General features: G+C 40.5%; 1 pseudogene; it reads right to left on the bottom strand.

The window, feature by feature from the left end:
* Window positions 1–40554: 40554 nt before the first annotated feature.
* LOC142874856 (uncharacterized) lies at window positions 40555–40683 on the bottom strand (annotated as a pseudogene).
* Between the last annotated feature and the right edge of the window lie 31406 nt (window positions 40684–72089).

Raw genomic sequence — 72089 nt, 5'->3', positions numbered from 1 at the left:
GAGTCAGAGGCGATTGTTTCCTTGCTTTGCCATGGAAGAAACTGGAGCACAGAGTACCTTAACCCCATCCAGGGTCATATAGCAACTCACGGGAAAGATCATGTGTGGTGGCAGAAACAGTGGTGCTCATTGGACATTTCATCTGCTCTCTGTCATCTCCTAGAGTCCCTTGTAGTTAGCTAGTTAGCTGTGGCCATGTGACTGCCTATGGGCAGCGGGCTGTAATGTGTGTCACTACTGGGATGAAAAGTAGAAAAATATATGTGGAGTTTCCACATTCCCTCTTCTTTCATTGCAGTCCCTAGGGATATTCCATATGGTGGCACCCTCATCAGCCTGGGTCCCTGAATAGTGTGCGGAGCAGAGCTACTTCCCCTGATGACAGCTTGGGATGTGTAATATAAGGAAGAAGTAAACCTTTGTTATGTTGAAACAAAGGTGGTTAATTTGTTACCGTAGCATATCTAGCCCATCTTGACTAACAAAACCCTTGCCAGTCGCACTGCAGGAGCCCATGATTTCTGGCCACACGGCTGTGCTCTTTTCCCTAAGTGACAGGGCAGGATGAAGACCTCAGTGTAAAGTAATATATGTGATTGCCTCTCAAAAATAAGAAAGCACAACATGATGTAAGATATCAAGATACCATGATAGATCCCACCTGACCATAAGTATTGGACTGACCAAGTTACGTCAATCAATGATGATTTCCCATTGGCAGAATTTCAAGGAATATTTGTAAAATTTCACCTGAGAAGGAGGGCTGTATTTCCTAGAAATGGCAAGAGGAAAGGAGAGTGAGTTAAAATTTCCCACAGGCATCAGTAGACTAGGGACTGCCACCTGTTTTTGTAAACAAAGTTTTATTGGAACATAAGCACACTCATTCACTCATCCAATTATACTTTATCTATGGCTGCTTTTGAGCTACAGCAGCAGAGTGGAGTATTTTTCACAGAGACCATATAACCCACAAAGATTTGCTCTCTGCTTCTTTATAGAAAAAATTTGCTAATCCCTTACCCAGAGGTGTTGAAATACGACCAAGAGGCACGGGGCTTTCCCTTAGGGATCCTGAAAGACTTTCCAGATCTTCCCAAGGGGCATGCTTATGTCCTGGAAATTCCCTCCTTAATCACACTTTCAAGTTAAATTAAGACCTTAAAGGGTCCCATAAAAATGCAAATGATTATCTGCTAACTCATTACCCCAATTAACACTGTGATACTAATTCCTTTTCCAGTCTTATCTGTCTCTAGTAAGTCTCCTGAGAGAGCAGGGAATTGTGGAGGGGGCGTAGGGAGTAAGGAAAGACTTTGGGATGGGTTGGGAATGAGGTTGAGGGCTTCTGTGAAAGTACCAATCAGCATGGCAAGTAGAGGATCAGTGCCATTTGCTTCAGAATTCGGCTCCATCTAGCTTTTTAGCGTTCATAATCACTCTTCTGTAGGTGGATCCAACCAAATTGCTAATCCCATTTCTTAGGTTTGGGGGTTACGGATGGCAGTATCTCTCTGATTTGGGGAAACAAAAAGGCACATACTCTCATGAATGATTTAACATCAGAATTACTCTTGTGAGTAATTCTTAGCCATTAAGTCCCTTTCACATGTGGTTCCTCTGTCTGGAATCCCCTACGCTGCTTTCTGATTGGCTAACCTTTATGCAAATGACAAAGCTCATTTAGGCTCATTTCCTCCAGCAGGATGTCCCTCACTGGCCACGAATGGGTCAGTTGTTCCCTTAGTCCCCATATCCTACTCCTATCCCCAGTACTTCCCAGGTGACTGGGCCCCTGCCCTAGGCCCCATGCTTTTGTGTACTTCTCTCAAACCTCTTATGGGCTGCACTCCTCCTATGGGGTGAAGAGTTCTGGTCCTGCTTCTAGATCATTCTCTGAGTAACCAGAACCCTGTAATTTCCAGCCCAAATGGCCTTAGGCCATTTCCAAGTGCCTGCAGAAGTTTATTCCCAGATCCCTTTTATAAAAGGTGGATAGTTTAGCTGGCATGCACCCCTGGTCCTGGAAGTTGGCCAAGGGGGTGGCTGTTTGGGGTCAGGGTGATGGTGGGTCAAATTTGGACATATTGGTGGGATGTCCACATAAGAATCATTCAAGGATAGGTGGAGCCTGGGGTGGGAAGAGAAGAAAGGTAGGTTTTATAGTCCCCACAATTGCTAGGGATAGGCCTGGCCATCACAGCACGCACTTATTTCTCCGATTCTTTTGCCATTAGACTATGAACAAATTGGAGGCAGACGGTCTTTCAAATTCCTGGCTGAGTGAGTTGCCAGGTGCCTTGTTAATTGCTGGAGCATAGAGCAGCACCTGGAAATGGAGCTGCACGGAAGCTCTCATGTCCTCCCATCTGGAGAAATAGTTTTGTGAAGGCTGAAAGTTCACCTACCTTCTTTCTCTGTGCGTACCATCTGCAGATTTCAGTTGCATGGAGGCCTCCCAGGCTTGAAATGAACAAGGAATCCTTCCTGGCTGACTTTCCTTCTACCATCTGACCTACTTCTAAAGGGTGAAGCATCCTTTAGAGAGCTGGTGAAGGGAATGACCTTGCAAAATTGTGATGAGACTGCATCAGTGTGAGAAGCCTTGAACCATAAATGCTTGGTGGTGAGCCGAGAAGAGAGAGAGAGAGGAGATGTGCCCTGAACCATACAGGGTGAGACTTACCCCAGACAGCAGGGAGTTTGCATTCAACCAGAGCAGAATTTCTGATTTGATTTGTTTATTCGGGGCTTTGGCAGTTCAGTTCTCTTCAACACCTGACTTTAAAAAATTAATTTGTTGAACAACTATTATGTTAAATATTTAGGAATATTATGAGCCACCTGAAATTGACCATGGTGGGAATATGTACACCATGGAAATCAACAAACACTACAAATCAGGGCTTCTTCCTCATCCTCTCCTTCCTCCCACCTCTCCCCAGTCCAGCTCTTCGACCAGCACACCTCTGCTTACCATGAAGGAAACCTCATCCTGGACTGGACTGCAGGAGTCAGACACAAAGACACTTTCTCTTCTTTAAAGCTTTATTTTTAAAATTACAAAAGTATATATGCTTCTCGTAACTAATTCAAAAGAATAGAAGGTACGAATTAAAAGAATAATTCTTTATCTTCTAAGCCAATATCCCCTCTCATACAGAAGTAACTTTGGAGTATAGAGTTCTAGACTTTTTCTAGAGTTATGCAGACACATAAAAAGAAATATAAAATATATAGTTTTTAGATAAATAGGATGAAGCTACATATTTTTACACTTTATTTTTTTTTTTCCTCTAAAAATATATTGTGGACGTTTGTCTGAGTTAGGTAATATATTCTACACCATTCATTTTAATGATTGAAGAGTATTCTGTAATATTGTACTCTTAATGTCTGTTTAGATCATTTTCCTTTCCTTTTTTTTTCTACAAATAATTCTCCTATAAACATTGTGTGTGTGTGTGTGTGTGTGTGTGTGTGTGTGTGTGTGTGTGTGTGTGTGTATGCATTTCTGTGTGCAAGTAGGCCTATTTCTATAGGATAGAGTTCCAGGGATGAGATGGCTGAATTGTTAAATAATATGTTGGGAAATTGGGATAAATTATCCTACAAAAAATTGTAATAATGTCTTCCACTTCCAGCAAGCATGAGAGTGCTTATTTTTCCAAATTCTCACCAACAGTGAATATTACCAGTTAATTTTGAAAATTTGTTAAAAGTTATATTTTATTGTTGTTTTTACTTGTATTTTCTTTTTTTTTTTTTTAATTTTTTTTATTTTATTTTGGAATATTATGGGGGTACAGATTTTAAGGTTTCAATAAATGCCCATTTCCCCCCCTCCCCCCAAAAGTCTGAGTCTCCATCATGACCATCCCCCAGATGGTGCACATCTCACTCATTGTGTATGTATATACCCGCCCTCTCCCCCCTCCCACCTCCCCAATACCCTATTACTGTAGCACCTATGTGTCCACTTAGGTGCTACTCAGTTAATCCCAGTTTGCTGGAGAATATATCTGGTGCTTGTTTTTCCATTCTTGGGATACTTCACTTAGTAGTATGGGTTCCAGCTCTAACCAGGAAAATATAAGATGTGCTATATCACCATTGTTTCTTAGAGCTGAATAGTACTCCATGGTATACATATACCACATTTTATTAATCCATTCTTGGATTGATGGGCACTTGGGTGTTTCCACAGCCTTGCAATTATGAATTGTGCTGCTATAAACATTCGAGTGCAGGTGTCTTTTTTGTAGAGTGTCACTGGATCATTTGGGTAGATGCCCAGCAATGGGATTGCTGGATCAAATGGTAGATTCACTTGTATCGCTTTAAGGTATCTCCATATTGCTTTCCACAGAGGTTGAACTAGTTTGCAGTCCCACCAGCAGTGTAGGAGTGTTCCTCTCTCTCCGCAACCACGCCAGCATTTATTGTTTGGAGATTTTTTGATAAAGGCCATTCTCACTGGGGTTAAGTGATATCTCATTGTGGTTTTGATTTGCATTTCCCTGATGATTAGAGATGTTGAGCATTTCTTCATATGTTTGTTGGCCATTCTTCTGTCTTCTTTAGAAAAATTTCTGTTCAAGTCCTTTGCCCACTTTTTAATGGGGTTATTTGATTTTTTCTTCCTAATTTTCGTGAGTTCTAAGTATATTCTAGTTATCAGTCCCTTATCGGATGCATAGGATGCAAAAATTTTCTCCCATTCTGTAGGTTGTCTGTTTACTTTCATGACTATTTCTTTGGCTGTGCAGAAGCTTTGTAGTTTGATCATATCCCATTTATTTATTTTTGTTGCTGCTGTGATTGCCTTTGGGGACTTCTTCATAAACTCTTTGCCCAGGCCGATGTCTAGGAGAGTGTTTCCAACTTTTTCCTCTAGAGTTCTAATAGTTTCATATCTTAGGTTTAAGTCTGTTATCCAGCGTGAGTGGGTTTTTGTGAGAGGTGAAAGGTGTGGGTCCTGTTTTAGTCTTCTACAGGTGGCTATCCAGTTTTCCCAGCACCATTTATTGAAGAGAGATTCTTTTCCCCAGCATATGTTTTTGTCTGCTTTGTCAAAGATGAGATGGCTATATGAGGATGGTTTTATATCAGGATTCTCACATCTGTTCCACTGGTCAATATTCCTGTTTTTGTGCCAATACCATATTGTTTTAATTACTACAGCTTTGTAGTATAGTTTGATATCTGGCATATTAATGCCTCCCATTTTGTTTTTGTTGCCTAGAATTGCTCTTGATATTCGGGGTCTTCTTTGGTTCCATACGAAGCGTAAAATTATTTTTTCTATATCTGTGAAGAATGCTGATGGGATTTTAATAGGTATTGCATTGAATCTGTAGATCAGTTTGGGTAGTATAGACATTTTGATGATATTGAGTCTGCCGATCCACAAGCATGGTATGGATTTCCATCTGTTTACATCCTCTGCTATTTCTTTCCTCAGTGTTTCATAGTTCTCCCTGTAGAGGTCTTTTACCTCTTTGGTTAAATACATTCCTAGGTACTTTAATTTCTTTGTTGCTATTGTGAAGGGAATTGAGTCTTTGATTTGGTTCTCAATTAGATTGTTGTTGGCGTATATGAATGCCTCTGATTTCTGTGTATTGATTTTGTATCCTGAGACTTTACTAAATTCATTGATCAGTTCCAGGAGTTTCTTGGTTGAATCCTTGGGGTTTTCTAGATACAATATCATATCATCAGCAAACAGTGAAAGTTTGATCTCTTCTGCCCCTATTTGGATACCTTTGATTCCATTTTCCTGTCTGATTGCTGTAGCCAAGACTTCCAGCACTATGTTGAACAGAAGTGGAGATAGTGGGCAGCCTTGTCTGGTTCCAGTTCTAAGTGGGAATGATTTCAATCTTTCCCCATTCAGTATGATGTTGGCTATGGGTCTGTCATATATGGCTTGTATCATTTTTAGGTATGTCCCTTCTATGCCTATTTTCTTAAGTGTTCGTATCATGAAAGGGTGTTGAATTTTGTCAAAAGCTTTTTCTGCATCTATTGAAAGAATCATGTGGTCTTTGTTTTTGCTTCTGTTTATGTGGTGAATTGCATTTATAGATTTACGTATGTTGAACCATCCCTGCATCCCTGGGATGAAGCCCACTTGGTCGTGGTGGATTATTTTTTTGATAAGTGTCTGGATTCGGTTAGCTAAGATTTTGTTGAAAATTTTTGCATCTATATTCATTAGGGATATTGGTCTGTAGTTTTCTTTTTTTGTTGCATCCTTTCCTGGTTTTGGTATCAGAGTAATATTCGCTTCATAAAAGGTGTCGGGGAGGTTTCCGTTCTTCTCGATGTTGTGGAATAGTTTCTGCAAGATAGGTACTAGTTCTTCTTTGTAAGTATGGTAAAATTCAGGTGTGAAGCCATCTGGACCGGGACTTTTCTTTTTAGGGAGATTTTTAATTGCTGTTTCTATTTCAGCTGTTGAAATTGGTCTGTTCAGGGAATCTATTTCTTCCTGGTTGAGCCTAGGGAGGCTGTGTGTTTCTAGAAATTTGTCCATTTCCTCCACATTTTCCAGTTTGTGTGCATAAAGATTTTTGTAGTATTCATAAATTGTATCTTGTATCTCTTTGGGATCAGTTGTGATATCTCCTTTTTTATTCCTGATGGAGCTTATTAGAGATTTCTCTTTTCTGCTTTTTGTTAGCTTAGCCAATGGTGTGTCAATTTTGTTTATTTTTTCAAAGAACCAACTTTTTGTTTTATTAATCTCCTGAATAGCTTTCCTGTTTTCAATTTCGTTTAGTTCTGATTTGATCTTTTTGATTTCACTTCTTCTGCTGGGTTTGGGGTTGGTCTGTTCTTCTTTTTCCAGTTCTTTAAGTCGTTTCATTAGATTGTCTATTTGTGATCTTCTTGTCTTTTGGTTATAGGCATTTATGGAGATAAACTTTCCTCTCAGAACTGCTTTAGCTGTGTCCCAGAGGAGTTGATAACTTGTCTCTCCATTGTCGTTTTCTTCATAGAACTTTTTTATTTCCGTCTTGATTTCTTCATTTACGAAGTAATCATTTAGTAGGAGGTTGTTTAATTTCCACGTTTTTGTGTAGAAATGTGAGTTTCTGTTAGGGTTGATTTCTAGTTTTATTCCACTGTGATCTGAGAAGGTACATGGTATGATTTCTATTTTTTTAAATTTCTTGAGGTTTTCTTTGTGTCCTAGGATATGGTCAATCTTAGAGAATGTCCCGTGAGCTGATGAGAAGAACGTATATTCAGTGGATTTTGGGTAGAATGTTCTGTAGATGTCTGTCAGACCCAATTGTTCTAGAGTTTTGTTTAAGTCCATTATTTCTTTGTTAATTTTCTGTTTGGAGGATCTGTCTCGTGCCGTCAGTGGGGTGTTGAAATCTCCGGCGATTATGGAGTTGCTATTAATCCATTTGCTTAGCTCCAGTAAGGTTTGCTTTATGAACCTGGGTGCACCTAAGTTGGGTGCATATATATTTAAAATTGTTATCTCTTATTGTTGGACTGTGCCCTTCACCATTATATAATGACCCTCTTTGTCTTTTACTACTTTTGTTGGTTTAAAAACTAAATTGTCTGAAATTAGAACTGCCACACCAGCCTTCTTTTGGCTTCTATTTGCTTGGAATATTGATCTCCACCCTTTTATTTTTAGTCTATGTGCATCCTTGCAGGTTAGATGTGTTTCCTGAAGACAGCATATACTTGGCCTGTATTTTCTTATCCATTCAGCCAGCCTATGTCTCTTGAGTGGAGAGTTTAAGCCATTCACATTTATTGAGAGAACTGATAGGTAAGGTAGATTACTGATCATTCTGTTGGGTTGGATGTTGTTGCTATGATTTCTGTCTTGAGCCATTGTAATATCTGGCCTTTAATATCTTTGGGTTTTGGTTGTTTTTATATTCGTGGGTTATTATTATGATGTTCCGTGCATAACGCTGTTTTAAGTACTTCTTGTAGGGCTGGTCTTGTCTTGGTGAATTCTCTGAGCCTTTGCTTGTCTGAGAATGTTTTTATTTCTCCTTCATATACAAAGCTTAGTTTTGCAGGTAATAATATTCTAGGCTGGGCATTGTTTTGTTTCAAAAGAGTGAGAATGGGGCCCCAGTCTCTCCTTGCTTGTAAAGTCTCATTAGAGAAGTCTGATGTTATTCGAATTGGCTTTCCCTTGTATGTTACTTGCTTCTTTTGTCTTACAGCTCTTAGAAGGGCCTCTTTAGTTGATACTTTGGTTAGTATGATGACTGCATGTCGTGACGTCTTCCTGTTTGCGTTGAATCTCCCAGGGGTCCTCTGAGCTTCTTGAACTTGTATATCAAGATTTTGAGCAAGGCCTGGGAAATTTTCCTCTATTATATCTTCAAACAGCTTGTCCAACCCTTGAGTGTTGTCTTCTTCCCCTTCCTGTAACCCTATGACCCTCACATTAGGTTTTTTCACATAATCCCACAGCTCTTGTAGGCTTTGCTCTTTTCTCTTGTTTCTCTGCTCTATTTCTGTGACTGATTTATTTAATTGGAGGGTGTTATCTTCAAGCTCTGAGATTCTTTCTTCTGTTTCATCTACCCTGTTCTTGAGACTTCCCACTGTATTTTGTAGTTCCTTGAATTGATTCTTCATTTCCAGGAGTTCAGTTACACTTTTCTTCAATGTGTCTATTTCTTTTCTCTTATCCTGGAGACTTTTTGTGGTTTCTTGGTGTTGGTTATTGAGTAGTTGTTGCAGCTGGGTGAGTGTTCTTATGTTCCACATACGAAATTCCTCTTCTGTCATATTGGTTGCCTGATTTTGGTCGGTGTCCGTTTCTAGGGGGCTGGTGCTCCTCTTTGGGGGTGTGTTTTCCGTTTGGTTCTTCATATTTCCTGAGTTCTTTCGCTGATTTCTTCCCATGTCGATCAGTTGTTGTTTCTTTCCTTAGGTTATTGTTTGGGTATTCACACACCTTGTTTAGTTTCTGAGGCGTTAGGTGGTGCCTGTGGGTGAAATTGGACCACTCCCTGTATATTGAGTCAGTGGGTGCCGTGGAAAGGCTGTGCAAGATGCTGTCCCTGTCAGTAGGTGGCGTTTGCTTGGAGGAACAGGCTATGGTGTTGATTTTGAGTCCTGTTATCAGCTCTCGTTCTGGGCGGAGCTGGGTTGGGTAAGCCTGCCCTCAGGCCGTTAGCAGGGGTCAAAGTTCTGTTCTCTGTTTCCAAGGAAAGCTGTCAGGGCGTCAGGGCGGGGCTGGAATGGTCCCGCTCAGCCAGAAAGTCTGGGTGTGGGGGTGGGGCTGTCTGAGACCCACAGTCTGCAGCAGGCCTCGCTTCTTTCCACCCTCCCCAACTCCGCAGCTACTCCTGGGCCTCTGCCAGCAGGCCAGACCACAAGCCACCAGGCCTCCCCAGACTGTGATGCCGGCGGGGAGGTTCCCTGCACAGGAATGCCACCTGGGTTGGGTGCAGGGCCTCCTCCTGGGAGGAGGGTTGCCCTCTAGGACGCTGATCCGCCCCTGGAGGCACACAGACCTCAGTAGGCTGTTCACGTATAACCCTTCTGTGCCCCGGGCAATGCTAGCCCTCGGTGCAGGGGATCTGGTCTGCAGGTCCGACCTCTGGGTCCCAGAGTTCAAACTGTATTCCCACCAGGGAGAGGATTTCCGGTCCTAATTCACCCACAGGGAGCCCAAGCTGGGTCTATGTCTCTCAGCCTCTGAGTCGGCACGGTGCCAGCAGCACCTGGGAGGGCGGGCGGGGTTCCAAAGGGGAAGGTCCCGTTTCCTGGAGGTGCCTCCAGCTGGTGGCTGTATTGTCTCTCTGGGCAGCCGCGGGTAGGGTCGGCGGAGGGGAGGGGGAGGCAATATGGCGCCTGCCACGCGGCTCGGGTCCGTGCACACGGAGGTGCCCGGAGGAAGTTGGGAACCTGGTGCCACGTCTGCTACAGGCTCACCATTGGCAGGCGGCGGCAGTCTCTGGGCTGGTGTCCGCAGGTCTCTCCACCCGTTGGGGAGCCCACCAGCAGTCCCGAATGCAGGGGAGGGGAAACAGCGAATCCACCTACCCTTGCCGCTGGTCTCCGGGCTGCTCCGGTGGTCTCTGCCTCCAGTTCTCCTCCGCAGCCTCCTCCCGTGGAGTCTCCCGGGGTCTCAGGTACCCCTCCTTCCGGCCCTTGTCCGCTGTATGCTCGTCTTCTTGCTTCTTTCCTCTAGTTTCTGCTAGAATCTGTCTTTTCTGCAGAGACCCTCTGTCTGGCAGTGTTATTCGTCCGCCATCTTGCTCCGCCTCTCTACTTGTATTTTCTTATTCTCTTGTGTCATGCACTTATTCACAATTGTCTTAATTTCCATTTTTATTTCTTCTTTTGTGAATTACCAATTCATCTTCTTTGCTCATTGTCTATTGAATTATTCATTTAAAAATTAATTTATAGTAGCCACTTAAATAAAATGTATTTTTAGCCATTAGTCTATAATATGCATTGTAAACATTAGCATCAAATATATTTGTCTTCAAATTTTGCATTATGTTTATCCATCTAGAAGTTGTATAAAATTAACTATCCCAGGGAATGGTTTTGTGTTATGTTTACAAAAGCTACTCATGCCCCAAAGTATAAAAACATCATCTTGTATTTTTCTAATAATATTTTCTATTTTTATTTTACATTGAATTTCATTTGTTTGTTTTTACCTACCCAGAATTTATTTTTGTGTATGATATGAGATGAGGATGGAAAAGATATATGTAGAAGAATGCTTTTTGAAATATTGTTTGTAGCAATAAAGTTAGAAAGCAACCTAAATGTCCATTACTAAAAGAGTAATTAAATATATTGTGGCAAATCTATATGTGGAGCAGTATACAGCTCATAAAAAGTAATAGGTCCATACCTATTGACATGGAAGGATGTCTTTGTTGTGTTAGGAGAGAATGCATTTTAGAGAAATATATACAGTATGCAATGAGAGGACTTATGCTTAAGGCCATGTAGGTTGTGTTTTGCTAACTCCTTGGACTGTGATGTGATTGACATCCCTGGAGTTATGCAGTGTAGTAACCCTGTTCACTGTTCTTCCCTATTCACTGACATAGGTAATTCACATTCTGTTAATTTATGGTGAGTTTTCTTCATCTCCTTTTCCTTTTAGCATACTCCTGGGATTTCTCTTTCTTAGTGAAACCCTCCATTGGGTTTTCAGGAAAGTCCTGACTGGCTTTGTTCCAAAGCATCTAGTATTACCATGGGAGATAAGCAGACTTCTTTACTAAACTCCAGCAGTGCAGACCACTCCTACTATATCTTATCTTCTCACTTTGTCAGTGTGGGACCCCACAGCAGGTTCATGCTTTCTACCCTTCTCTCTAGGATGAATCAGGCACTATTTACTATATATTCCTCTCCACCCCAAACTCTAGGAATATATATCAGATTCTCCAAGAACATTCTCAGGCTTGTTATGGGAGCAATTTTGAATAGACTTATGAGTTTTTACAGCTTAGGATCCATCCATCTGGGAACTAAGATGCCAGCACCTAGGTGAGAACAAAATAGAGAGGTGGTAGTTGAAGGTGGAGAAGAAAGACAGTGTTATAATAGAAAATCATGCATTCCTTACTGTGATGGATTGAATTATTGATCCCAATTCTTTCCTGTAGAAGGAGTATACAGCTAGTATACATCACTACTTTTGTTGTGGTCTCCTGGTGGACAAGATGCATTTCCCTGCCATTTGAACTTGGGTTTGTCTATATGATTGGCTTTGGCCAATAAGATATTAGTGAACTTAAATGAAGCAGAGGCTTGAAACATTTGACTGGGCTTGCTCTGTTGCACTTCTGCTATTGGCCTGGAAATAACTTGCCTCTGTCAGGCCCCTAGTCCCAGAAGAATGAGTCTGGCAAAGAAGAGTGAGTTGAAGCCCCAGTTTGATATCAAACCCAGCTTATTTTTTTTCTTTTTCTTTTTTTGGAGACAGGGTCTTACTCTGTTGCCCAGGCTAGAGTGCTGTGGCATCAGCCTAGCTCACAGCAACCTCAAACTTCTGTGCTCAAGCTATCCTACTGCCACAGCCTCCCGAGTAGCTGGGACTTCAGGCATGCGCCACCATACCTGGCTAATTTTTTGTATATATTTTTAGTTGGCCAGTTAATTTCTTTCTATTTTTAGTAGAGACAGGGTCTCGCTCTTGGCTCAGGCTGGTTTCGAACTCCTAACCTTGAGCGCTCATCACGCCTTGGCCTCCCAGAGTGCTAGGATTACATGCGTGAGCCACTGTTCCCAGGTCTTCAAGCCCAGCTTAGATTATTCTCAGTGAGCCCTGCTTGACTTAAAACACACAAATGGGAAAGAAATACTTGTTGTAAGCTACTGAGTTTGGCATGGTTTCTTACGAAGCATTTTTGGGAAAATAACTGATTGATTTCCGCCCTTTTCTATAAAAACAAAATTCTAATTTTATTTGAGTGGACAAATGAACTCAACTAAAAGAGTTCATTTTTAAGCTTTTTAAATTGCTAACTGTGTCTGTGTGACTGAGTTTTGGTCAATGAGATAAAATGCTGAATCAGATTTCTGGGAAATCTGATTAAAAGGAGCTGACTCAGCTGAGAGATATACCCCATTGGTCCTTTTCCTTCTTTGTTCTTCCTGTTTCCAGCTTTGTACATGTGAAAACCGGAACTTCAGTGGCCATCTTTAAATCATAACATGTCTTTGGGATGGAAGCCAAGTTCTAAGCTGGAGATGACAAAAAGGAGCCTCCAATCCTGATGACTATGGAACCAACATAACACCCTGGATTGCCTACCTCCAGACTTCTCTTATTTAAGAGAAAAAAATTTGCTCTCTTGTTTGAGTCACTCCTAATTCTAATTGACAATGTAATATAATGTTGAGTGAGAATGGAGAATATAGCTCTCTATTCTCTTTCTGTAAATATATTAAAATAGAATGTCTATAAGAACAAGGACTAGAAGTTATTAGGGTCAAATGATAACAAAACTTGATTATTTGAAGGGAAAATGTTTGCTGAATGATGAATAGTTACAGTCAGTTTGGATGAAAAGGCCATGTGCTAAGGAGGTAGCTAAACCACAGGGCTAGGCAGGAAACTAGTTTTGGCTTCTAGTTCTTGAGCAAATAATAATGGTGTCATCTTGGGAACACTATTTAACTTCTCTGAGTCTCAGTTTTCTCATCAGTTTAATGCAAAATGGAAGCAATACAGTAAAATACTATTTAAAAGTTAATTATTATAATGTTAAATCAGCTATAGTTAGAATGACTATTAAATTTATTATCCTTACAGGGACATTTCTGACAGTAAAAAGTGTATTACTGGGACTTTTCTGGCTATAGTAGTTAGAATGCAACTGGAGTCTGGGACTGATCGCCTCTACCCTGTGGAAAGATTCAAGTTCAGTGCATTTATTTTTCATAATAATTAGCCTAGCTCCTACACATCCATTAAATAAAAACATTTTTTTTCCTTTTCCATAGATAACTAGAAAAACAACTAAAAATATACATATTCATTAACTTCACAATAATACAATCCCATGTTTCATGCAATTACATGTTTTGGCCCCATTTGTCCTATATTACAGGGTTTTCCTGTAATAACACCTACACATGACTATCTTCCAGAGTCGTCATAAGAATCACATGAATGTCTATAAAGGAACAATGCCTTCAAGAGTATAAAAGCTTCTGGAAATTCTAGGAGTTTTTACTGAAAAGAGGGAAAATGTGACATGATGGCTATTGTGGTAAGAGTAATGACATTGGAACACACAAGTTAGAGCTGAGGAGATGACATAGGCAGGCAGAGGTTACATGCAGCAAGATAGTAATCACATTTCTCTACAGACCATTTCTCTCCTGAATACGGTCTTTGGGAAAATTGCGATGGAGACATCTTTATATAGTCAAAAATAAAGGAATGGAAGTAACAGACTAGCATGTGTACAATATTACTGAAGTTGAATTCCTTTGCCGGCTAAACACATTATGATGTAATTGTTATTGTCGCTGATTCCAATGTGTTATTAAGTACAAAGAGTTATTATGATGATTGTTACTGCTGCAATTATGTTGTAAATTGACTCTTTTAAAGGACTATGAAAACATTAAATAATTTTCACCCGAGGAGGAGTGCAGTTGGGTTGCTGTGTCTGACTCATGTATACGAGTGTGAAATCTTGCCTCAGAGATTTTCTCTACTTGCCTAGTTCCCTGCCTGAAATTAGGCCATTAGTACCTATTCAATGATTCATTGATTCACACTTAATCATTTATCTACACTTATTTGGGGGCTTACTCTCTGGCAAGTGCTTAATAAAACAGTGAACAAACTGCAGAAGATACTCTCAGTTCTCTGCCCTTATTCCCTGAAACTTCAGCCTGCTCCTGAGGTTTACAATGGACTGCCAGTATCTGTATCTTGTTTCTTTGAAGATATTCTCCAAGGCAGTGGAAAATCACCTACCATCACACCCTGCAGCCCTTGAACAATGATTGATAAGAATTAGTGTATAAATCTACTCTCTCATTCCTCAGATGAAATAACTGTGAAGCATGTGTTTTATATAGTTTCTCAGAGTTATACATAGGGATTAAAATTCAGATACCCAGGGTGGCAGTGGCTTGATAAAACCACCTTTATTCAAGGCCTTTGTTTCCCTGTCTCATTGCCCTTCTGGGGCTATCTGGGATTCATTCCCTAGTACGGTCCTTACGTGAACTCCTTGTTTTAGGGTCTGCTTCTGGGGGAATGCTTGAAGACATAACCCCTGCTTTCTTGCTTTTATGGAAAAAGGGTTGCTGACTCAATTGCCTGCAGGAGCCAGGCAGGTGTGGTAAATGGGTTCCTCCCCAGAACTTCACCAACCAATATACTTGGTGCTCAAGGACCTCTGCTTAAAAACTTTAGCTTATTAGCTATTCTTTCTTCTAAAGGTATAGTTCTTGCTATATGATGGTAGATTCAATAACCCATTCACTCCTTCATTCATCACACATCAACCCATCCCCCATCCACTCACTAGCCATTCAACCACCAACCCACCCACTCACAACCCATCTACTTAGTCCCTCGCTGCTCACCCCCCCACTACCCACCACCAAACATTATTAACATCTTTGCTCTGGGCATAAAGTCATGCTAATCAAAGTAGGGGGAAACAAGGAATTTATAAAAGGTCAATAAACTGACCTTAACATATCTTATCTCTAGCTACTTCCTTGCCCACAAACACTTTGGTATAGTAGAAATTCAGTGAGCACCTTAGACTGTTTCATGTCAAGATGCATTTGCTCTGACTATTTCATCTTTCTATATCTTCATTCCCCTTTTTAGTATGTTGAAAACTTGTATTTATCCTTCAAAACCCTCTTGATCAAACATCTGTAGTGGACACTGTGGTTTGCTGCCGAGAGCCCCCATTCACGATGGTGGCACTCATTTCCTGCAGCTCTGGGAGTGTCAGATGCTGATGGTTCATTGGGTCACTCCTCAGGGGCTTGGCTGGTCAATGTGGACATACAAAAGCCTAACCCCTTTGCCACAAATTAGGATCTCTCCTAAGGTCCTTCCCAGTTCCAGAGCTTCTCATGTAAGTGGTTGAGGTCTCAGTTGCAGTTAGATGCAGTTCATGTTTTCCTTTGTCCAGTTCTTCTTTCCTCATTCCCTTATAGAACATGCCCCATTCAACCTCCTGCACTCAAATCTCAGAGACTCAGCATCTGCCTTTCCAAGGCAACCTGACCTAAGACAATATCTTTGCAATGTTCTCTCAACTTCTTCCAGGCCCTGCCCCAAAAAGACAGAATGAAAGTCTCAATCACTTTATCACCTCCTCATCTATGCCCCTAAGGCTCTTATTCATAGGGTGTATCTGTAGGTTAGGAGGACAGAACCATTATTAATGTTATGGGAATATGGGATTTAATAGAGGACCTTTTTCTTACATGAAAATGGAAAGTGGTGGGGGCAATAAAGGGCTAGAAGCAAGGACTCAGGGCATCAGAGAAACATTTATGTGCCATGTTTGCCAGGACCACAGACATAGTAAACAGATAGAGCCTGAAGAAAAATCTGATGCTATTTGTGTTTGGATACTGATGAGGGACTCCAAAGGAAGCAACTGTGGAGAGGGATGTAGAAACTGATGCTCCTGTAGAAGCTCTTGTCTCTGTGGAATCCATAAATCTGGCAGGCTACAGTCCAGTGCCTTATGGTGAACTTGGGGCCACTGTTGGTCAACAGGGCTGGAGATCTGGAAGATGACCTGGCTGCAGAGTAAGAGGAGAGAAAGAAAATACTGGGGCCCCTCTGGACCTGTCTCTGCTTGTCTTCATTTCTGACCATCATAACTTTCTAAAAGTAATGGCCTCTGCTTTTCCCAAATATCACAGGAATTCCTCTGTTAGTTGACTCTAACTCAAAGCCACAAGGGAAGTGTGAAAGGTAGTTCCCAGCCATAGATAGGAGTGTTGGTGCCAAGTTGCCAACCTGTACTCCATGCAAGCTTGACATGAGGACATTAAACATATTGCCCCAACTATTGCTTCAGTATTGGATTTTTTCTAGGCCTGGAGTAGAGCAACTATAGCCTGTGGGCCAAATCTTGCCTACTGTCTATTTTTGGAAATAAAATGTTATTGAAAGACAGCCACATCTACTTGTTTATATAATGTCTATGGCTGTTCTTTTCCTGCAATGGTGGAGTTGAGCAGTAGTGACAGAAACAATATGGCCACCAAGCTTAAAATATTTACAGAAAATTTTTGCCGACCCCTGCTCTGGACTGTGAAATCTGTGAAGACAGGGACTGTCTTACTTATTTTTGTGTCCAATGTCAGTGCCCTGCACATTGCATGGAAGAGTCCAATAAATATTTACTAAATGGTTGAATAAATTTAGGAGATGGAAAATCTGTTCAATTATTAACACAGGATTCTGACACATTCTGAAATATAAGTAAGCCTCATTATTGGAGAAATCATAAACTTCTTTCTTTTGGAGCAGAATATATGAAATATTATCAGGTGGTGTAGGAGATATCAGGTAATCTTGGGTGGATTCGATGAAGGTACTAAGTTTCTAGAAGAGTAAGGAAAGAGGAATGTATTATAGAATAGAAATTAGAAACCTTAGGTTTTAGACACGGGTCAGTCATTTTCTAGCCATGGGATCTAGAACAAGTTTCTAAGGGCTCTCTTGGTAAACTTTTCAGCTATGAGATAAATATAAGAACATCGGGCTTGGCCAAACTAGGAGAGTTTTTACGGCAAGCTAATGACACAGTGGTGTGAAATGCTTTGAAAATTATAAGTACCACTCAGATGAAAGGGATTACTTTGCAATCAAAAATCATTTTCACAATTATTGTGGAGCACCCCCTGTTCTATTTGTGCTTTTTAGGGTGTCTTAAACCTTAAAGACTTGGTTGAATCAACCAGGACCTATGACTGTTCCCCTGATATGAGCTGATATGCCTCATATGTCAAAATATAGGGTGGGATGTTGGTGGAAAATGGCCCTTTCCTTCTAAAAATTGTTCCAGTCTTCAATTTCTACCTGGCAATGGTTTTTTTTTTTTTTTTTTTTTTTTTATAGAACAGTGTCTGATTTGTCAGCAACCTTTAGGTAGCTTATTGATTTAACATTTCTTCAGAAATGTTAAGAAATATGTGGTTTGCTGACAGCAACAGGGAACTGTGCCTTAAGAGGGGAATCTGATGGCTTGGTCCCAGCTGTCCTGGCTCAGGGCCTTTGCAATCACTGTTCTCCAGAAATTGTTTTAAATGGCATTTATGCTCCATTTGGAGCAGTACTTTTTTTTTTTTTTTTCTTTGCTTCTTTCTCAACAATCAATGGGGTTGCAGTGTCTTTGCTTGGTATCTAAGACACTGTTGCTGAATGAAGTCATTTCATGGTGAAATAACCCGAATGGAATTGATCTCTGCTTTGGTAGAATGCTGAAGTTCATTGCATCAAAGTAATCAGGCTGCAGAAATAATTTGCAAAACTAAATTTTCAATTTATTTTTTTCTGAGCATTGAGACAAATTAGAATCTGTGAAGGTGTCCTTGAGCAAGCCTCCAAAAGGCAGGACAGTGCTGTAACAGAGTAAAAAAAGGAACCCATCTTGACATTAATTCCTTTGGGGCAGTAGGGCTTGCCAGCACTCTTCTGCCTTTCTTCCGATTCTCTTCCTAGCTTCCCACTGCCAAGGGAGAACAATTTGCTAATCCGATTGGGTTATATCTTGTTTGAGGATGGACTGCTCTACCGTAAAGTGCAATAGGAGCTTCAAGATTTCCTTCTTTCTTTCCTCTTATCCTGTGCCTGTAACAGTGTGGGTAGGTCAAGGTGCTTATTCTCTGTAGCCTCCCATTTCCTCCTTCTTGTGTTGTTACAAATATTTAGATTTGGAGGGGAAGTAGCAGGCTAGGGTGACCAATTCACCCCAGCTTGCCCAGGACTTTCTGGGCTTTAGTACTGAACGCCCAGCATCTCAGGAGCCCCCTCAGTCCCAGGCAAACTGATGGTTGATCACCCTAGACCTTATTTCAGCCTCTAAATTAAGCCACACATTCTAACTTAATTTTTAATGGGGAACTATGTATTGGTTAGTATGGAGACTGCCTTAGCTACTAATAAAGAGCTGCTTTAAAAAAAAATTAAAATTTCAAGTTGGCTTTTCTTCCTTGTACCTGCTCCCCGATTCTGCAGTCCCCTGGAGAGAATCCGTGGAAGGAAAGATCACTCCCCCGCTCGACAGCCCTACAAATGACTCACATCTGAAATGGCCGCGTGTCTTACAGACACAGACACATGAGGACCAAAAGGACCCTCAGGTATGTGTCTTGGGGAGCAGGAAGAGCAAAGGGGAGGGTGGAGACTGGAGCAGAGGAGAAGGGAGAATAAAGGTTTTTAAGAAAATGGGCCAATTTTCCAAAGGGGTCTCATTGCAAAGGATGTTTATTCAGGCCAATGATGTTGAGTTTCCACCTTACGCTGGGCCCTGTGTCAGGCCCTGGAGATACGGAGGCGAGTGAGACACAGTCCTGCCCCAGTGAGCTCCTCGTCCTGCTTTCTTGGTAACTCTCAATGGTGTGAGCTCAGCTTCTTCCTCAGACCACGGTGAAGGAAGGCCGGGGACAGAGTCCAGGGGAAATCCACACCACAGCTGCTTTTCTCAGCGGTGTCCGCACCAGGAAAGCGCAGCCCAGCAACTGGAGTTGTGGTTAAGTGGAAATGTCACCTGCTTTCTCGGTCTGAGATGAACAACGTGTGTTATCCTGCACAAATGGGCATTGATCTCTTTACAAGCCAGGTTGCAACGTGGCTCCATATCCCTGGCAGGCTATTAAAGCCCCATCACACCAAATGTGAGATGATCTGCTTGCCTTCTGGCCGGAGGGGCTGATTTTCAGATCCTTTGAGAGATGTCAACTGTTGTTTCAGAGGCGAATTCTGGAAAATTGCTTAATCCTGGTCTCTTTCAGGGCCACCTCAGGTAGCGAATGGACTGCTTTCTTTCTTTTATTATGAGTTTGGTTATTATTACTCATGGGTATAGCCTACAATCAAGCATCCAAACAATTTTAGGTCTTTTTGAAAAATTGGCAACTCTGGCAAATGCTGGGCGCCACTCGTTGAAAAACAACCACCATCTGGGGTTAAATAGGGACTGTCTCCGTCAGAGAGGGCTTGCAGTTCCAGATCCTCAGCACCACCCCACCCACTGCTGTCTCTCTCACATTGTAGCTGACAGAGGCCATTTTTCAGTCCTGCTTGACCCTTTCTCATTTTTATACTCTCCCTGAGCCTACAGATATTTGACTTTTTGAACCCTGCGCTAGTCTATAATCAGTGCAACCTCTTCCATAGTGACCGTTTCCATCTTTTTTCCCTGCCCCCCTCCATCCTCCTTTCACTTTCTACCCTGGCCCCTCTCCTCCCACCTGGCAGTTTAGCTTTACGCGGAATCGTGCACCACCTTTACTGAGCACAGACCGAACGTTTACAGACAGCGTCCACTTCAGCACAATCGTGTACACCTACGTCACCTGGGAATTAATTATAAATGCAAATTCTCAGGTTCCATCTGGACCTGCTGAATCAGAAACTCTGGCGGTGGGATTCCTCGGTCTGTTTTAACAAACCTTCCAGGTGATTCTGATGCGCAGAAGTTGAAGGACCACTGGTCTCAACTTTCGAGCGGCATCCATTTGCTCAAAATGAGCTTTGGAAGGCAATTTACTTCTCTGGCTCTCGTCTGAGAGGATACCACAAAACCCCTCCTTGGTTTTTCTCTACATGCCTACTGTGGAGGTGAGAGAAATGTCTATTTGCGGTCCAGAAATCACCATTTTGTGAGGCGTCTAAGGGCCTCTTAGATGAAGTCTTGTTCACTTTCAGTTTTGCGAGATGTTTATTGTGGCCCAGAAACATTCCTTTCCCTGTCATTGGCAAAAAGAAGAGAGGGATAAACCCTCCCTTGAGGTCTGTTAGTTCTTGATTAGATACTCTGCGTGCTGCTCCTTCCAGTCGCTCCGTGGGCATAAATCTCGCCTCCCCAAACAGATGGTAAGTTCCTCGCAGACAGGAGCCTAAAGCTCAGCAAAGCCTGCCTGACGGCTCTGAATGCAACAACTTCATTTGCTTCCTCACCAAAGGCTGTGGCAGGGCTGCAAGACTCATCTCTGAATTCAGCCGAGTGAGTTTGGCTTTGTGAGCATGAGGTAGCTCCTAATCAGGCCGTCTTGGGTGCAGGTGCCTTTTATCAAATGGCCCTAAGAATCCTCTGGAATGGGGAGGGGAGCGGTGTGTCCTATTTACTGAGGATCCTGCAGGTGCTTCTCTGAGAGTAAAGTCCAGGAATCACTTCCTTCCTCCCCAGAAAGCCCACCATTGTGTCCAACTACTCAGCCAGGACAAAGGGGAACCCTGATGGTGGGGTAGCTGGGAGGAGGCAATGGATGGTGGATCACAGATGACGGCTTGATCACATGGTTATCTGGCTGGTGGCAGGGTCTCAACCCGGCTCTCAGGTTGAAGTGATGCCACTGGACTCTGCCGTCCACTTGGCACCAGGGTTAAGTCAGGTTAGTGACATCAATTCATCCATATTCCTTGCTTATATTGAGGCCCAGAAAGGGTAAGGAATATAGCAAACAGCTACTAAAGGGACTATTCATTCATTCATTCATTTACTCTGTCCATATACTCCTATTAAGCTCCTGCTGTGTGCCAGACAACGAAAAGTTTTACATGTGTGTGTGTGTGTTCTGGGTTTCTTTTCTGTCATGCTCAGATAATGGCTTTGATACTTCTGCAATTGATTTCATTAATTAAGTTAATTTTATTCATAATGTTGGGGACATAAGAAATGGATGCAAATGAATGCTAATTTCTGAATTAATATTGCAAGCTAAGGCCCTTGCCATTTTTTAAGGGAAGATTTCTGCAGTGGTACTGGAATTCAGAAATAGAAGCTTGTTTTTCTCGCCTCTCATTTAAGCTGGGTAGGCTGTCACCCTGAGAATGAAAGTTTCTAAAGTCTTGAGGACTTCTGCCCTACTTTACTCTTGCTCTTGGGAAGTAGTCATTAATGCTGAAAATGCTACCTTTTGCTGTCCTTCCTCATGGCTCTTTCTTTGTCCTGGGTCAGAGAGTTGGTGAGAAATGTATCTTCCCTTTCTCCTCCAGTTTGGCTTCTCCTTAGTGGCCCCTTTGCTTTGCACACATACCTGGTGACATAGGGTGGCACTGAGGGAAGGGGAAAGGAGCCTGGCTGGATGCATGCATTTCAAGCCTCCCCACCTGCCCATTTCCCCCTTCACATGCTTCTGTGTTGGCTTTTGGCCCCAGGAGAAGGAATTCTTATGGAGAATGCTAAAGTGGAAAACTTTATTTTCCTGTGCACAACAGTGATCTCACCCTAATTTCCTCTTTCAGGACTGGGCAATGAGGTGTCTGTTTCAATGGAGGAGTTTCCACACTGCAGTAGCCCTTTCATTTTTTGAGGCAGTGGTGGGGGTAGGAAGTGGTGGCCAGGTTTCTGCTGGGGGAACAGAAGGTTTTGATTCCATTTCTTTGATGATTTGAGAAGCTCCATGGGAGGGAAGATGAAGCATCCCTTTAGCTGCTCATAGCTAAATCTAGAAATTCATACTCTAGATCAAACCCCCTGGCTCAGCTCATGGGACCTTGGACAATCCAGCCCTTACAGCCTGGCTGGTCTTGTCTCTCATAGTGCCTGCCTTCCCTCTCACATCTCCTCGTGGTCCAATCTATGGAAGCTACTTACCATTTCCCTGAATACTTCACACTCTTGGTTCCTTTAGGGATTCATGTTCTCTGGATCAACTTACCTGGGGGAACATCTACTCATCTTTCAAGACTCAACTTGAGCATTATACCTTATATGAAGCCCAACAGAGCCTTGTCTCTTCACCTCATGCCACCTCTAGGTAGAGTGGACTACTGTTTCCTTAAGTTCTGTTCATAACTATGCTTTGGCATTTATCATAAGCTTTTGTAATTGTTGTTTCACAAAAATAAGATACTATCATAGTGTTTAAAAACAGAAACTCAGAAGCAAGACTGCATGAATTCACTGCCAGTTCTGCCATTTCCTAGCTATGTTATTTAGGGAAAGTTACCTGATCTTTATGCTTTAGCTTCCCCATCTGTAAATTGGGGGTAATACTTACTTTGTACCTTTCTTTTAAGGATTAGATGAATTATCCCTCTCCCCTTTCCTCCCCTTCCTTCTTCTCCCTCTCCCACTCCCCCTCTTCCTTTTTCTTCTTTCATATACCCAATTTCTTATGCCCATTATTCTTCCCTTTTATACGACCTGCCCCCAGGGATTGATGGATACAGTCTAGGATAATTACTTTTTTAGTTTTAAATTTCATAAATAAGCTTCTGTAAATAATACAAAAGTTACAGTGTTGAATGCTGGTTCTGCAAAATATCACCAAAATAACTTGTTGATAAAGCAAATTCAAGTTTATTGGCGAGATCCCATCTCTACTAAAAGAGTAAGAAATTAGCTGGACAACTAAAAATATATAGAAAAAATTAACTGGGCATGGTGGCGCATGCCTGTAGTCCCAGCTACTTGGGAGGCTGGGCAGAAGGATTGCTTAATTCCAGGAGTTTGAGGTCGCTGTGAGCAAGGCTGGCACCTGGGCAACAGAGCGAGACTCTGTCTCCAAAAAGAAAAAAAGTGTATTGCTTACTATAGTAAAGGAGATTATTCCCTTGACAGAGTCTTAATGCCATCTCAGAAGAGGGAGGGCCAAGTTGCAACATCTGTGATTCCATTAAAAGTGAGCAAAGTTCATGATAAAATAGTTTGGGATGAGTTGGCACAGCTAGGTAAGAATTTCAAGGCAAAGGGTTCAAAGCAGGTCTTGGATTGTTGATGAGCCTGGTTGATTTATTTATTATCATTTGTTGAATACTTACAGGAAGTTCCTGAAACATATGATAAAAGGTATTTGAAATTTCATCTTCCTGGACAAGAGTTTCCTGGAATAGTCCAGTCAATGTGGATAGTAATCTGGGAACTCAGGTCAACTCAGAGACTAGGAGGAGGAGAAGGGGGATAGAGAGTATCTTGAATTGAACACATTTAAATGCTGATCTTGTTTAAATCTGTCAGTTTCAATTTACATTTATCAAAAAAGTTAGGTTTCTCAATTTCAAGTGGAAAAAAGAGTGGCAAAAGAACTGAATTAAGTTTCGTTACCAAAAAAATATAGTTACACATTGCACATCCGAAGCTGTGACTGTGTGAACCAGTGCTGGGGACACTGGGAAGATGACAGGCCTGCTCTTGCAAAGCCAGCTGAACTCTTCCCAGCTCAAATTTAATTTTCCTGCAGGCAGAAGGATCTGAAAGATTTCATCAGGCCTTGGGCTTTGCTAGGGTGCACGGAGGGAGCTGACTTAAGATTTTTTCCATCTCTGGAGCTAATGAGAACAGAGTCACCAGCAGAGCCCTGGGGCTGAGGACCCAAGTGCAGTTTGATCCTGGAGAAAATATGGCCAGCAGAGGTCTGAGAGGCTGGGTGAGCACTGGCCCTAGGAGAGGTTCTGGGACTTCTTGCTGGTGCCAGATCCTAAAACATTATGATGGATCTGAAAAAAGTGGGGTGAGTCCTCCCTACTTCTGAGGCCCCGAAAGTACTAGTGTTTGCAAATATAGCCAAGGAGCACAGAGACTTTGTCCTGATACTGCCATTGTGATGACAACTGGCCAGCCGGGTCATCACTGATCCATGGTAAATAAAGACCATGCACCATGACTGTCAGCCAAGGCACCCAAAGCTGGGCCCAGGGAGTTCTTACTTATTTGAGACCCAACATGGGTCATGCCTTAATACCCACTCCTTTATATGATATTATGTTCAGTGACAATCACATAGGACCTGGTAATAATCATTATCTAATTTAATTGCCTTTAAGTAAATAGCAATGAAAAACAAGAAATTTCAATTTTTAAAATGTTATCTACATTCACAAAAATATTTCAAGTATGAACTAAATTTTTCACTTCTCAAACAAAATTGTTACAGATTATAGTTTTTACTCCTTTTCATTGTAAAATATTTTAGCACAAATATTCCAGGTATTCCTACAGTAATGGAACTCAAGTGACCCAAGTTCTGTTTCTTCACCTTTACAGTCATTGTGCTGTCAGCATTTACTTAGAATCTGCTGTTTCGATGTAGGGATGTATAGTATACCACAGGGATTGGAGCTGTGAACTGCACAGGAAGTAAGCTGGGGCAATTCTGCACTGCTATGAACTTAGCCTTCAGAGGATCCCATAACTGAGTCTGGGTGTGTTGGGGGCCAGCTTTATAACTGAGAGTTTTCTGCATTAACTTCCATGTATGATACAATGTTTATTAAAAGATAAGTGATTAAAATGTGCTAATTTAAAGCTTACATATGTATGATTAAAACTCAGTGGTAAACACAGCAATCGTTGAAACTTAAAGCAACAGAAGATTTTGGGGGTGAGAGGTATATTTTTATCACTGACGTTTTCAAATTGCTGTGTATGATACAAATAAAAGGCAGACTTGCATCTAGTTAGCTTTTATTATTATTTTTAATTTCTCATGAGGTTTTTTGTTTGTTTATTTTGTTTTTTGAGATGGTGTCTTGCTCTGTTGCCCATGCTAGAGTGCCATGGTGTCAACCTAGCTTACAGCAACCTCAAACTCCTGAGCTCAAGAAATCCTCCTGCCTAAGCCTCCTGAGTAGCTGGGACTACAGGTGTGTGCCACCATATGCTAATTTTTTCTGTTTTTTTCTATTTTTAGTAGAGACGGGGTCTCATTCTTGCTCAGGCTGGTCTCCAACTCCTGACCTCAAGCAATCCTCCTGCCTCAACCTCCCAGAGTGCTAGGATTATAGGCCTGGGCCACCGTGCCTGGTCTATTTTTAATTTCTCTACAGATACTGTACACCTTAGTAGCTGGCATGCAGGGTAGACTCTTCCTACTGCCCTCTCTTGGTGTATGTACCACTGGTAGGCCTGAACCCAGGAGTAAAGATATATAGAATCCAGAGCAAGATAAGAGAAGCCGCAGCAAGCATCAGTCTGGGCAACTCTTCAGGGAAATGCAGGTGCTAGAAAACACATTCAAGAACTCAAGTGTGAAGATGATAAGAACACCAAGGGAGATTTGACCTCAGTGTAAAGAAAAGAACATTCTCGGGAACACAAACTATGGTCTTTTAATCTGAAAGTTTTGTAGGCAAATTGAAGAGGATGATTGTTGAGACTTGAACTGGAAAATCAAGAGCAAGGACTATTTTATAACTCAGAGCAAAATTGCAAAGAGAAGGAAATCATGGAGTGAGAACTTAAGTAAATTGGTGTATACATCCACGAGACCTAATATATGAGCAGTAGCAGTTCCAGAAGGAGCAAAGAACAGATGGAGGAGAGCTAACTCATAAATAAATAATAAAAAGAAATTCATCTGAGCTGATGAGAGAATTGAAGCTAAAGAAAACCCTTAGTCTGCAGAGTTCTGAGAAGTGTTCCAAGGACCAGCTAGTATTGAAGAGAAAAGCCCTATAACTCAGTATATCCTGGTAAAATTGCTAAAGTCAAAGGGTAAAGAGAAAATCCTATAAACTTCAGGATAGAGAAAAAAGTTACTTAACATGGAGAAAAAGAATCAGACTGGTATTTGAACTTTATTTCAGCAACACTGCAAATTAGAAGATAGTGGAATAATGTTTCTATATAACTCCAAGAGAAAAAGTCTGTGCCTCAATAATCTCATATGCAGCCAAAGTACTGTTCACCAGAGCGAAAGAGTGAAATTTATGAATTTGCAATAAGTTGGAGAGAGTGTGTACATGACTCACTATGTACCAACCGAGTCAAGTAACTGAGATGGGGCTGTAAACAAACAGACCTCAGCGTGGTAATCAATGGACAATGTTGGAATGGATGGGAAGATGTAATGTGAGTGGCAAATGAAGATTCTAAATGGAAGAGGCCTACTCGCTGGATAGTACTCTACAATCAAGAGTATCAAACCGGCCTCATAAGCCTGGGTAGAGGGAACATAAAAGCACTCAAACAGTCTCATCTTACAGAGGATACGGAGGAAGAAGAGAGAGAGAAGAGAGACAGGGCTGGCTCCATGGCCTGGGACCTGTAACAGGTCTCATGCTCAGAAAGGTCTTGCACTTAATTTAATGCTTTGATGCTTGAAATGATTAATAATTTTCAACAAGTGGTCCTGCATCATCCTTTTGCAACTGACCCCCCAAATTACATAGCTGGTCCTGGATGGAGATTTTCAACAGACTAAATGTCAGCCCTGAATTGATCAAATTTAAATCCAGAAGATTCCGAGTTACATTGAGTTGAAAAGAGTATCAATTTTCTCCTGATCATAGTGGCTTGAGAACTTGGTTAAATTGAAAAATAGGAAAAAAGTTAGATGTCTGTACACTAGGCTCTATGAAGTTTATACCTGATAGCATGCAGGCTGCTTGAGAGAAGACTCTTAATTCCTCATCCCTGTATTCTCACCAAGGCTCCTCACAGAGAAGGTGCTAAATGAGGTGGAGTGAAGGAGCTGTCGCCATCTTAGCGCACACTGCACACGCTGCGTGCAAAAGCAGTCTTGTTGGGGAATGGCAGTATTCCTGGGTCACAGAAAGGATTTTATGTGCCGAGAGCTAATGGTCCCTGATATTTTTATTTCAATTAAAAATCTCAAAAACTGCCAGGCACTGCACTCAAAGTTGCTGGGAGACATAGGATAAATAAATCGGGGCTACTACTCACAACTTAGTATGAACTAGTCACCTCTTTTAAATTCTTCCCTCCTATTTCTTGAGCAAAATTAGTCTCTTGTATTCACCACTTTCTAAGTTTCTAAGTTTTGCCTTGTTCTGCGTATTTCTTTTCTAACTTAAACAGTTTACTTAACTCCATTGCACCTATTCAGGTAGGCATCTCTGAATTTTGCTCTCCAGATTCCATGGTTTTCTTTTTCTTTTCTTTTTTTTTTTTTTTCTGGTACCTGTCTTGATTTTGTTCTAAGAAATTTTTTCCTACCCAACCCCCTAGACTAGGAGTAGAGCACATATCCCAAGTGAATCAATCTCTGCATTCCCTAGCCTTAGTGATTATTTGGGGGAAAGTGGCCACACTCTTTGCCATTTGAACTGGACGGTTTTGAGAATGAAAGGGCCACTGTTAATAATTACACTGGGACAATAGCATGGGTGGGGACTCTTCTAGACAGAGATGGTTGTGCCATTCCCAGTTCAGAGGGGCCACCTGATCCCAGGCAACCTGAGAAGAATGAACATCTGGGAATTTGGGGCAAAGGAGAAGCTCTCTTCCCCTAGGGGTTACTAGAAGAGAAAAACTCCTTGGTACTGACTGATTAAAACTATGGTTCTCAAATGGTGGTAATGCTCACCAGGATTCAGGGGGAGGGGAGGAGAGACCCAATCTTAGGGATGTGGGGAGCATTTTGGAGGGGAAGGGCATAACTCTAACCCTTCTTAGAGAGAGGCAAAGATATACAATGTAACCAAAATGTCAAAAACAAAACAAACCATAAAAACAACTTTTTATCGGGTGGTGGGCAGGTGGGAGGGGGGAGGAGGAGAAGGGTGTATACTTACATAGTGTGTGCAGTGTGCGCCACCTGGGGATTGGACACGCTTGAATCTCTGACATGTTGGGAGCAGGGAGGGGGGGCAGGGCAATATTTGTAACCCTAACAATATTTGTACCCCCATAATATAATGAAATAAAAGGAAAAAAAAAAAGAAAAACTCTTTCTCTGGTGGATGCTGTCTGAAGGTGAAAGGCTGGGAATTGCTATAGTCACCATAGTCATGCCACTCCTTAAGGATGACTTAGGGAAACAATACATAGAAGAAGGCAGAGGCAGAAGAATTCCAGGGGATCAGAGCTGGAGCCCCAATGCCAAAGGACCTTGGTGTCCTCCGTACCTCTTCCCGGGAGAATGCATTTATGTCCCTACCCTCAACTCCATACAGGAACTTTCCAAGTAGACTCACCCTACCCTGACCTCTGAGCTGAGCTCCTCAGAGACATTTTTGTTTTCCTATGGCATATCTCCTTTGGGAAGTCCTACCATTATCTTGAAAGAGATCACAAAGCTGACTCTGAACCAGCTCTGTGTCCTAAATTTTGTTTTAGTTATTTTGTCATTTGTTTAGCACTCATTTTATTCTACTCATTTTTTTTTTTTTTATTGCCTGAATTGCATGGGTCTATTCTCTCCTCTAGATCCAGCTGACACTTTTTCAAAGTGTCATACCTCTTGAAGGTCTGTCTTCCTTCCCATGTTTCCTCCTGACTTGAAGCCCTCTGGGCATCATTGTTGGGTTGTGTCCTAGCTTCTGCCCTAGCTTTCTGGCTTCCAGACCTTCCACCTCCTCTGATGTGAGAGTTTTTAATCATTTACTTTTGTGCATGCATGTCTCTGTGTGTATGCCATGGATTCCTTTGACACAACTCAAGGGCTCCTCCAAATAATGATTTTAAATGTACAAAGTAAAATACATAGGCTTATGAAGCCAATTATATTAAAATATAGTTATTGAAATAGAAACCCTCCTCCCACAAATTTATGCTACAGTAATATGTATGCTTCTTTATTAATGCCTTATACAATAATACCCAGTGATAGGTTCAGTAACAATCATAATTTAAAATCAGTGATAAGTGTAAGTGATATTTTGTTATACCAACAATCGTAAGAGGATACAAAAATATCTATACCTTTTACGTTGACAAATTTACAAGTACTGCCGATACTACTGCAGTCTATTGCCTACAGTCGAAATAGAAGAACATGCCACATTCCAATTGAGATTAGTATAAACAATCTCAACCTGTCAAGCTGTCAAGTTTTGTCCACCTAAGTACATGGACTCCAGGTGAAGATCCCCTCCTTTAATCAGTCCTGGAGTAGCTGCCAGGCCAATATCCCCCCAATTAATCTTTTCATTATGTCACTTCTTTCCTCAATTGTGCTCTGGTTGTCTACTGCTTATTGGAGCAAAATCAAATAAACCACTGAACTTGGCATTCAAGAGCTTTCATGGTGTTTGCCACTCTACCTCTCCAGCTTTTCTGATAGCATCATTCACCTTGGATACTGCTTTCTAGCTAGGCTTAGTTCCTTGTTGTCTTAAGAACATAGCAAGTGCATACCTGTATGTTTTATTCAGGGTGCTATATTTGCTAGTGAAAGAACATAATTTGTTTAAGCAAAAAAGGATTCAAACATGAATGGATCCAGGTGCACAAATTATGCTTTCTGGTATCTTTCTGTCTAAATCTCCTAATTCTTCTTTTTCTGCATTGGCTGCATTGGCTTTAATTTCAGGCATGATCTCCCTTATCCTGGCAAGATAGAGCAGAATTCCAGGCTTTTTTACATATTTTCAGCTTATCAACCCCAACAGAAAGAGAACCTGATGCTAAATGGTGCCAAGAAAAGCCTTGGGAATTCCTAGCTGGAATAAAACTTGGGTTCTATCTCTTTCCTTGAATTGACTACAGTGAACACAGGGCTAGAGTATTTGAAATGACCAGGCCTTGGTAATGTGCCCAGTCTCAGCGCTAGAGATGAGATCAGCTTATTTAAATCACATGGAGAGAATAGGGAAGGGGGTGGACCCCAAAGAAAGATTGCTATTGCTATTGCTAGCAGAACCAACTAGGCAGGCAAAACAGTAGATATCTGCTATTTCCTTTAAGAATGGGTTCTAGTTCCTTCCACAAAATATTTTCTTCCCTTTCCTTTTTCCTGCACAAATCCTTTCTTTTGTTCACAGAAAGGTAGTGACATAAATAATATCACTGAGCACTGAATACCAGGTGCTTTACATCCATGTACCAGGCTTAAAAGTCATAGTCATAGCTTGCAAGTATAGCAGCGCAATTCAATTTATTTCTCTATAATCAAATTAAACTTGCTATTTGCGGTGGGGAAAAGTTTTTAATATAACTCAGATTCTTCTGCTTAAAACTTCATTTCTTTTTGGGTCAATCAATTTAGGCTTTAACCTCAGTTAATTAAAAGTTGAAATTCCCTTCCTAGGGGTCCTCCCCTTCCCCCTTTTCCTCTTCAGGATGGTGCCTGAATACGAAGGGAAACATACAGGGCATCATAGCTGCTGCCCTCACCAGCCTCAGCCGAGCTCACTCGCTCTTGTTCATGGAGTGTGGGCCTTGGTTCCTGCTGCAAGTTTGCTGTGTCTGCTGCTGTTCACAGACCACATCATGGACCGTAGTCATGGGGCCTGTGTCATTGGTACCCAGGCCCCTCCTACGCATGGACTCTCTCTGCCCTTTTCCTGGGTGCCTCTACTGGAACACAAGGGACCACGAGTGTTATCTCAGGGGCTCTCACTGCCTAAATGCCATAAGCCTTCCTACTCAGGTGTGGGACACACTCTGAGGGGGCTTCCTCCCAGAACTGTTGAATCGAGTTGGGAAGCCCATTCGCCTTCAGCCCACCTGATTTTTCTATCAGCTCACACGAATCTACCTGTCTGCTTCCCCTATGGGACAGGAGGAACACATCCTACCTTTTGTCTTGTCCTCTTACATATTCCTCTAGGTTATTCCCAGGCTTTATCTCCTCCCCATGGTGGCTAAACTTCTCTCAGGACACATCCTCTCACCTTTTCCTCAGATCCTTTGAGTTGATAAGTTTTAGATCTCTGGAGGCAGCTATCACTCTCTTTTTTTTCCCCCCTCTTTCTCTTTCAAAAAATCCCAGCTCTTGCAAAATGAAAGTTATAGCTTTCACAGCTATTGTTTCTGAATGTGCTTTGGGAGAGTATTTTGAATGTAAAAAGCTGAACATCTAATGCTCTGTTCTTTGAGATGTGCACCATCTGGGGGATGGTCATGCTGGAAATTCAGACTTGTGGGAGGAGAGGGGAAAGGGCATTTATTGAAACCTTAAAATTTGTACCCCCATAATATATCAAAATAAAAAAAATGTTGGTAGATTTGGGGTGCAAGTGATTTTTGGTTACATGGATAAATTGTAGAGTGCTGATGTCTGGGTTTTTAGTGTACTCACAACCCGAATGGTGTACATTGCACACTAAGAAGTTTTTCTTCCCTCCCTCTTTCCCCCTTTTGAGTCTCCAATATCCATTGTACCACTCTGCATGGCCCTGTGTACCCATAGCTTAGTTCCCATTTATGAGTTAGAACATTAATGCTCTGTTCTTATCTGAGTTCTCTGGTCCTCCCGAAGGGATGGATGCTTTAGCCTTCATGGCTGGAAAGCAGCAGATCAACAAAAACCTGCCTTAGTCTCTTATTGCTACTATTGTCTTACAGTTGTGGAGTAGACAAGTTCAAAATGGTTTTCATTAGGCTGAAATCAAGGCTGCACTCCTTTTGGAGGGTCTAGGGCAGAAGCCATTCCTTTGCTTTTGCCAGCTTCTAGAAGCTGTCTACATGCCCTGGCTCAAGGCCCTGCATCATTTCAACTTGTTTCTATTTTCACATCTCCTTCTCTGCCTCCAATCCTTTTCATTTCCTCTTATAAGGTCCCTTGGGATTATGTCGGGCCCACTCAGAGAGCCAGGATAATCTCCTAATCTCAAGATCCTTAACATAATTACATCTCCAAAGCCCTTTTTACCATGTAAGGTAACATAGTGACAGGTTCCAGGGATTAGGATGTGGACACAAAATGAAAAATTTGTCAAAATATATTGTAAGATATTACCCTGTTCTATATTCTAACTTCTTAAGTTCTCCCAACAACCCTTGAGTCAGCAGCTACTATTATTCTCATTTGACTGAAAAGGACGTTAAAGTTAAATCATAGGAACCTCAGATCTGGGTCTGTGGCGGCCTGAGTCCACAGCCAGTGTTCTTTCCACTGCTTCATGGAGACTGCCTTTTCCCTAATGAGGTTATGCCAGCCCGCGACAAATTTTTCTTTAGTCCAAATTACCCTATCGTGTCTTCATGTCCCAACTTTCCCTTTGATAATGTATTGTCTGGAATATTCAGAGTGAAATGTGTGAGTGTATGTGTGTTCATGTGCGTGCATGCTCACAAGTAAATATAAACCTTTTTTCACCAGACAAGATTGTAGGTGCCTAAAACTGCGATGATATCTTTTGCCTCTTTTGAACCACTACTTCAATACAGAGGCCATCATGGTGTGGCCACACAGTGTACATGTCATAAAAACTCACTGATTTGATGGTTGGTACTAGAATCAGCATCACTGATCCAGTTAGCCAGCTAAAGTTTACTGAGTTCTTACTGTATGTTGACAGAGGTAAAGGACATACTCTCTATACTGAAGATGTCAACTGTCTGATAGCTAAACATAATGTCTATTGTTCCTTTCTCATTAAACACTGGACTGGGGGCCATGTCCTGCTGGACACTATCTGTCAATTATTAAATTCTCACAGGAACCCTGAAATTAAGGGGTGAACTTACTTTTTGTTTCCTTTGCTTCCCTTTTTGTGATTTATCACTTCCCAGATCTTTTTTGTTTTGTTTTGTTTTGAGACAGAATCTCACTCTGTTGCCTGGGCTAGAGTGCCGTGGCATCAGCCTAGCTCACAGCAACCTCAAACTCCTGAGCTCAAGCGATCCTCCTGCCTCAGCCTCCTGAGTAGCTGGGACTACAGGCATGCGCCACCATGCCCCGCTAATTTTTTTCTCTATATATGTTTAGTTCACCAATTAATTTCTTCCTATTTTTAGTAGAGATGGGGTCTTGTTCTTGCTCAAGCTGGTTTCGAACTCCTGACCTTGAGTGAGCTGCCCGCCTCAGCCTCCCAGAGTGCTAGGATTACAGGCGTGAACCACCGCACCTTGCCCCCCAGACCATTTTTTTAAATTGATGATTGTATCCCAATTTTGCCTTAGCAAAATAGAGGAGCAGATTTGCTCATGCCATTAAGGAAAAGATGGTGAAACATGAAGCCTACCAGGACACGGGGAGAGGGAACTGTTAAACCTGACCGTTTTCTGAGACAGGATCGAGGAGGACCTCAGGTAATTCAGGGTATAGGTAATTCAGCATCTAGATTTTCCCGGGTCCCTAACATTCTTGTCAAGGGATTAGTGACTATGACACTAGGCTTTTGTAACAGGTACGGTTGAAGGCATCATCAGACCTGGAAGTGACTTTGGGACCCATAGGAAAACCACTTACCCAGCCCACGTGCATGGCTGCCTGACGGGACCTGCGCACAAGTCTCAAAAGCCACCAAGCTGCACTTACCTCTAGTCACACTCTTTCTCCACTATCGGGCCATCCTCCTGGGCACACTTTCAGGAGAAATGGGACGTAGACAAAGATCGTCCTTAGTTAGAGCTTCTGTTCTGATCCTGTTCTAGCTTCCTTCCCAGGCTCCATTTCTTAACTTCTCCCTTCTACCTGCTACTTCTCACACGCAAGTGTCAGGTGTTATCTAAATATAGACCTAGATAGATAACAGATGTACAGAGATATATTTTAAGCTTTGTGGTCATCATCAAACTTTTGGGTGCATCATAATTCACTGGAGATTCTGCTAAAAATATAGACGTCCGAGCCCCACCCTCAAATTCCTGAATAAGAAAGTTCAGGTGTGGGTATTTTTCAAATGTACATTAAAAAAATTTTTTTTTTATTTCAGCATATTACTGGAGTACAAATGTTTAGGTTACATATGTTGCCATTGCCCCTCCCGAGTCAGAGGTTCAAGTGTGTCCATCCCCCAGACAATGCACACCGCACCCAATGGGTGTGAATATACTCATCCCCCCCACACACATGCTGGATACCCGATGAATGTTACTACTATATGTGCACTTAAGTGTTGATCAGTTAATATCAATTTGCTGGTGAGTGCATGTGGTGCTTGTTTTTCCATTCTTGTGATACTTCACTTAGTAGAATGGGTTCCAGCTCTATCCAGGATAATACATTTTGAAAAGCATTCTTGCCTGTTAATTCTGCTTCCCCCAGTAGTTGAGAATCACTACGTTAGTGTAACACCCTCTCCCTGGTTTATTTATGCACCGTCTTATCTATTTTACTTGCTGTGAGATGGCATTTCGGACATCAGCAAACAGGTGGGTAACATTGAGGTCCTTGATGAAGTGAAATGGATGTGGGTAGGAATGGAGAAGTTTAAAAGAAAATTGAAAGACTGTTAGCTATTGTTGGTGCCCAATTAGGTTGAGCCATTCAGTGTGTGTGGGGGGGGCTTTTCATATAATATTTCATTCAATCTTTTTCAAATATCTCCCAAAGAGTAAATATTATTGTCCCCATTTTACAGATGGGGAAATAGATCTAACAGGGGTTAAGTAACCTGACTAAGATATAGCAGCCAGGATATGGCCAAGGCAATTTTCAGACCCCATCTCTTAGTTTCTCCAAAGCCTTTGTTACTGGTTCTGAAATATATTTAGTACCCTGGGGATGGGAGGCATTGAAGGCTAGCTCTGCCTGCATTCCCTTTAGTTTTCTAAACTTCATCCCTTAGACCAATGGTCTGTGAGATATAAGGAAATATCCACTCCCCTCCCCCAAATAAAGGATTTTGTGGTCAAATAAGTTTGGGAAATGCCATTTTCAGTAGCCAGGTCCTGGAGAATTATCATACATTAACATATGGAAGGCCTAAAAAGCCCCTCCAGGGAAGATACCTTGGGTGAAGCCCATCTTTTTCACAAGTATTTCATAATCGTGATGCTATATTTTCAAGACAGGTTGCTTCAATTTCTGGGGAAAAGATGTATATTTGGGAGAACATCAGCTTAGCACATAGGAAGCCCCCTGCTATGAGGGGTCTGCAAGAAAAATAGTAGGAGAGGAGATAAAGCCAAAGAGAAGAACCATTTGCTGTTTCCTCCTTCAAAAACAGGGAAGTGAAACCAAGGTTTCCAAAAAGACATAAAAGCTTTCCCTATGCAATTCTTAGGGATGGAGCACTGCTTGCAGAATCCTTATTACAATTGTATTATTATCCATTGCATTATATTCATTATTCATATTAATTACATTAATTATCCATTGAGGAGTGATTTCTCAGTTGATTAGCTGATGTTGCTTAGACTACACTGCAATAATGTCACTAGCCTGGTTTTCTAAGTTGAAGACAGCCAAGTAGTGGGAAACAGCCTCTGCCTCTGCTTTCCCAAGTCTCATGTGTTTGTCTGCTGCAGAGCCTTCAGCTAACACACCTCAAGATACAATTTTAAATTAAAAAACAAGAAAGTGTATTGGATTAATTCATCATGGCTGGTTTTCTACCTGGAGCAAAACAGACTTTCCAAGCTACCCATCCAAGTTTGCAAAGGAAATGGCACAAAACCTGGGCTGGATTTTCTTCAATACTTACTATAGCTCACTGGCAGTCTGAAATCAAAGGCTGTTGAGAGTCCTGAGGAAGGGAAGAGCAGAGCTCCTGATTTCTCAGAGGCAAACCTGCCAGCGTGTGCCCTAAGTTAATAGGAATGCCCTGTTATTGCTGGGCTGTTTTATCTACTGATTTCGTTGTACTTTGCTGGAGGATTTTGAGTTGAAAATACTATGTGGTTAATTATACAGCTAATGAGCTCTGGGAAACTTGCTTTTAGATTCTATCACTGCAGGCAATGAGAGGAAAAAGTGCCATGCAACATCTTTTGCCCTTGGGGAGTAAGTTAACAGAGTTAAAGTCAGATTTTCTGAAAAGCAACACATTCCTAAGAGAAACATCTGGAGTTTCTGGATTTCTTGCTTCCAGGTGCATCAGTAATGCCTTTTCCCTCTCTCTGGGAAGATCCATCGTGGAGGGTGTGCTTTCCTGCCTTGGTTACATTCTTTTGCAGCGGTGCACAGTCATACCTGAAGGTGAGAAAGGAGGTGAGATTCTCTGAGCATCAATTCATCCAGGTCTTCTGATGGGTCCAAGTATGCAGAAATCCTGGGACCATGCACATGTCTGAACCCAGCAAACACACACTAACTGCAATTTACCTTTTAGGCACCGTTTTCTAGGAAGCTGCTGGAAGCAGTTTTCCACAATAAATGATAAACCAAGAAAGTGGAACACTGGACATTAAGGAAATAGATGTTAAGGAAACCAAGAAGTCTACACAGAAGGGAGGCAGAGGAAAGCCCCTAGATGAGGGTGCAAGGAAGATGTGGGATGACAGCAATGCCCCAGACCCAGACAGCAGGAGAACAGCCTCCAGTCGGGAGAGTTTGGAAAATGAGTAGACCTGATAGATCATCTAGTACATTGCCCTGTGAGGAAAAGTAAGAGGCCAGTGGACAGTGTAGAAAGAGTTAGCAATAACCTGTAGAGGAAACTAAGTAAATTTTTACAAAAGGAGGCATTATTAACTCTAGGTAAAATAAGTTGTGCAAAAAGAAGACATATATAGTATACTACTTGGTTTGGCAGTGTACATAAATTACGTGGCTATAATATTATAATAGAAGTATATTGAGGTTAAGGAGGTATTTATAAGTGGGAGGTGGGTGGAGATTTAGGAAACCAAATATTTATCTACCATTATAGATAGTTTATAGATAATTTCTAACACTGATAAATCAAGCAAAACCAATAAATATATACTTTGGTTAGCTTTGAAAAACAGAAACATAAAATAACAGTGACTTAGGGCAAACATTTCTTTCTCACTCAACATAAAGCTAGGAAATAGAATTGGGGGGATAACTTTGCTGCATAAAATCTTCAGTGATCCAATTTCCTTCTATGTTCTGATGTCACAAGCTTCCTTTCCCAAGTTAGACTGATGGTTCAACATAGTTGCCCAGGTTCCAGCTATCATGTCTGCATGTCAGCCATCAAGAATGAAGAAAAAATGAAGAAAAAAGCAGTTGAAGGATAATTTTCAGGTTCTTTTAAGAAAGCTTCCTGAAAGTTATATGGAATGCTTTTACTTACATTCCTTTGACCAGGATTTAATTGCACAACTGTAAGTAATAAGAGGAGCTTGAAAATATATTTTTGGAAGTCATAAGCTCAGCTTGAAATTAGGGTATGTATTTCCACGGAAGAATGGGAGAATGGATGTGGGGGAAGTAGACATTTCTTCCACACATAGTATTTAGAAATGTTGAAGTAAACTGCAGAAGAAATATATAAATAGATAAAATCATTGAAATTTGTTATTCACTGGGCAATGAGGCTTTGAGTTATTGCTATAATTTATTATAAATTTTAGTGCCATTATCTCTTAACTTTTTTATGAAGTGCATGTATCATACTGATAAATAAGTTATATCCTAGGGGCCCCTGACATGGTGGTATGATAGCAGCCTCGGCAGGTTGTCGGTAGGGAGGGTGAGAGAGTGTGCCACTCTCCCTATTTATTTTATCTCCTATTTAGCTCCTGCTTACCTCTGAGTATTGGGTAAATCTTGTGTTCTTAAGATTCATTGCAAAGTGAAAAATTATGATTCCAAATCGCAGGGAAGTAGTAATTGGACTTATAAGTTCTTTCCTCTATTTACTCTATTTTTTTGTGTGTTCCTGAATACAAAGAAAACCTTCCCAACAGACATCAAATGCAATGGTGATGGCGATGAGCTAGTCACACATTTCAGGAGCTTAAGTAAGACCTGTTTATTCGAAGGTGTTAGAAATCTCCTTTTGGGAAGTCAGGTGTCTTTCTACAGTGGCTTTCCTCTGAATTCATAGCCTCTTAAGTGGTAGGAAACAGTGACACTTAAATTTGGAGATTCTGACTTTGGCCAGACCAAGAAATAGCTCCTGCTGCGTCTTTCCTCTCAACTTCTGTGCTGATAAATCTTTTCCCCTTTCCGAATTCATATCCATCCTGACTTAGAGGATGTCCAGTCAATTCCAGCTTTCTTGTCTCCACAATTGAAAGTGCATTTTATGAAGGCTCAATCCATCTGCTTATGTGAAAACGCCTACAGCCGCAGGGAAGAAAACAAAATGCTGAGATGAGAGACATCCAGCACCAGTCACAAGGATGTGACTGAGAGATATTGATAAAAATGTTATCACTATTTTTTAAAAAAATAGCATTTGTAATAATAACGCGATTGCAGTTTAATTTACTAAACACTAGGGGCTTTTAAAAATAGATCATCTCTGATCTTCATCAACTCTACAGGCAGATATTATCATCATCTTCACTTTAGAGATAAACAGTTCATAGATGGGCCACATCTACATCACAGTTTAGCAGTGCATCAATGGGGTTTGAGTATCAATGCAGGACTGTCTGACTTTAAAGCCTGTGCCTGTCGGATAGCACCCTGCTCTAAGTTTTTGGTGGCTACTCCATCCCAGGTCCAGCCATCTGGTATTTTCTAGAATATCTGCTATCTTGAGCACCCTGCTAACTTCAATGAAGAACATTTAACTAGACCACACAGAACTTACCCTAAAAGATCATATCATCTATGTGGAGAGGGGAGGAAAAACATAGATATAAATAAATCACAGTTACAAATACAAGACCATGCACACTAATTGACCTAGGACAATGCTGAATTTTTTCTGTTATCTAAAAATAATTAATAATAGCAGTCCTTTTCATTCTCACAATGCCCTGGTTTGAATAGTAAACTATATGGTTATTGTAGCAGATGCTGGCAGGTCCCAGCCTTATTCTCTTGCTTTTACCATGTCGATCTTCTCCGTTTAATTGCTTCCAGCACACCTGTATTTCTTTAATTTAAGGCTTTCTCCTGCCACTGGAGCTTGCTTTGCTAATAGAACAGAAGTGCAGGGGGAGTTAATGACACCTGGGAGAAGCCCTCTGGCAATGACTGATGATATTTGGTCTATCAGCACTCCAACTCTCTCACCCCTTGGGTGGGATGATTGGAATGTGTTTCCTATACTGGCTCCCCTGTTCCCCACAGGATTGTGTTCTAGTTGTCCACAGTGGTGACTGGCTTGATAATGTACCTTTTATTGGCTGCCTTTCCTCTCTTGTCCTTCTTCTCCACTCTCCTATCATGTTTTCCTATAACTTCTAAATAATGTATTTGCATTCAGATAATTTGTCTGAGCCTTTCCTTTTGTCGATAATCCAAACTGAAACAGCTCTCTTATCTATAGAAAAGTTGAGGACTGCCTGATCTGGTTTATAGTGCAACATTCGTGGGTGTAGTGAGACTTGAACTTGACCTTGGCATTTGGGTATGATTTAGGTAACAGTGTGGGTAAAGGTGGCCAGGTGTGCAAGGGAGGCAGATGGTGGAAAAAGGTACAGCCTGGGGATGGACATTGGTTCTGGGAGATGAGAACCGACTGTAAAGCAGAAAACAGCTTAGGCCAATGAGGACTGGAGAGGGCTCACAGGTGTTTGAGCAGGGGAGTGAAATGTTGGACACACTATTTTTAGGAAGCCTTGTCTGGCAGTGGGCAGGCAGACTGGATGAGGAAAGAGAGAGAGCTGACTCAGAGAATCCAGTGGGGGAAATGTGGATGTTATCTAAATAGGAGGAGATGAAGGCTGAGCCCAAAGTGGAGAAAAAATGCAGTGAGGAAGAGTGGTTATGAGTCACTATAAAAGCGAATCCATTGTATTAATATTTAGTGGGTGACTCAAGGATGAAGGACAGAGATGAGTCAATCATGGCGGCTCCATCTTCCCACAACCCCACTGCGACTCAAGCTGTGAACAGCATGGATGGCAGGCTGATGTGTCTAAGAGGAATGATCTCAAATGCCAAAGTGCATTCGGTGTCTTGCTGCCTTTGCTTTCCCTTCCAAAGCCACCCCAGCGCCTGTTGAAGGATGGCTACTCTCTAGAGTGAACTTTTCTTTAATGAAATGAAACGGTGGTTAAGAACTAAAGGCATTGGCCTCAGACTGGGCAGGGTTCAAATCTTAGCACTGTTTCCTAGGTGTGTGGCCTTGAGCAAGCTTAGTAATGTCCTGAGCTCTAGTTTCCTTATCTTTTCAACGTGGATATAGTTAATTGTTTTTGTTTTTTTTTTTTAAAGTGGTGCTTTAAGGACTTAATGAGATGATACACGTAAACATTGTCATAGTATGTGGCACCCCTATAAGGGCTCATAGAATGATGCCAATTATTATCAAACTAAGAACAGATACTACACTTGCTCTTAGCCAAAAGGCTGAGAAGTGAGCTGCCAGTTATTAGCAAGGTGGAGTGAACTGTCTCCCCAAGTCTCACAGTAGCTGTAAGAAAAGAAGACTATCAAAGTATATATATATAAAAAAATCTATATCTCTAGGTAGATATAGCTAGCTAGATATCTGTATCTATCTCTGTCTCAATCCAAGGCCCAGAAAAAGATAATACTGTTCTGCATTCTGCAGGAAGCTCAGCATCAAGACTGAGGATGAAGGAATAAAGTCTTCTCAGCTCCAGACAATTTTTTTTTTCATCTCTAGATAGCTACAATATTGGGGACTTTCTATTCTATTCTTTGTGCCAGAGATCATATCCCATTTCACGGATGGCTTTAGGTCAATAAATAGGTCTATTTTTTGCTCATCAAAAGCTCCCAGACACAATTCATTTCAAACAAAAGTCACCACCCATCATCCTCCTTTTCACGCTCCTTACCATGAAAATGGTCCTGGGAACACAGAGCTCCCGCCCCAGCCCAGGCACACAGTGGGGAGGATGGCCTGTGCCTTCCATCAGGCAGGCCTGAGCTAAGTGGCACAATTGTGTTGCAGGGAGCGATGGCAAAGGGGATGTACCCCGCCCCCTTTTATTCTCTTCTGAAGTCAGCTGGCAGATTCAAAACAGAGCATTTCAGAGTGTGGTTATTTAGCTTGAAAAGGCCTCTGAATTGACTAGGATGTCCCACGTGGCACTTTCTTGAACTTTCTGGGTGTGCCTGAGGCTTTCTTGTAATCCAGAGAATGATGCTGAGGGAAGCCCAGCTTGCAGTCCTCTCTCTTATCCTCAGACCTGGAATGGCAGCATTTCCCACAGGCCCTGCATGTGCTCAGGGGGGTTTCCAGAGAGCGGAACATTTGCAGACAAATCCACGGTTTTCCTCAGGCCCATCAGAGATGGCTGCCATGCTGCGACTTCTCAGCTCGACCTCCTGGGACTGAAGTCTTCCACAGGACTTCATGATTTCTGATACTTAACAGAAATCCCCAAATGCAGGAAAGGCCTTTCTCAAATCTCAGCATCAAGATGGCAAAACCCTGAAAGGACTGCTCGTCTCTACTTTCAGGGACTTAGTCCCTCAGCTGAGCAGGGGGATAACAGATTTCAGTAATCCACCACATTTAGCTTCTTTGGAACGAGATTCCATATTCTCAGAGCAATGCTGCAGCCTGGATGAGGCTTTGGGGGGAGGAAGGGAAGTTTGGAGAGGATGAGATACACATCTTTTAATAAAGGTCAAAACATTAAGTTGCAAAAGACAAAAATCATTTGATTTCAGTCAGGCGCCAGCATTGGATAATTATAGAATGGAGTGATTTGAGGATTAGGTTTCCTTCTTTAGAAAATTACTGGAAAACTACTGAACACGAAGGGCACATTTAGGTCAGTGTAGCAAGTCACCTTGCACTGGCATTTCCTCTGGGACATTGAGGTTTTGAGGTAACCTGGTGTAGCAGATGCTCGTGGTGGACATTCCCATCCCTATTCTAGTTTGGGGTATCAGCTCCCAGCCTCTGTGGGTGCTGGCAGCTAACAGCTGCCCCTTTCTCCAGAGGAGATCTTTCCTTGGCTGAGGCTGCCATACCCAGAGATATTGGGTAGTTACACCCCCCAGCCCACCTCACCTCCACCAGGCGGCCATGGCCAGTGAAGGACTGCTACTCAGGGCACAAGAGCCCCGTCCCCCTTGCTTCCAAGCAGGACCACTCCAGAGCTCAGCATGGGATCATGGGTGCTAGATTTCACCTAAAACCACATTTTTTTACCTGTTTTTTTCTTTTGCCTTATTATCCTGCTTCCCTCATGCCCCTACAAGTTTCACCTGAGAGCACTTCCTCACTAAATCACACACCCAAGAATCCCTGCCTCAGGCTCTGCTTCTGCGGAATTTAACCTAAGACATCTGGCTTATAAAGGAGGCAGAGGAAGCTGCTTGCTTTCTCCTGAGAGGTGCTGTTCTTTTCTGTTTCTCTCACAATGCCCCCTGAGTCAATTCCAACTCAATTGTGGGCACATGGAGGCTCCTTGTAGAATATAACTCTCCAAGATGCCTAACTGTAATCCTCTTAATTTAAAAAAAAAAAGGTTGACTGCCTATGCCCTTGATTTCAGTTGGACATTTTCATAAAAATGCTTAATCAGTACGGCATAGCATTCTTAGAAGTTGTCTATGAAGAGTGACTCTCCTCCTCCCAACACTCTCACACAATTATCTAACTACTCTAGAAAATTATAATTTTGATTTTCATTTTGTATATTTCATCTTTTTGCCAAAATCATGACTTTGAAACTCTTGAGTTTCCTCTTAGAGCTAATTATCTGTAAGTATATTAAAATGCCCTTTCCTTTCCAAAAAATCTATTCATATAAACATTTCAAAAATGAAAGCTTCTTATTTAATACAAGACTTTTATTCCGAGTGGTTTAATTTAATGTCAGTGGGAGGGAGCTTGAGCACATGAATGGAGAGTGGTGGTAGAAATGGGTGAGAATTCAAGGGGCAGTGGCTTTCTCCTGTATTGTTCACCCCTCTGTATTGTTCTATCTCCCTGTCAGGAGGGAATGTCTTATGATGGATTCCACAGAAGCACACCCTGAGGGAAGAATACATGTGCAAAGGACTTGCTAAGGAAGTATGAGGAGAAACGAGTAAGGAAGTGGGTGAAGCAGGGCAGGGAAAGAGAAGAAGCCAGACAGGGTAGCAGCAACAGGGAAAGCCTCATTGAAATGGGGTCACTGTTTGAAAGCTGCCTGACAGCAGGCCCCAAAGGAGGCCCAAAGTAGGAGTTTGGCTCCCCCATCACCTGGTGGCCAGGTGTCCTCAATGGAGGGCAGGTTCAGTTTGGACATTCAGGGGAGCTCGAGAGTATAAATGACACCTTAGGGCTGTTTCTACAGGAAAGAGGAAACTGAGCTCTTGGTGTCCTTCACCCACCAGTCCTTTGTCAGAGGTCCCACAAGAAGAAAGAGGTGGAAGTCGGTGTTTCTGTTCTTTTTTTTCTGTGTGGGCAAAACAGCTTTTGTTGCCCAAGAGCAGCTGTCTGTAGACCGTCATGGGGGTAGCCTGTTCCAAGCTAAATAGAGCAGAAGCTGGGAGAGGGACACACAGGAATAGGAAAAGGGACCCCACAGGATCTAGGTGGGACCCTGACAGAGTCCATTACAAGGGGTCAAGGGGAGGCAAGTGTGCAGAGGACAGGATATTTGATCCCAGTAGATCTGAACTTGACACATTCAAGCCAAAGAATGTGGTCCAGGTTGCACATCAGTCACCACGTTGGCTGCTGCCAGATATCCCTGCCCACCTTGGCGACTGCATGGTGGTGGTGGCCAAGCTCCTACTTTGGGAATCCTTTAGGGCCTATTATCAGGCAGCTTTCAATTAATCAAGTTTCTGTATTGCCAGTTGGGGTAGAACAAATCAAACCCATTTTAGGCACGAATGCTTATAATTGTGGAAGTAAATGTGTCTGAGTTGCTGAAGATTCTGGAAGCTGTGGACTGAAGAAGCAAAACCAGCAAATTATCTGCTAAAGGTGTGTGAGGACCTAATTGTCCATGTGCAGCAGCAAGCAGAAAAGCTGTATAGTACCTGAAGAGTATGCTGGGCCTGTCACCTCCCCCAGATCTCAGTGGAGAGATGCTCAGGGAATCTGTCTGGGACTCCAGGCAGGTGAGCACAGGTTACAGAGTACAGAGTGGCCTTGGCACCATGAAGAGAAAACTGAAAATGAAAGAGGTTGCTGTTGGGTCTTTTTCCTTGTACAAGAATGTTCCCTAAGAAATAAAGCTGAAAACAAGAGTACTCCACATCCTGAAAAGAATTTCTAAGGAGTAATATTTGGAACCTGTCTTAGTCCACTCATGCTGCTATTACAAAATGCTTTAGATTGGGTAATTTGTAAATAATAGACATTTCTTTTTCATGGTTCTGGAGTCTGGCAAGTCCAAGATCAAGGCACTGGCAGATTTGGTGTCTGGTAAGGCTCACTCTCTGCTTCCAAGATGGTGTCTTGTCGCCAAGTCCTCCAGAAGGGACAAACCCTATGTCCTCATATGGCAGAAGGGCAAAAGGGACTAGGGTACTCCTGTCAAACTATTTAATAAGGACACTATTCTCATTTATGAGAGCACTTCCCAAATGTCTGACCTTTTAATATAATCACATTGAGTATTAGGTTCCAACATATGAATTTTGGAGTGACACATACATTCAATCCATAGCAGGACTCAATTAAGTTTGCTAGACTCAGCAAACAAGAATACATGTCTGGTTAAATTTAGATAAACGATACATTATTTGTAGTATAAGTATGTTCTAAATATTGCATGGGATATACTTATATCAAAAAAATTAGTCATAAAAATGAATATCCCATGCAATATTTAGGACATACTTATAAAACAAATAATTTGTTCTTTATCTGAAATTTAAATTTAACTGTAGTCCTGTATTGCATCTGGCAACCCCAGGCTCAACGTTTCTAATCAGAGCTTATCAAGATGCAGCAGAAGCATCTCTACTTCTACCTGGTTACAGCCCAGCCCCACTGTCCCTCCTGTCTATATAATGAGAAGATTGGTATAGGGGGTGATCATTGTCAACAATCTTATGGGAGGAGCACTGTGGGGGTGGGGGAGAGGGAGATTTTTCCTATCCCTCCATGCAGAGGAGGAAAGGAGGTTTGCATTTTCCTATCTAAAGCAAAAAACGTGCAATGTCCTTGAGAGCACGTGTAAGGCTGGAGGTAACTGCTCTGCAAGAAGAGATTTTTATTCTCTGTTTGGGCAGTGACCTTGCTGATTTGCTCCTGTGCCTATTGAACAGGGGGAAAGAGAGCAGGGAGCGGGGATGAGGAGGACAGGGAAGCTGTCTACTCCCACCATTTGGCTTGATAAAGACGAGCCTGGCAGTCAAGGGGATGCTGCTCAAGGTGGCTGAGCTTACACTGGTGCTTTGATGCACTGCCCCAGAGAAATGCTGGTTAGATGAGGGATCCTAGCTGTGGAGGTCATGGCGAGCACACTGGGAGAGTCCAGGGTGCTGGGGGGCTGTGGAAGGGTGGAGATGGAGCTGGATTCCCTACTTCAGGAAACCATGGCATAGGGAGAAACTTCAAGTCTCTCTGAAGACTCGCCCCCCTTTTGTGCTTGTAAGCACTTGGAGGACCAACACTGGATCCTGAGGTCTTGGGGACCAGAGGCGAAGGCCAGAGAAGAAGCCATAGGCAACAAGAAGAGCCAGTGTCTTGTAGCCAAGTAAGTGATGATAGTTCTACTCTCCTTCTCCACTTCTCCTGCTGTCCCTCAACCAGAGAACCTCAGAGAGGTGGTGCCTAGAGAGAGGCAGAGGGTGTGTGCAAAGCAGGCAGACTCCCCTTCCCCTCTCTGTGCCTTCAGCAGCAGGCCTAGTGGGACGGGGGTGTGGAGAGCCTTGAAGTGAACACTAAAGTGAAATTTCAAACTGATCCAGACCAATTTTAATAATGAAAATTGATGAAATAGTTTGGAATTTCCCCCAAGACGTTGTTAAGAGACAGAAACTGTGGATTTGATAAAGTAGGAGTAGGAGTAAAAGCAGAAATGGGAAAATGTAGAACTCTTTTATATCTATACTCTGATGAGAAAAAGTGCCCGATAAACCAATTCTATCTAGCAAAATGGCATGCAAGAAGGGTAGAATTCCTCTAAGGATGTTATGGCTGGAGCTGCCAGACCTGCTGCCCATGGAGGAGATGCGATCTAGCCACCCTTGCCTGCCAACACCGCGTGGTGAGACGGTGAGGTGGAGTGGCACCTCCACCATGCCGGTGATGCCCCACGAGTCCTCCTTACTGAAAATTCATAATTACAGTTGAGCCTAGGCAGGGCAGGGAGACCTCACTCTCAGACAGAGAGTGAATTTGAGAGTGTGGGAATAATGAATGAAAGAATGTAGGTCATTTTTAAATGAAGTTTTGCAAATGGCTTAGTGCAACCAATGAAAGCTTAAGTTGGTGAACTGCACCAGTTGCCATTTAAATCATCTCTCTTTGATATTTTGGAACTATTTCTGCTTATATTTAACATTGATGTGAGTGTATGTATACATAAATACATATACATAAAAATGTTGTAGGTGTGATGGATTCTGCTTTTCTCTTCTAGTTCTGGTTGGATTATTATGAATAAAAGTTTCTCAGTGGAGTCTCTGGCAACAGTTGTGTTGATGCTCTATAAGGCAGAGTTGGACCTGGTTCACATTTCCACGCTTGCATTTGCCCTGTAGGGCTTAGTGTGGTAAGAACTTGCCTATGTCAGTGAAATGTGAAGCCCTGACTCACAGGTTGCTGCTTGGAAGCAGTCATGATGAAGAAAGCCAGACCCATTTTTCCATAGTCGATTCCAGCTGACGATCCTTGCTCTAAGCACTGCTTTCTGCATTCCCTTTCCCACCATGTCAGACACAATGCCTTACTGTTCTTGCTGCAGAAGCTGTCACAAGTATTTTTCCAGCTTGTGAATCCATGATTTTTTATTTTAAATTTTGGATAAAAATATTAAAATTGATCTTGCAAATCAGAGTTACAATAACCAGTCCTTTCCCAGATACCATTATTGCTATAGTCAACATAGGCTATCGCAAGTTTGCAAGCGTGAAGGCAAGAGGCAGTATTTTAAAATCATAGTTGTACTGAGTTGTATTGAATATTGAGGTTGAAAGCAAGGTTAGCAAGATTCTCTTTTTCCTGGCTGGCATTGTTAGGTAGGGTGTTTTTAGGAGAGGATTATTGTTAAATAACCTCTATCTTCCGTAGCTTTGTGACCTGGAGAAAATTACTTAACCTCTTTGTACCTTAGTTGTATCATATTTAATGAGGATAATAATAGTTGGTGTGGAGATTATATGGTCTTTTATATTTCTATATCTAGGTACAGGTATAAGCCCAGACAAAGACACAGATACAAATATCTTAGATCTATTCCTAGGACACGGAAAACTCTCAATAAATGTTACCATTTCTATTACTGCTATTATTGTTATTATTAGTAGCATTAGTTTTCAAAAGAGTAGGAGGGAGTATAGCATAGTAGAAAGAGTACACATAGGTTTTAGAGAAAGTGAGTTCTCAGGCCATGGCTTTGGCATGTCCTATGAGAACTTGGACAAGAGAATGACCTCTCTAAGGCTAAGTTACCACATCACCAAATTCGTACAATCATACCCATGGTGAAGTGTAATCAGTGAGGATATTGAACATTGAATTAGAAAATGTTTACAAAGTGCCTGGCACCTATATATGAGCCCTTCCTCTGTTTTCAGAGGGCCAGCAAAAGACATTGAGTTTGCATTTTTACATCTATTTCTTTGTCCTAACACATTTCACTCCTGTCTTCCCTCATTTTGAGGAGATAAAATACATAATTTTTCTGTACCCAACTTCACCTAATTCTCCTGTGGCAAGATTAATAAGATCAATTGTACTCAAATAATCAGGTTGAAATAACTCATCTTTGTTTTCTAAAACCAGCCGAGTCTCGCCAATTATTTTAGTGAAGATTATGTGCCCAGGTGAACAGGTGAGAGTGATTCTGTTTTTCTTCTCAGGACCTTCCACTGGAATAGCATAGTGTAGGCCAATGCCTCAGTCAACCCCAGATGGTTTGACCTTAGGGCCTTCCCCCACCTTAGGAAACACTTGGGACACCCCAGTGGATAAAAAGGTTAATTCTCTGCTAGAGGAACCCTGGGTAGGCGAAGGGGAATCAGTGATGCTGTACGCTGGCCCTACACTGAAATCACCTGGGGAGCTTTGAAAAATCTTCACGCCCAAGTTCCATCCCAGGGCAATAAAGTCAGAATTGTAAAAAGATATCCAGGTGGTTTTGATTTGCAGCTGAGATGGAGAACAACCATCTTGAGTAACTCAACTCAGACCTTCACTCAGTGGGAAAATGCTTTCATAAATAAATGCCCTTTAACAGAACTTCATAATTATATCTATTTAATGTGCAATAACTCTTCTTGTTTTGTAGATTAACAAGCTATTTTGAAACTCTAATAAATTTCATTGAAGTATTAATTTACATAGAATAAAATGCACCTACTTTAAGTGTGTAGTTCAATGAGTTTTGACAGATATATAATACACTCACGTAACTGCCACCACAATCAAGACATAGAACATTTCTGTCATACCTGAAAGTTCCTTTGTGTCCCTTTGCAGTCAACCTTTGCCCAAACCCAACCTCCTGTCTCAGGAAATCAGTGATCTGTTTCCTGTCACCACAGATTAGTTTTCCTTATAGTAGAACTCCATATAAATGGGATCATACTGTATATATTCTTTTGTGTCTGTCTTCTCTTGCTATTAACCATGTTGTTGTATGTATCAATGGTCTGTTCTTTTTATTGATAAGTTATATTCCATTCTGTGACTATATCACCATTTGTTTATTCATCATCTTTTGATGGACATTTACCCACTTATTTTTAGTACCACTTTTTAAATTATAATTCTCTCCGTACTTTTCCTCTCATAGCTATTTTATAGTAAAAAATGGAGAAGGTAATATTTTACCAGAGCTCAATTTTCTGTAAATTCCTGGATTAGGTCTAAGCAATGTATTTAGACGTAATTGGGAAAATGATCAAATTGCTCTCCTCAATATAAAATAGAGTTACCCAGCCATGCCATCTGTCTCCCTGAGCTTTCAGAGCCATTGGCTTATGTGAAGCTATAGGCATTGTTTGCCCCAGGTTGTTTCATTGATTCTAGGTTGCTATTCATTTCATTATAGTCGAGCTCAGTTATTCACCAAGAATTAAAGTGATTCATTTCATAATCTTTCTTTGGTCTTTTGCACTTAACTTTTGTGCTTATTAATATTACAACAAAAGATTGGACAGGTTCAGCTTTGTAGTTGATTCATAAAGCCCTTAAAACATCTCCAACATGCTAACTACTACCCAGAGGTAGTTTTATAAAGCAGGCTTGTGATATATATACACACACACATGAGTATATTATATATGTATATATGAGAAATATAGTAAATATATACACAGTATATATGAAAATATATATGTAATATATTATGTATATAACTCTATATACATCCTTTTTATTTTATATTAGAAAATATAGACATCACTATGACAATAAAATCTTCTTTTAACATTATTTTTATTGGCTGCATATTAATCTTTTGTGTGTATGTACCATAATTAATTATTCTTCTGTAATTAAACTTTTAGGTTCTACTTTTTTTCCCCAATATAAAAATGCTCCAAAAAACAAATGTGGGCACATTTTTTCTGTATTGCTTTCTTTGTCTCGACTACTCTTTGATTTTTTTAAAAAAGCACATGATACCCTCACCTTGGATTTTCTTTCTTTCCCTCTACAGTGAATAGATGTCTATGCTAGATCACTGATATAAATATTCACTTCTAGGAAGTTTTCTCATGTCTAGGAACTCTGGAGAAAGTCCAGTGGCATTTCAGTACTCTTGGACTTATGTTACAAAGACTTTTGCTGTTCAACTTTCTTAGCAAGCCCTCCATCCTCACACCAAAGCTCATCCATGTTAAGGGTGATATCCTGTATCATAAATTTCAATATGTCCCAGGAGATTCTAGCTTAGGCCATGATAAAATAGAATGTAGAATTGGATGATAGGGAAACTCAATATTCCGGAAAAATTTGCGATGATAGTCAATAACAAGTAATTTTTATTCTATACAATTTCAAACATCTGGTCATTTTGTTTGTAGCAGGGGAATTTATTTTACCCATATTATTTACAAATTAAAAAGACCAGCATTTGTTCTATAGTATTGAACAAACAGGAGATTTAAATCAATGCATAGGATATTCATGTTCCTGCTTATAGCTAGTCATGGGCAGACTTCTCCAATGATAATTAAGTTTATTCCAAAATCTTGTTTGGTTGCTTTCAACATAATTTTCCTGAGGGCCTCAGCAGGTGGAGACAGTCACTGGGTAACAAGCACATTTACATACAATGTTTATGGTCTAGGAAACAGATTCTCAGGCACTGAATGAGGTAAAGTAGCATTCTTTTTCTAATCTGGATTTTGTAGTTTATACTTACATCTTCTCCTTTCCATCACACTCTTTGCTGGTAGGGTCAGTACTGTGAAGATGGAGAGAAATGTGGGGCCAGTGACCAGGTAGCTACTAGAAATGTTTACTTTTTTGGCATGTAATTATTTATAAATGATAGGATATAAGAAGATAAAACATACTTCCCATGTTCACAAAGAACCCCTTGGAAACACAAATTATGAGAAATTCCTGAAAGAAGACTGCTAGAGAAGACAATATCCTGATTCTGTATATGAACTGACATAAGTCCTAGGTTCATCCCCAAAGAGTACCTGGGTGGAAAAGACCCAAAGAAGGACAGCACAGGCTTTGAGAACTGAAAAACAGTATAAGTCCCTGCCCAAATTCCAGATCAGTACCTGAGTGAAACATGAATGAGTCAGACCCAAAGAGTACAATGAAGGTTCTGAAAGCTGAATTGACATTGAAATCGCTATGCACAAAGGATGAGGAACTACCTGCAGTCTGACCCACATTTAGCTGATTACCTGCTGTAAAAATAACAATAACTACAGAGCCCCAATTATCTCCTAAGGATTTTAATAGGGCCCATAATCTCACAACATAATATTCCCATGTCCTAAATAAAATGCAATAAAGAATTATAAATTACCCAACAAAAAGATCCAGGAAGATCAGCCAAATGTTTTAAAAAGACTATGAGATATTAAACATAAAATTACCCAGAAGTTAGAATTATAAAAAACTAAAAATGGTTGTTATTATAATATAATCAAATTCAATGAGGCAAAGGAGAACACTCTTGAAATGAGTGGAAAGATAAACTATCTCAGCACAAAATAAAAAACTATAAAAAAGAAATAAGTATAAATCTAAGAAGTAAAAAATACAATATTTGAAACAAAAATTCACTGACTGAAATCAATAGCAGAGTGGAAATAACAAGTGAGTCAATGAAGTTAAAGATATATCAATAGAAATTATCAAATTTGGACAACAGAGAGATAAAATATTTTAAAACATAAACAGGGCCTCAGGGACCTGTGAGGCAATATCACACGGTCTACTATTCATGTTATTGTAGTCCCAGAAAATTAGGAGAATGAGGTTTTTGCAGAAAAAATATTTGAAGAAATATTAACTGAAAATTTCTTGAATTTGGTGAAAGACATAAATTTACAGTATTAAGAAAGTCAGTTAACCCCAAATAGGAAAAAGTCAAAGAAAACCACCCAGAACCACCTACACTGAATTACTGTAGATTTTTTATCAGAAACCCTGGAGGACAGAAGATAGTAGAACATCATATTTAAAATAATGAAAGAAAAGAGCTATCAACTGATAATTATTAGTATATATCTAGTGGAAATGTCCTTGAAGAACAATGGCAAAATGAAGACATTTTCAAATAAAGAAAAAAGTAAGAAAATTTGTTACTAGTAGAACCACTCTAAAATAAATGCTAAAAGAAACACCTTAAACTGAAAGGAAATGCTACAGAAGGAAATGTGGAATTTCATAAATGAAAGTAGAGCAACAAAAGCAGTATCTGAGGAAGCAGGTTTTTTATTTCTCCTCTAAGTTTTTTATTATAATATATATGGCTATTCATAGCAAGTACTATTGACATCTGTTTGCTTTTCAATGTATTCAGATATGTGTAAAAAGTATAATATTAATATAAAGGAGGGAGTATAAAATGACCTATAGGTTTGTAAGAATTTTCCATTTTCTATTTTATGGAAGTTGTAAAATGTTAACTCTAAATTTATTGTGAAAAAATATGTATGTATATTTAAATCATCAGAATAACTGTAAAGAAATAATTCAAAGAGATATCACCAAAGAGCCAATAAGTCAATCAAAGTTAAATACTAAAATATATTAAAATAATCTAAAGAAAGGTGAGAAGAGAATGACAGAAGGAGTAAAGAGAAGAACAGAGGGAGTAAAAAACAGAGGAAGAGAAACAGAAAAAAAATAATAAAATGTTAGCACTAAATCAAATCACATCAATAATCACATTAAACAAATGGTCTAAACACAGTATCAAGTTTGTTCTATGTCTAGTGTGTTGAGGATTTTTATCATGAAGGAATGCTGGATTTTATCTAATACTTTTCTGTATCTATTAAGATGGTCATATGGTCTTTGATTTTAATTCTGTTTATGGGGTGAATCACATTTATTGATTTAAACATATTGAGCCATCCTTGCATTCCTGAGAAGAATCTCTGTGGATCATGGTGAATTAATTTTGTGATATGCTGTTTAATTCAGTTTGCTAGTATTAAATATATAATATTTTGTTGAGGATTTTTACATCTTTGTTCGTAAGGGATATTGGTTTGTAGTTTTCCTTTTTGGTTGTATACCTTCCTGGCTTTAATATTAGGGTGAGACTGGCTTTGTAGAATGAATGAGGGAGGATTCCCTGCTTCTCAATATTATGGAACAGTTTCAGTAGGATGGGTATCAGCTCTTCTTTGTAGGTCTAATAGAATTTGGCTGTGAATTCATCTGGGCTGGGGCTTTTTTGTTGCTGTTATTAGGAGTGTTTTAATCTCATTACTCATTATTGGTCTATTCAAGATTTCTATATCTTCCTGATTCAAGCTTGGGAGGTTGTGTGTTTACAAAAATGCATCCATTTCCTCTAGGTTTTCCAATTTGTGTGTGTAGAGGTTTTCATAGTAGTCACGAATGATATTTTGCATTACTGTGGCATAAGTTGTAATGTCTTCTTTTTCATTTCTGATTGAGCTTACCTATAACATTAATAGACAGTGATTATTGGATTGGATAAGCAAACAAACAAAAACAATCACACAAGACCTAGCTCTTAATTATCCATGGTACCCTATTTTAAATATAATGATAAAAGTAGGTTAATGGTAAATAATGGAAAATATATACCATGCAAGCACTAACCAAAAGAAAAGTGAAATGGCTGTATGAATATCAAACATCATAGGCTTCACAACAAGAAAATTTCTAGGGATAAAGAGGGACATCACATAGTAATAAAAGGGTAAATTCACTAAAAAGAAATAATATTTACTTGAAAAAAGAGCTTCAAAATATATGAGGCCAAAACCAATGGAATTGAAATGAAAAGTAAACAATTTCACACAAATATATTGAAAGATTACCCTGAAAGACTTACTAGTCTTACAGTTACTAATAGAATGAGTAGACAGAAAATTTGCAATGATATAGAAAACTACAATAATACTATCAACCAACATGAATCAATTGGCATTTATAGAACACTTTACACAACAACAACAAAATTCACATTTTGTTTAAGTGCACATGGAATATTCACCACAGTATATAACATTCTGGGCAGCATAACATTTAAAAGAATGGAGATAATGCAAAGAAGGTTCTCTGAACACACCATGTCTAAACTAGAAATTGATAAGTAAAAGATATATGTAACATTCCTGAATATTTGGAAATTAAACCAAACACTTCTAAATAGCAAATGGGTCAAGGTAAAGTTTCAAGGGAAATTAGAAAATATTTAATAGATAGAATATGATGAAAATGAAATAAAATGTATCAAAATTTGTTTTTGTTTTATTTTGTTTTCAGACTCCCACCCCAACTCTATCAAGGTTTGTGATAAGCTGCTAAAGCAGTGCTTAGAGGGAAATTAATAGTATTAAATGTTTGTATTAGAAAAGAAGAAAAGTCTTAAATTGATAATCTAAGATACCTACTTGGGAAATAAGAAAAAGAAGAGTAAATTAAACACAAAGCCAGCAGAAGGAATAAAATAATAACAGCAGACATCAGTGAAATTGAGCAAGGAAAATAATAGATAAAATCTATGAAACTAAAAGCTGATTCTTTGAAAAGATTAACAAAATTCATACATTTTTAGCTATATAACAAAAAAAGAAGACATAAGCTACCTATATTAAAAACAAAAAAAAATATCACTATAACCCTATAGTTATTAAAAATAAGGGAAAAATAAATAACTCTATGACCAGACATTTAACAACTTAGGTAAAATAGAAATAGTTTTTGAAAGACACCAAAATTTACTCAAGCAAAGATAGATAACTTAAGAAGTCCTGTTTTTATAAAAAACGTTAAGTTTGTAATAAAAAAATCTTTCTAACATATTAAAATCCATGCATAGATGCTTTCATTAGAAAATTCTACCAGATATTTAAAGAGGAAATAATACCATTTCTATCAAATTTCTTCTGGAAACTAGAAAAGCAGCGAATAAAATTCATTTACCTTTATACCACAACCAGATAGATAGATTACAATAAACGAAAACCACAGACCAATATCCCTTGTGAAAATAGACACAAAAATCTTCAATGAAATTTTAGCAAAATGAATTCAGCATCATATACAAAAAGATAATCAATCATGATTAAGTAGGGTTGATCCCAAGAATACAAGTCTTGTTTAACATTAGAAAAGTCAATCAATATCACTCATATTAACAGATTATTGAAGAAAAATCATGTGATCCCATTAATACATTCAGAAAAAACACTTATAAAAATTTAATGTTCATACGTGATAAAATTCTTGGCAGACTAAGAATAGTGGTGAACTTCCTTAGTATGGTAAAGGGCATCTATGAAAAACTTAACAGAAAACATACATGTAATGGCAAATTTCCGAATGCTTTCCCATTATGATCAGTAGCAAAGCAAGGATGTTTGGTCTCATAAGTCTTATTCAGCAACATACTATAAGTCCTAGGCAATGCAATAAAGTGAGTAAAATAAAAAGATATGTAAGTAGAAAAGAATGAAATATTATAAAACTATCTTTTCCACAGATGGCACAATGATCTATTTAGAAAATAAAAGATTCTTCAAAAAAGATTCTAATGCAAATATGTGAGTTTAACAATTTCACAGGATACAAGGTGCATACACAAATATTAAACATATTTTGACATCTAGCAAGGAACAATTGGAAATAAAAGTTTAAAACAATGCTATTTATAATTTAGTCTAATTAAATTTGCACAGACTCTCAATGTTGATAGGTACGAAATATTTATGAAAAAAGAACTAAAAATTTGAAAGATGTTGAATATCTTTTCATATGTTTATTTGCCATTTGTATATCTTTTCAGTGAAATGTCTGATTATGTTTTTTGCCCATTTGCTACACTTAATCTTAGCCAAAAAACTGAGAAGCAATTTTGTCCATTTTCTAATACAATTTGTTTATTTATTATTGAGTTTTGAGAGCTCTGCATATATTATAAATATTAGTCCTTTATAGCAAGTTAATTTTAAAGTATATGTGGAAAAGCAAAGAAACCACAATAGCTAAAAGAAAAACAAAAAAGAAAAACATTGGAAAAAAATCACAGTACCTGATTTTAATACATATTAAAAAATCACAGTAATGAAGATAATGAGGTATTGGTGAAAAGACAGACACATAGATCAATGGAATAGGAAGAGTGTCCAGAAATAGACTCACAAATCTGGCCAATTGAATTTTACAAAGGTATAGAGGTAATTCAATGAAGAAAGGATAGCCTTTTCAACAAATGGTGCCGGAGGAATTGGACATCTATATGCTGAAAAACAAAAACAGAACCTCAAGATTAGAGGGAATTCTTTCAATTTTATGCCATATATGAGTGATTATAAAAGTTTTATTCATAATTGCTCAAAATTGGAAATGACCCAGATGTCCTTCAGCTCGTGAATGGATAAGTAAACTGTGTTGTAACAGTGCAATGGAGAGCTACTCGGCAATAAAAGGAAACAAGCTATTGGTACGAGCAATAATGTGGATGAATCTTATATGTATTAGGACGCATGTAAGAAGCCTGACTTGCAAGACTACATACAATACCATTTATATGATATTCTGGAGTAAATAAAACTGTAGGATCAGAGGGCAAATTAGTAGGTGCCAGGGTTTAAGGTTGGGGATGGTTTGAGTGTAAAAGGGAAGCATGAGGAATTTCTAGAGGGGATAAAGCTATTAGGTACCTTCACTGCAGTGGTAGTTATGCAACTCTGTATGTTTGTCCAAATTCATAAAATAATACACTTCCAGAAAAAGTGAATTTTACTGTGTGTAAATTTAAAAAATAATTTCAAAAATGGCAACCTAAATAGGTCTGTTGTTCTCAGTCATTGTCTCCACCCCATATATCCTCATCCATTCTACGTAAGTGGAAAACTGGGACAGGGAGAGCGAGGAGAATTGCTGCAGTCCTGAGTCACTGGCCTGGCAGGGAGTGCTGTCGTGTGTTCTCTCTCCTACAGGGTGCTCTATTAGAGTGACGTGCAGTCGGATGTCTGTCTGTACCCCCTTTGCTATGTTTGCTGTCCTGTGTGTTTTTGAATAGGTGGAGAAGCGAACTAAAGAGATTTTAGTGTGGACAGAGAGGGAAGCTACAGAACACGCTGCACCTCCACTCCTTGGTGTACCAAGGAGAAATGAGTTTACCATGGGTGTGGCTGGGTTGTTTTTCTGCTACTCGTCCAGAAGGAAGAAGATTCTAACAGCAAGGGGCTATGGGACCTGGCAGTATGAAAGGGACTTCAAACATGTAAGAGAAATAAAATAATGATGCAATGGTGTGTAACTTCTATCACTGGCAATGCAATGCCAGGGCTGGTGACAAAAATGGATTCATCAGGATGAGGGGCACAGCTAAAGGAAAGTCAAGAGGTTTCGTTTTCTACCCATCTTAGTTCCTATGAAACTTCTCAGTAGAGAGGCTCTGCAGGTAATTAAAATCCAGGTTTTGGATTTTTTAGGAGAAGCCTTGGGCAAGGGAAGACATTTAAGATGGCTTGATTTTCAGTGCCATGCCATGATTATAGGTTTCAGGTTGGAGTGACCCTTCCTTGTCTCAGCCACACGGATCCTAATCCTTTCTTATTTCTTTCCTCCTCTACCATGGTTCCTCTTAATGTCTTATAAATCAAACAACTAAACCAAATTCAACCAAAACAAACCTAGGGGACTGCTAAGAGGGCTGGGGTACAAGATAGCTTTGCTGTAGCTGCCCTTTGCTCACAAATCTACCTACCTCCATTTCTGTTTTGCTAAATTGAATATGTGATTGAAGTTTTAAAGCAGACTGGACATGTTAAATGGCCAGAGCATTGAAAAGTATAGAATCTTCCCAAGATAAGTGACAGGAAAAGAGATCCGACAGAAAAATGGTCAAAGAGAATGCCTGGAGAAAAATAAAATAAAATGGTTTCACAGTTGTGCTCCCTGCCGAGTTCAGACTGTTCAACAGATCTGCTTTATGTAGACGGTGCCTTTAGACTGTGGTTGTCATGACAGATGAAAAGCAGTCCTCCTTTCAACTGCTCTCTGCCTTCAAAGTTCTTGTACTCCAGGATTCAGTTCCAGACATAGAAAATGTTTCTTAGAGCAAGAGAAGTTATAAGATTGATTATAATCAATCTTGGGTGCAATTTTGAGGCACTACCATCTCAGGATTTTAAACCAGGTCTGCCTTTGACTTTTAGGACACAAGACAACACACAGATGCTGTCAGTGTATCTATCAAATTCCAATTTTGAAAGCAGGCATTGAAATGCATTGAGTGCCCACAATGTGTCAGGACTACACTAGCCCTGAATATATACTCTGGCTTACAGAATTCCCACAAATGTGGGATTAGATTATGATAAGAAGATGAAAACTGAAATTACAGAGTGGCAAAATTAAAGCCTCGGATCTCCTTTCTCAGTCTGTTTAAAACGACAACAAAGCATTTTTTTGTTGTTGTTAAATCCAGTACTGCCTCTGATCTAGCTCTCTTCTTTCATTCACCAAACCTCCTGACAGAGTGGAGCTGAAGCTGCAAAGAACTTTCTTAAACATTTGGGGTTGAAAGTTCTCACCAAGTGCCAAGTGTTGGGACAGTTTGCTGTCTGTTCAGCTGAACAGCAGATAAAGTAGGTGTTTTTGCATTTATGGAAATTCCTCTCTTGAACAGTAGAATGACACTCAGCATGCTGTGATGGTCACGTGATAAGAGACCAGCAAGAAGTGAGACAGACAAAACGGTTGATTCACATTTCCCCTCTCTCCCTGACTTTGACATAGCCACTGTCTATGCACTGTTCATTTTCCCTCAGCAATCACAATTGCTGCACAAGAATCATTTTTTTCTGCAAACACCTATGACTCACAGTCTGAGGGCTCTCTCTGATGGCAGGAGCAAGCTTAGCCTATGCTGGGGCAGTGTGGAGGTACCCAGGAGTTCCTGCCCTGAGGAGAAGCTGTCTATTAATTATGGACAGATGTTGGAGGATTAAAATCCCCAACTTCCTCATCCCTTGTATAGAACACTCTGAAATGTTTTTTACACAGTCTCCAGAAGACCTTGCAGGGTCATCATTTGGTCACAGCAATATCCCGCTCCTTAATACATCCTGTGTTAGCTCCCTTCTCTTCCCTTTCTCACTTTCCCTCTTCCTTACCAATGCTTCCTGCTATCTATCACCTCCCAAATACACTGCATGTATCCAATCCTTGTCTCTGAGTCTGCTTAGTGGGAACCCATCCTGAGTCACATTTACTTAGGGTGGTGGAATTTCCCACAGTATTAAAATTGTTTTTTTTGTCTCTTATTCTCTTCTCTAAACTTATAATCATGAATGTTCCACATGCATACAGTGAGACACTGTTGTCTAAACAGAATCATGCTTCATTAGCTGCAAGTTGTGTTTTCCTTCTGAGTGTGTCATCTCTGTTACTTTCCAGGTACACAGAGGCCATCTTCCTGTCCAAGCATATATTGCTCAACTTCCCCTCTCCTTTTGGTCTTCAATGCTTCTTTGTGCTAATAGCCTCTTTTGGTTTACCTGACTCCAGGGAGCCATTTCGCATTGTTTGAAAAGTTTCAAATGGAGAATTGTGTGCCCTCTTCTTTCTCCCATTATGCTATGGTTAAGTAAATACAATGGAGTGACAAACAGGCTGATTGCCCCTGGTGGTTCACAATCAGAGCAGACGGGCGGCGATGGGCAGCAGTGGCAAGTGATGTGGCATCTGTCTAGAGAGAAAGAAATGACCTGACATGATTGAGCGCCACCTTTTCAGGAGGGTTATGGGGGTGGGGGTGATGGAAGTCGTGTTTCCTAGAATTCTATTTCCCAGTTAATGAGAGTGTATTGAGCAACCCAACACTGTACAAGACATCCTGGGCATCTTTGAAGCCCTGTAAATCATCCTCCAGGTCACACTTTGATGGGGTTAAGTCTACTTTGTATACAATCAGTTGTCCACTTTTAGGAAGAAGTTGTGCTATTTTATATAATGACACTTCACAGTCACCTCTGCCACAAGAGGAAATCAATGTCCTTTCAAAGTTCTTCTTCCATGTGAAGAGTAGAGCAGATTTCTGACCCTGTTTGCATTAGAGCCGGGGTCTCCAACCACTGGGCCGTGGACTGGTACCGGTCTGCAGCCTGTTAGGGACTGGGCCACAGAGCTTCACTGCTCCCCACCTCCACTGCGCCCACATTTATGGAAAAATTGTCTTCCATGAAACTTAGGAAGGAGGGGGGTATTGCACAGCAGGAGGTGAGTGGCAGATGAGGGAGCAAAGCTTCATCTATTTACAGCTACTCCCCGTCGCTGCACCACTGCCTGAACTCCACTCTCCCCTACACACACACACACACACACACACACACACACACACACACACACACACCACCCCTCCTGTCCATAGAAAAATTGTCTTCCATGAAACCAGTCCCTGGTGCAGAAAAGGTTGGGGACCGCTGCAGGGCTCTGAGCTGCATCTAATGCAACCTTCCTGTTTTATCCATTCATTCGGTAACTGTTTACCAAGAATTTACAATGTGTCAGGAACTATGTTAGGTGATGAGAATGTAAAGATGAGCAAAACCAACCTGAAGTCACAGTTAATAGGAGAGACAGACAATGAAATCATGGAAAGTACTTGTGTGATCGAGTTGCTCTCTTGCTGCCCATCACAGCACAGCCTACGTCAGCACTGCCTGCACCCCACCCCCACTTTCCAAATGACCTGAAGATACTTGAGAAATGGATGCTTGCTGTTGTATGCCATGGAGACTATGTGACCTGTCACACAGCACTAGTTGACCAACACACTATCCTTGGCAGTTGCAAAGAGTTGATCTTCATTAAGAGCAATCCAGGGAAAACAAATGCCCTGTGTTCATTCTCTTCTCTTCCTTCAACATCCTTTCCAAGCTGGAGGGCAAGGAAGACCATTAATGTTGCCCAGATAGATTAGGTTTTTGAGACAGAGAATAGGGAGGTGAAGGTGGAAGGTAGATCTATCTGGAAGGGAAATGGAGACCAGTATTTAGAGACCTAAAAGATAAGTAAAAGTTAACAAGTAAAGGGAGAAAGTTCTAGGCTGACAGTATAGCATGTGCAAAGGCCCTCAGTTGGCAGCCAGCATGGCGCCTTGGAGAGACAGAGAGAGGCCAGTGTGGCAGCAAGATAGGGAAGAAGGGGAGATAGTCACTAATGAGACTGGAAAGGTAGGCAACAGCCTGTGCTTTTGACCCTTTATAGGACAAGCAAATTATTTGGGGCTGCGTCTTACAAGGATTTGCAGCAAGGGTAGAGGATGACATAATTTTGTTTATGTTTTTAAAAAGACAACTCTGGCTGCAGGGCCAGTGATCGGAGGGGAGGCGAAGGAATATGAGGAGGCTGGATAGGAAATTGTTCTATTTTACATCCCTAAATATTGAGTTGTTGCTGCTGAGCCAAGTGACTGCATCAGCTACCTGTAGCACTGAGGTATTATGAGTGCCAGGGGAGGGGCACGTAGGCAAAAGTCGGGACAGAAATAATAAGAATTGTTTCAAGTGACAGGACAGAAATGAGGCTGGCCCCTGTGGCCTGCGTGCAGGAAACAGTCTTTTCTAGCCAGAGAGACCTGCGTCAGCACATAGTTGCACACAAAGTCACCGAGTGATTAAGGAGGAAAACTCTGCTTCGGAGGAATTCACCTGTCCACAGGGGCCTGAAAATGATGACTCAGGGCCTGTGAACTCTGCCACTCAGCTTTCTTCCCAGGCTTGTTTGAAGGATGCATTTCATTTGCTCTTTCTCTTTGGCTCTCTAGGAATTACCAGAGCAGAAGGAAGTTTCCGGGAGGCCCAGGTTCAAAAACTTCAGGGCAGATTCCTTCATCTCACCTCCCTGCCCAGCTGCTGCTATTGTTGCCGCTCCTTGATGGGCTTGTCACAGAAGTCTGCAGTTCCCTGTGGGACATCTATGTCCTCTGCCTAGCTGTCATTCCTGAGCCTGCTGGTAATTGTCTGCCAATAGGGAGGGAGCGCAGACACTGGGAAACCTGCACAGACCAGGACTCTCCAATTCCTCATTTCCCTCTCACGCCTCTTTTTGTGCTTATCTCTCTCTGCCTCTCCTGTTTTCTTTTCTTTTTTTTTTTTTTCCCTTGCTCTATGTGCCTCCAAAGTAATAACCCATTTCTCTCCAATTTCCTGAATGCGATAATCATTTCTGCCAGGCCCAGGAGACGGTCAAGTTAATGAAATCACTGTCAATGAAAAGAGGCCATCTATTAAATGGAAATTATGCTTAAAGAGGACGGACAACATCACTCAAGGCTAAGGGTTCAGAAGAATAAAGAAATTATTTTGAGGAATGTTTTGTTTGGGAAGATTTGTATTAAGCATCAACATGTGTGCTACACAGACTCCTTGCTTTATGAGCAGGTGGAAAGAGTGGCTGAGTTCAGGGCTAAGGAGCCCAGAATCTGGAGTCTGATTGAATCCTGTCTGTGCTGTGGACTACATGTATGACGTGGGAGAGGTTGCTTAGTCTCTCTGCCTCTATTTCCTCATCCAAGAAATGGGAATAGCTATAAAATTCTACTTATAGAGTTTTTGCCGGATGAAGTGAATGAATTTATACTATATGCTCAAGACAATGGCTGGCATTTAAAAAACATATTCTAAACGTTTGTTGTTATTATTCGTCTAAAATGAGGTCAGTAACAAAGAGTTAATACCATTTTACAAATTATAAGATTAAGGAGGTTCCTTTTATTTTTTATTGAGTTTCATTGAGTTTTATTGAGTTTTATTGAGAAAAATAAAACTCAAGAATTCAGTTGTTTTTTTTAAACCATACATTAAAAAAAATTAAAGTAAAATAGAAACCACAAATGAGAATGTAAATACTAAATGTAATGTAAATGTAAATGAGAAATGTAAAATGAGAATGTAAATACTAAATACTATAATGATTCTATCTAATAGTTGTAAGGTTTGAAATAAAATAAAGATGATGATAGCGAGTTAACTTAATAGAATATACAGCATGCTCCCCTGCAAATCATTAAACATTTTATTTTTCTGGTCACCTCCTAAAATGTTCTATAGAATCTTAAAATGTATCTCTTGTTGGCTACTCTAGCATTGTTCTCAACACTGGGAAGAAATATTGCCTTCAGAAGTGATTTACTTGAGCAGTAGCTGAAATACAGCAAAGGTGATAGGCATCTTTAAGGGCACAGTGTGGGCCTTGTTCATCTATATATATCTCCTGGTCCCCTTGCAGAAGATGCTTGCTACACAATCCTGCTATGTGGGTATCCAACACTCAGTAGATGGAGAATGAATGACAATTAGCACATTAAATGAACACTAACACTTGGGGTCAGTATTCTTAGCAGAATACACGTATACATGCATAGAGAGATAACTCATGATCATTAAGCACATACTATGTACATTTGTTACGGTAAAAACTTTATCTCACTTTATGCTCACTACAACCAGTTGGGTAATTCTTCATCCTCATGGTATGGATGAAGAAACTGAGATGTATAGAGGTGGCATAACTTCTCATATAATTAAGTATTTGAGCCATAGTTTACATCCAAACTATCTCCAATGCGTGTGTGCTTTACAAATACATTATAAAGTGGAACGAAAGGAGAGTGGGTTTCCATTCTGCATTACTATAAAGGAAATACCTGAAGCTGGGTCGTTTTAAAGAAAAGAGGTTTATTTGGTTCGCTTGGCTCACGGTTCTGCAGGCTGTACAAGAAGCAAGGCTCCAGCATCTGCTTCTGGTGAGGGCTTCAGAGAGCTTCCAGTCAAGGCAGAAGACAAAGGGGCAGCAGGTGTGTCACGTGGCAAGAGGGTGAGCAAGAGAGGGAGGAGGAGGGGGCAGGCTCCTTTAAACAACCAGCTCTCCTGCAAACTAACAGAGAGGACTCACTCTTTCCTGTGGGGAGGGCTCCCAGCCATTCATGAGAGATCCACCCTTATGACCCAAATACCCCCCCACCAAGCCCCAACTCCAACACTTCAGATGAAATTTCAACATGAGATTCAGAAGGCCCAAGTAACCAAATCATATCAGAGGGTGATTTTTTTAAAATGAAGCATTGGTAAAGTCACCAGAAACACAAAAATATGTCTCTGGCAAAAGGCAGAGGTACTTAGAATCTGTTTTGTGACATAAAAGTATTGTAACAGTATCTTGGTTAGTTATTGCTGCATGGTTAAGCACCTTGAAACTCAGTGGCTTTAATAAAAATAAAATGTTTATTATTATTCATGCATTTGTAGGTTAGCTGGTGTTTGGCTGATATAGGCTGGGGTAGAATTGACAGCTCTACTTTGTATTATGGGTCTAGGGATGGCTTGGGGCAGTTTTGCTTGAGACTGCAGTGGCTGGGGTGGCTATATTTCATGCGAATCTCACCTTCCTCCTGGGATGAGGAGCTAGCCACAAGTATGCTCTTCACCTGGCAGTGGCAGAGCTGCAAGAGAAGGCCACACTGGGCAAGTCCCTGCTTGTGTCATATCAAGGTGCGTTATCTGGACAAACCCAAAGACAAGAGCTGAGCAAATTTACTCTTCTGGTAGAGGTACAGGTAACTGCAAAGCCAACAGCGTGTCATTTAGAGAGTGATTCGAGAAGCAGAACTCCCATGAGTGATATAAAACAAGGAATTTATCGCAGAGATTAAACCGTATGCAATTGTGAGAGCTGGTTTAAAAGTCCATGTGAGGCTATTGCCTCTATACCTGATGTTGAGCCTAAGGTAATCAGGGCCAGCAGTTGGGAAGAGAAGTTAGGCATAATGTGGTGAGAGTAGCCAACTGGAATCCAGGTCGGTCTCTGACTGTCTCCAAGTACGAAGACAGGGTGGCGTGCAGGAGGAGCTGGTGCCCGTGCTGGTGTGTGGGGTGCTGCACATGCCCCTGGCTCAGGAGTGCAAAGGGTGAAGGGAGATTTCCAACAGGTGCTGGAGACCCATGGGGCTGGCAGCTGCCCCGTGCTGACGAAGGGGCCAGCAGGTCAGTGGGGACGTGAGTGAACTGCAACAGCACCAGCCCCACACCCACCTTCGGAGCATAAAGAATGGCTGCTGCTTTACCTCCTTAGTCCAAAACTCACAGAAGTTTTTCTTACAGCAAACTGAATCCGGGACCAGACAGAGAAGATCATTTTGGGAAATATAGTTCCAGCTTTATTAAACTGATGAAGCCAAGCTGCCTCACATGTAAAGGATGTGGATTCTGCAAGGGGGAAAATATTTTTTGGCCGATAACGCAAATGACCTCATATAACTGTGGAAGGACCGAGCCAAGGCATGAGAGAAGTGCTTGCATGTCACTACCAATTATTACTTATTAAAACTGAAGGTTTCAAGGGCCCTCATCAACTTTATAAATCTTGCTTCCACCCTTTCTGGAGAAAGCAATAAATAAATATGGATGAGAGTGGGGCTGTGAGACAGAAGAGGGCAAGTGCCATGGTAAAAATATGAGGAATGGGCCCACCGACGGAAGCTCTTTGACAATCCATGTGAGGCCTGCTGTCCATGTCACATGCTTGCTGTGACCAAAGAGGAAATAGTGGCCACCTAATTTAGGTTTGTCCTTGGTGGGAGCTACACAGGAAGTAGAGAAAATGATGCAGAAAAATGTTAAATGACCAAGAAGCAATAAGGCATTGGGGAAAGAGCATTAGATTACTTTAGTAAGGGAGAAAGCGCAAGAGCAGAGGAGAAGAGAAGCAATGGTGGGTACCATTGATATGACTCTTCAAAGCGACATTATGATGATGTTTGAAAACAATTTTGATTAAAACTCAGTTTTCAAATTATCCATCAACTTAAAATGAATGATAAAAGATTAAAACGCACATGGTAAAATGATTGCTTTCAGATACAAATCTTATATTGCATTTCGACTGCTCTAAAATGATTAAACAATTTTCACTTAAGAAAAAATAAGATTAGAAGTATGGAGACATGAGTACTATTTCTGATAGACCACAGCTAGTTATATAATCCTGAGTAGGTTTCAGCACCTCAATTTTCTCATCTGTAAGCATAAGTGTTGGACCAAATAAATCTCTTTCTGCCTGCTATGTGTTACATGCCAAACTAGGCCTTAGACTCCAACCCTGTGACTTCCACCATTATACAGGCTGCCATGTGTCTCTGTTTGCCTCATGTTTGCAGCTGTGTGCTTAGACTTTGGGGTAAGGGACTTTTCAGTCGTTTAGTCCAAATCGGATACCCAAGTAAGAGATTCTCCTGCTAGAATAGCTGCTGTAACTTTGGCTAGTACAATTTATCTTGTTTCTTTCTCAATTTCTTCACTCTCTTCTTCCTAAGTCAAAAAGGTATGGGTGTATGTTAATCCCACTCTGCTCCTTTGGAATGAATCGGCTGCTCAAAACAAAGAATTGGGCCAGTTCTTTCTTTCTGGCATTGGGAGGTACAAATAAAGTGAGAGGGAAGGAGGAAAGATGGTTATATGGTGTTGAGAGTGGAAAAGGATTGAGGTGGTATGTTGGAGGGGAAATGGGGGAAAATAAATCCTTGCAAAACTTAGCAGTTCTATGATTTACTAGCAAAACTGGGTTTCTGAATCAGAGCACAGAGAGGGGTACAGAAGTAACAGTGTATGTATCTCCAGCTGAACTATTTTTTTTTTAATTGAAAGTTTTGAAGAGTAGGGAATGCATGGACAGCCTTGCTCTGAATTAGAGATTGAGAGCTGTAGAATCCAAGATTACTTAGTGAGCTTCTGCTCCAAATGGCCATCATGGTGTAGGAATAAAACGGACAGTTTGTGCATTGCACAATGAGCAGAACTGTTTCCACATAACCCTGGGAGTTACTCTGAGTTGCCTGGCCAGTGAACAAGCTGGGACCAAGACCCCCTTTCTCCCAGTGAAAGAGGCTCCATCTAAGATCAATTTCCTGTAGGACTAGGATCTTTAATCATCTCAAAAGCCATTTTTTCCCCAGAATCAGAGCAGCTGGTTTTCTCAGATAACGCTTACAAACATCTGGCATCTCAAATGCAGACTGCTTGGCAATAAACATTCTTTATCTCCTTTCTTCTCACTATAGTGATGTAAAATGGAAAGCCAAAAAGGGAGAAGGGCTACTTCCTCTGGAACAAAACCCACATTGTGTCTAGCAGATGCCCTGGCTAGATTTATCTAGATCCTCCAGAAAGCATGCACCAAAACCCAGCTACAAGTGCAAAAAATTTATTGGGGATGATGTCTTTCAAAGACACGGGGCAAGTAATCAGGGGAAGCAGGGAAAGACTTCAGACCACAATGTGGATCTTATACCTGTGTCAAGAGAAGAGGAAGGAAGGCAGATTTGAGAGGAAGAATCTTGGACTCTGGTAGAGTTCTGAGATAGTTTTGGCCAGCACAGTGGGAGGATCAGCACAAAATTGCTCATATAGGAGTTCCACATTGAGCAAAAATGTCTAGGCCCTTATACCCATAGGATGCTCAGCCATGGGTTAGGAGCTTCTCAGGAAGAGCATGACCTCATTGTGGTGGGTCCCAGAGGCCCCCAAAGAGAAGGCACCCAAAGAGAGACCTGCACTCCTCATAGCAGATATCTCTTGAGGTGAGGTCTGAGAAGCACACCTTTGTGCCTGCTCATGGGCTTGACATTCCTTTCAATGGGATGATGAAAGATTGAAGTACAACATGCATTTTTTTTTGAAACAGGGTCTCACTCTGTTGCCCAGGCTGGAGTGCAATGGCATGATCATAGCTCACTGCAGCCTGGAATTCCTGGACTCAAGCAGTTCTCCTGCCTTAGCGTTCCTGCTGGGACAACAGGTATGCATTACCATGCCCAGCTAATTTTTTCTATTTTTTGTAGAGATAGCGTCTCACTATGTTGCTTAGGCTGGTCTCCAACTCCTGGGCTCAAGCAATCTTCCCACCTTGACCTCCCAAAGTGCTAGAATCACAGGCCTGGGGCAAGGCATCTATCTAGCCTGTCATTGTATTTCAAAAGGGCAGTGCTGTTATGTTCTCCAAGGACAAAGTCTTGAGAAGACTCAAGGGTGTCATGATGGTTGTTATTACAAAACCACCCTTTAGAAGCAATTTCAAAAGGGATGAACAGTGCTATGGAATCCCACTTTCTTTAAATTTTAAGCAGGTCATGTGGCATCAAGTACACCCCTCCATCTATCTCCCCAAACTAATGCTTAAACCCTGAGTTAGATGTTGTTTTACCACCAGCATTTCTTGTCCTTTTAACTCTCTTCTGAACTTCGGGGGCTAGATGTCTGTGAGCTATCGTTCTCAGAATCTCTTGTTTCCAGCCCTATGGGTACTCTTTATGTTCTATCAGTTAGATATACTTACATGAAGGTCAAGAAAAGGTGGAAACCATTTTCTTCTTTCTCTAGTAGTGGCAACAGATAATTTTAGATAAAGCTAAAATCTAGTGCCTACTTTCTGCCTTTAACTTCTCCAAGCCCTTTCAACAGTTTTGTGATCACCAAATTAAATCTTATTTTTTGAAATACCTCAACTAGCTATAGTTTTCCTGAATTATAGCAATCTCTCTATAATATCTTCTCCTAGGAGTTCTGTATCCTTATATTGGCCATCTCCAGGAATTCAATGGAACTCTTTAAATCATAAGCAACAATTTAATTCTGGACAGCCATGACTGACATGTCTTCCTTATATTAAGTCCCATTCTTCTTATTTATAATGCTCTTTTAATGTAGTCCTATAACTGTGACCATTCATAATTAATGTAATCCTTATTCCACATGACAATTATTTAGATATTTAAAATAGCTTTTTATGACCCTCTACCTCCCAACCACCTGCCCAGTACTCTCTTGTCTGGATGGCAGGAATGGTGGTCTTCGTTTCTCTGTGAACTTTTCATCATCCTGAAACCTTCTGAGAGTGAGTTGTACGCTCATTCATTCAACTCAGATTTTTTAGTTAAAATATTCCCTACACATTTTAGCCAATGCTTTAAGGTGGAAACCAAGTCAAGAATGACATGGCCCATAAAAAAAGGCAATTAAAAAGATATATATCCACCAGGCATGGTGGCTCACGCCTGTAATCCTAGCACTCTGGGAGGCCGGGGCAGGAGGATCACTCAAGGTCAGGAGTTCGAAACCAGCATGAGCAAGAGTGAGACCCGTCTCTATTAAAAATAGAAAGAAATTAATTGGCCAACTAAAAGTATATAGAAAAAAAATTAGCCGGGCATGGTAGCACATGCCTGTAGTCCCAGCTACCCGAAAAGCTGAGGCAGGAGGATTGCTTGAGCCCAGGAGTTTGAGGTTGCTGTGAGCTAGGCTGACGCCACAGCACTCACTCTAGCCTAGGCAATAGAGTGAGACTTTGTCTCAAAAAAAAAAAAAAAAAGATATAGCTGGAAAAAGAATTGTAATAAAGATGGCAGTCGAAGGGTAATATCTATAATATACAAAGAGCTCTTACAAATTTACAATAAAGAACAATTTGTCAGAATAAAATTCCAAATATGTACATAAATAATTAATACAAGATATAATCCAAATGACTGACAAATATAAAATAATATGCCCAAATTCAACTAGTAGTCAGGGTAATAAAAATAAAAGTAACGTAGAGATATTCTTTCACACTCCTTAGACTGAGAAAAATGACTAAAAGAGTGATAACAGCAACTTAGAGTGGGAACATGGGCACGATTTTTCACTCATGCTTTTATGATGCAAAAATGGAGTATTAACACATTTTCTGAACATGCAGTCTTATAATACCTATTAAAATAAAAATTACATACCCCTCTGACTCTGAAATTTTATTTCTGGGAATCTATCCCTGGAAATAAAATGCCATTATGTGAAAGTATATTTACAAGACGGTGTGCTATAATGATATTTGTGAGGAGAAAAAGAAAAGAGCACAAAATGAATTACCAGATATGGGAGAATTGATAAATAAATTATAGTGCCTTCACCACCAGTGGGCATTATATACCCAGTTTTTAGAAGGTTAAGGCAAGACTAAATCTCTTTGAAGGATTTATATGAGATTTTAAAATAAGACAAGCAAGAAGCATAAAGGCATGTATTTGATATAACATACTTTTATTTTCATAAACTTACAATGATACAAAAAACCCTGTGTGTGTACAGAGAGGGGGGGAGGCATAGATACAAACACAGAGACATATATGTACATATATATCAATATAGAAGTACTTGGATACATTAAAAAAAGAAACACCCACACTAGATTATTGACATGGCCTGGAGGGAGGTGGACAAAGGTAGAAGGGAGAAGGAAAAATAGAAAGGAGCAATGTTTAGTGAAGAAAAGGCAAAAAGAAGAGCTTTTGATAAACACATGTACTGATGAAAGAAAAATTTAAAATATCTAAATAAATGGAGAGATATTCCACATATATTGAAAGAAAGAGTATTAAGATGCCAGTTCTTCCCAACTTTATTGATAGATTCAATGTAATCCCAATAAAAATCCCATCAAGTTATTTTGAGGATATGAAAAAACTGATTCTAATATATGGAGAGGCAAAAGAGCCTGGATAACCAACATAATACTGAAGAAGAACAAAGTTGGAGGACTGACACTACCCAACTTCAAGACTTACTATAAAGCTATAGTAATCAAGACAGTGTGGTATTGAAGAAAGAATAGACCAATAGATCAATGGAACAGAATAGAGATCACAGAAATAGACATACACAACTATAGTCAATTGATGTATGACAAAAAAGCAAAGGCAATTCAATGAAAAAAGAATAGCCTTTTCAACAAATGGGGCTGAAAAATGATCTTTACATTTAAAAAAAAGAATCTAGACACAGACATCATATCTTTCTCAAAAATTAACTCCAAATGTATCATAGACCTATATATAAAATGTAAAACTATATCAATTTTAGAAGATAACATAGGAAAACATCTAGGTGATCTTGGGTTGGTGGTAAATTTTTAGACACAACACTAAAATCATAATCCAGGAAAAAAATTGATAAATTGGACTTCATTAAAATTAAAAATTTCTGTTCTCTGAAACACTATTAAGAGAATGAAAAGGCAAGCAATAGATAGGAGAAAATATTTTCAAAATATGTACCTGATAAAGACTTGTATCCAAATATACATCTAATAAAGGATACACAAGGAACCCTTAAAACTCAACAATAAGAAAATAAGATACCCAGTTAAAAATATGTAAAAAGATTTGAATGGACTCTGCACAAATAGCATGTACAAATGGCAAGCAAGGATATGAAGAGATACTCAACATCATATGCCATTAGGGAATTGCAAACAAAAACAACAAAGAAATACCACTACCCACCTATTAGATGCTAAAAATCTAGAACACTGACCACCTCAAGTGTTGGAAGGGATGTGGGGCAATAGGAACTTATCTTCATTTCTGGTGGGAATACTGAATGGTAGAGCCACAGTGGGAGACAGTTTGGCAGTTTCTTAAAAAGCGAAACATAGTCTTATCATATGATTCAGCAATCACACTTGTTGGTATTCACCCAAATGAGTTGAAAACTTTGTCCACACAAAAACCTGCCCACAAATGTTTATAGCAGCTTTGTTAATAATTGCTAAAAAACTGTAAGTGACTGAAATGTCCCTCAATGAGCGAATGGATAAAAACTATGGTACATCTACACAATGGAACATCACTCAGTGATAAAAGGAACTAAGTTATGAAGCCATGAAAAGACATGGAGAATCCTTAAATGTATATTGCTAAATATTAGTAAAAGAAGCCAGTCTGAAATGGATAAATATTGCAGAATTCCAACTATATGATATTCTGTATAAAGCAGAACTACAGAGACAATAAAAGACCCGTGATTGCTGGAGGTTTGAGGGAACAGGGAAGGAGGAATGAATAGGTGAAGCACAGAGGATTTTAGGGCAGTGGAGCTATCCTGTTTGACATCGTAATGGTGTATACATGGCATTGTGCATTTGTCCAAACCCACAGAACTGAACAGCA

Source organism: Microcebus murinus, chromosome 1 (assembly GCF_040939455.1).
Source record: "Microcebus murinus isolate Inina chromosome 1, M.murinus_Inina_mat1.0, whole genome shotgun sequence".
Lineage (NCBI taxonomy): Eukaryota > Metazoa > Chordata > Mammalia > Primates > Cheirogaleidae > Microcebus > Microcebus murinus.
The sequence above is the reverse complement of the archived record's forward strand: the minus strand, read 5'-3'. Positions and strand labels throughout refer to the sequence as shown.